General features: G+C 43.3%; 2 protein-coding genes and 1 pseudogene across 2 annotated transcripts; 1 reads left to right on the top strand and 2 right to left on the bottom strand.

The window, feature by feature from the left end:
• Positions 1-17,501: 17,501 nt before the first annotated feature.
• Positions 17,502-17,611, bottom strand: LOC134298127 (U2 spliceosomal RNA; annotated as a pseudogene).
• A 15,196-nt stretch (positions 17,612-32,807) lies between these two features.
• Positions 32,808-38,084, top strand: LOC134297493 (uncharacterized). The gene is made up of 2 exons (XM_062975191.1): positions 32,808-34,574; positions 37,803-38,084. The coding sequence occupies exons 1-2, from the start codon at positions 33,027-33,029 to the stop codon at positions 37,842-37,844; spliced, it is 1,590 nt and encodes a 529-aa protein (XP_062831261.1). The 5' UTR covers positions 32,808-33,026; the 3' UTR covers positions 37,845-38,084.
• An 11,901-nt stretch (positions 38,085-49,985) lies between these two features.
• Positions 49,986-55,632, bottom strand: LOC134297492 (uncharacterized). Its single transcript, XM_062975189.1, has 2 exons — positions 53,573-55,632; positions 49,986-50,357 (listed from the first exon to the last, which is right to left on the bottom strand). Exons 1-2 carry the CDS (start codon positions 55,199-55,201, stop codon positions 50,250-50,252), a joined length of 1,737 nt encoding a protein of 578 aa, XP_062831259.1. The 5' UTR covers positions 55,202-55,632; the 3' UTR covers positions 49,986-50,249.
• Between the last annotated feature and the right edge of the window lie 16,457 nt (positions 55,633-72,089).

The raw sequence follows: 72,089 nt of genomic DNA, 5'->3' as shown, positions 1-72,089 counted from the left end.
GGAACAGTTGATAAAGACTTTAATAAAACAATAAAGGTAAAGGTTTCCCCTGACGTTAAGTCCAGTCATGTCTGACTCTGGGGGTTGGTGCTCATCTCCATTACTACGAGAGCCGAAGAGCCGACGTTGTCCGTAGACACCTCCAAGGTCATGTGGCTGGCATGACTGCATGGAGCGCCGTTACCTTCCCGCCGGAGCGGTACCTATTGATCTACTCACATTGGCATGCTTTCGAGCTGCTAGGTTGGCAGGAGCTGGAGCTAACAGCGGCCGCTCACGCCGCTCCCAGGGTTTGAACCTGGGACCTTCCCAAAAGAAGGAAGCAGAGTGACTCGGGCCAGCCTGGGGGTCGCCTTAAAAGGGGGGCGACCCCAGCCAAAAGCCCTTAGTCCCAGGCCAATGGCTGGAAGGTGGGGCAGCTGCTGATTGGCTGCCTGCCCCTCAGTGGTGGGAAATGTTCCCGCCGAGAGAGGGGGCTTCTGGGAGAGAGAAGCCCTCCACCCTCGCCATCTTGTATGGGTGCCCCCCACAATAGTAAGGTTCAAATCCCAACACTTTCTGATCTAACTAGCAAAAGTCTCTTCAAAGGTTGGGGATTTGCTCTAACTGTGATCTTTGCCTCCTTTTCTGTTGTCTTTTCTTCTTTGTTCTCTGTGTCTTCAGCAAAGCCACTTTTGCTTACACAACCAACTGTTGAACTGTTGAATTGTTTAATTTCAGTTGATCAGCCCTTGCCTGTCAACCTTGATGTGGACTATTTGAGCATCTTGACTCCTTGGACACCTCCTCAATGGCTGACTTCCAGGGATGCAGTTGAGTCTAGCTGAGAGGCGCTGTCCCTGGGGAAGATTCTGAAAGGGAGGGGGAAGAGGATATCTTAAAGGAAAGGGGTCTTTCCCATAATGGCTATTTACAATGTGCAGGGTAACCTCTCCTAAAAGACAAAGGTAAAGGTTTCCTCTGACTTTAAGTCCAGTCATGTCTGACTCTGAGGGTTGGTGCTCATCTCCATTTCTAAGCCGAAGAGCCGGCGTTATCTGTAGACACCTCCAAGGTCATGTGGCCGGCATGACTGCATGGGGCGCCATTATCTTCGCGCCAGAGCGGTACCTGTTAATCTACTCACATTTGCATGTTTTCGAACTGCTAGGTTGGCAGGAGCTGGGGCTAAACAGCGGGTGCTCATTCCACTCCTGGGATTTGAACCTGGGACCTTTCGGTCTGCACGTTCAGCAGTGTCACGACCCAGGCTACAGAGCACCAATAACCATACGCAGAGGCCAGATTCTATCTAATATCTTTATTAAGGAAATATATAAGATTAATAAAAATAAATGTAAAAGTTAGTTCAGAAGCAGACCTTTCAGGAAAGGTCAAAATTAGTCCAAAGAAGCAATGTCCAATATGAAATATTATGATCCAAAGTTGTAATCCAATAACCGAAACACTCACTTTGCCAGGCAAAGTGAGGGGAGATGACAAGGTCCTTTAGTCCATAAACTTGAGCAAGGCTAGGAATTAACTTGATACTTGAAGCAAGGCTTAAAACGTGGAACAAGGTAACAAGGAACAAGAACAAGGTCCGTGGAATAACTTGGTAAAATCCGTGATACAAGGCAAGGTATAGTCCTGGAAAACAAGCAAGGTCCGTAGGTAAACAAAGGCTGGAAACTGGAGCGAAGGCTGGAAAGCAGGGCAAGGCTTGAGCAGGAACGAGGCTTGAAACGGAGCGCGCTGTCCAGACACAACTCGCTCCGGAGGCTGACGAATTGACTCCGCGAAGTTACTACGCGGGTAAAACACCTATATAGAGTCTAACTTTCTCGCCGAAGCAGTTCTCTGGGAACCAGAAACGAAAGCTAAACTCTGGGACCAGATGTTTGACTCCCTAAAGATTCTCACGGAAAGCAGTCTTAATTGGCTACATTCTTAGCTGCAATTCTAGCACTCCTGCGCGAAGCTGCTTCCAAACCCCTCTGTTGTTTACAAAACTCACGGCGCAAGAACACGGGAGATGTGGGCTCTGGGTTTGTTTGACATACTTCTGGGACACAACTTTCTTGCAGGTGCAAGGTTCCCAGATCTGCCTGGGAAAGATCTGGCTGAGAAGATTCCAGTTCTGACTGGGAAGGTAAAAAACCCAAGTTTTCTTCTTCATCAGGGATTACAATGTCCTGAGCAGGACTACAAGGCCCATGGGTCATCACACTATCCCCCTCCTCAAGGCCCCTCCCAAACTGGGGCCCTCTCCCCGAGGCGCGAGGTCGCGGCTTGGCGGGATAGGTCTGATGAAAGCGACGGGTTAGATCAGGAGCATGGACTGTGGAGGCGTCTTCCCAAGAGCGTTCCTCAGGGCCAAAACCCACCCAGTCAATGAGATATTGTAGGCGGCGGCGGTGAAAGCGAGAATCCAAAATGTCCTCAACCTCGAACTCCTCCTCCCCATTCATCAAAACAGGAGGGGGGGCCGGTTGGTCTGTATCAGGACGCACACCATCCGCCGGAAGGAGCAGGGAACGGTGAAACACTGGGTGGATGCGCATTGAACGCGGAAGTTGGAGTTTGAAAGTCACGGGGTTTAATTGCGCCACCACTGGATAGGGGCCAATGAAACGGGCATCTAACTTCCGGCAAGGGCGGTGGGAGGGCAGAAAGCGAGTGGACAGAAAAACCCGATCTCCTACCTTGATTTCGGGGCCCGGCTGGCGATGTTTGTCAGCGTGGCGTTTATAGTCCTCCTTGGCTTGGTCTAGTTGCTGGAGCAAAAGTTGTTGTACCGCTGTGAGTTCCTGCAGCCAATCCTCTGCTGCGGGAACTTCTGAAGTTTCAATGACAGGGGGAAAGAAACGTGGATGGAAGCCGTAGTTTGCAAAGAACGGCGTTTCTTTTGTAGAAGCTTGAACTCCATTGTTATAGGCAAACTCTGACAGTGGTAACAGAGAAGCCCAATTGTCCTGTTGGTAGTTTACATAACAGCGAAGATACTGCTCCAAAGTGGCATTGGTGCGCTCCGTTTGCCCATCTGTTTGGGGATGATGAGCTGAAGATAAGCGAGAGTCTATGCCCAATAGTTTTTGTAGTGCCTTCCAAAAACGAGAGGTGAATTGAGATCCACGGTCTGTGACTAAACTCTTGGGCAATCCATGTAGTCTGAAAACATGTTGAAGGAATAGATCTGCAGTCTCTTTGGCCGTGGGAAGACCTTCACAGGGAATGAAATGGGCTAACTTGGTGAAAAGGTCCACCACCACTAGGATCGTGGTGAATCCACAGGAAGGTGGTAGGTCAGTGATGAAATCCGCAGAAATTATTTCCCATGGCCGAGATGGGGTAGGAAGGGGATGCAGAAGCCCTGAGGGCTTCTCCCTTCTTATCTTGGAGCGCTGGCATACTGGGCAGGTGTTGACATATTTTTCCACATCTTTGCGGATCTTGGGCCACCAAAAATCCCTTAGGATCAGATGCATGGTTTTAAATAGTCCGAAATGCCCTTCTGGTTTGCAGTCATGACACAGACGAAGCGCTTTCTCCCTGCCCGGTCCGGGTGGGATATAAACATGATTTCTATAGCATAGCAGTCCATCTTTAAGCGAAAAGGGAAAATGCAGACCTTGACGAAGTTGGTCCTGCGCCCAGGCATCTGCTTGCTGACTAGCCCTGATTTCTTGAGCACAGATGGGTCCTGGAGTAGAGGAAGTTGAACCAATGGGAGTGGATTTGGTGTTCCCCACTGTGAGCGTGGCAAAGTTCTCGGGTTGTAGTAATTGGGATTCAAAGGTCTCCTTGCGTCCTGCAGCGTATTCCGGTTTACGTGACAGGGCGTCTGCTTGCTTGGTTTGGGCTGGGGTCACATAATGAATCTGGAAGTTAAAACGTTCAAAGAACAAAGCCCCACGTTGCTGCCTCTGATTTAGTTTGCGGGCAGTTCTTAGATGTTCTAGATTTCGATGATCAGTGTGGACTTCAATGGGAAATTTGGCCCCTTCTAGCCAATGTCTCCAAGTTTCAAAGGCTGCCTTTATGGCCAGTAGTTCCTTTTCCCAAATGGTGTAATTTCTCTCTGGTGTGGTTAGTTGACGGGAGTAAAAGGCACAGGGATGAAGGTGGTCTCCCACCGGTTGTAAGAGTACAGCCCCAATTGCCACATCAGAGGCGTCCGCTTGCACAACAAAAGGGGTTCCAGGATCTGGGTGCTGTAGAATTGGCTGGGACGTGAATAATTTCTTTAGTTGCTGGAACCCTTTCTCTGCTTGATCAGTCCAGCGGAAGGGCTGTTTTCCACGGATGCAGCTAGTGATTGGGTCAGACCAGCGGGCAAAATCTGGAATGAACTTGCGGTAATAGTTCGCGAACCCCAAGAAACGCTGCACCTCTTTCTTGTTAGTTGGCGCCCGCCATTCCAATACTGCTGAAACCTTGGCTGGATCCATGGAGAGCCCTAGAGGCGAGATACGGTAACCAAGGAAATCTACCTCTTGTAGATCAAAAGCGCATTTTTCCAACTTGGCATAAAGTCCATGATCCCGCAATCGTTGTAACACCATTTTGACGTGGTTCTCATGTTCTGATTGTGATCTAGAAAACACCAAAAAATCGTCCAGGTAGATTATCAAGAACCTATCTAGATAGTCCTGAAAAATGTCATTGACAAAATGCTGGAACGTTGCGGGAGCTCCGCATAATCCATAATTCATAACTCGGGACTCGAATAATCCGAATTTGGTCTGGAAGGCGGTCTTCCACTCGTCCCCTTCTCTGATGCGAACTAAGTTGTAAGCCCCCCGAAGATCCAGCTTGGTGTAAACCTTGGCTCCTCGAAGCCGATCCAGTAGATCCGAGATTAAGGGCAGGGGATAGCTGTTCCGCTTGGTGATATTGTTCAATGCTCTGTAGTCCACCACCAAGCGTAGTTCCCCTGACTTCTTCTTCACGAACATCACTGGGGAGGCGGCTGGGGATTGAGAGGGTCTAATGAATCCCTTACGAAGGTTTGTCTCTATGAATTCCCTGAGAGCTTCTTGCTCTGGTTCAGTCAGGGAGTATAGGTGCCCTCGCGGGATCGGGGCCCCCTCCACCAGGTCAATGGCACAGTCATAAGGTCTATGTGGGGGTAATTTCTCGGCTTCTTTTTCATTGAATACATCCCAATACTCGGAGTACTTCTTGGGCAGGGTGATGATGGGCTCGGTGTCTGTGGCATGGCAGACCTTGGCTACAAGGCAATGGTTTTGGCAGTACTGTGAAGCAAACTGCAGTTCTCTGTTGGACCAGGAGATGCTTGGGTCGTGGAGAGTCAGCCATGGAATTCCCAAAATCACAGGGAAATGGGGGACCTCGGTAACAAAGAAGGAAATCTCTTCCATATGTTCCCTTATCCACATCCTGGTGGGTTCCGACCACTGACTTACGGGGCCCGTCTTGAGGGGGCGGCCGTCTATGGCTTGCACCACACGGGCATTCTTGAAATCATGATATTGTAATCCCAGAGAGTCGGCATACTCTCTATCAATGAAATTGTTGGTGGCTCCGGAGTCTATCATGGCGTGGATCATGACGGGTCCCCTTTTTGCTGACCATAAGGTGACCACGAGAAGGAACAGGACCCCGGTTGGCGGCTCTTGAACGGGTTTTTTGACCGGGTTGGCGAGCCTCTCTACGCCCGGTCGTTGGCTTCCCCCGCCGGCTGTGTGCCAGCCGGCTCAGACGCCTTCGTCTCCGTGGAGGACGCCGCCGCAAGACGGGCGGCGGGCTTCCCTTTGGCTGGGCACTCTCTGGCGAAGTGGCCCCCGTTCCCGCAGTACCAACAGAGGTTTAAGCGTTGACGACGGGCCTTCTCGGCGGCATCTAATCTGGGACGCACGTTGCCCAACTGCATCGGCACCTCCTCGCTTCCTCTGGGGTATGGGGTTGGTGGTGGGGGTCTCCACACTGGACGTGGCTGAACGCTGGCGGGAGCGGGGGGTTTTGCCCCAGCTCTACCGCTCTGGCCTCGAACCCACTGTTTCCTGTTGGCAATCATGACTTCAGCCCGTAAACATTGATCAATGAGTGCTTCGAGGGTCTGGGGAGGATCCACCTTGGAGATTTCCTCCAGCATTTCGATGTTGAGACCCTCCCGGAATTGTCCTCTGAGGGCTACATCATTCCAGCCGGTGTTGTGGGCCAGCACTCGGAACTCGGCTATGTACTGAGACATAGGTCTGTCTCCTTGGAAGAGGCGACGGAGTTTGTGACCGGCTGCCTCCAAATTGTCCTCGATTCCCCAAGTCTCTTTAAGGTGGTCCAAGAAGCGTTGCGCGGATCTTAGGTGTGGAGAGGCTTGGTCGAACAGTGCCGTCGCCCAGTTGGCCGCTGGCCCGTCTAGAAGACTGTAAACCCATGCCACCTTGATGTCTTCTTGGGGAAATTCGGCAGCACGGGCCTCTAGATAAGCTTGGCATTGGCGACGGAAAACATGAACCTTAGAAGCTTCTCCAGTAAACTTGGTTGGCAACGCCATGGTCGGTAGACGGATTCCGCGTTCCTTCAAACCTTTTATTTCTCCATCCTGGGCATTGAGCTTATCACGGATTCGATCCACCTCATCCTTGTCGATGGTGTAGGTAATCGGCTGGCCGCTCGGCCCAGGTACGGTTCCGGTAGACATTCTGGCCGAGGTTAATTGGTGCTTAGGGTGGCGGAGTCAAACTGTCACGACCCAGGCTACAGAGCACCAATAACCATACGCAGAGGCCAGATTCTATCTAATATCTTTATTAAGGAAATATATAAGATTAATAAAAATAAATGTAAAAGTTAGTTCAGAAGCAGACCTTTCAGGAAAGGTCAAAATTAGTCCAAAGAAGCAATGTCCAATATGAAATATTATGATCCAAAGTTGTAATCCAATAACCGAAACACTCACTTTGCCAGGCAAAGTGAGGGGAGATGACAAGGTCCTTTAGTCCATAAACTTGAGCAAGGCTAGGAATTAACTTGATACTTGAAGCAAGGCTTAAAACGTGGAACAAGGTAACAAGGAACAAGAACAAGGTCCGTGGAATAACTTGGTAAAATCCGTGATACAAGGCAAGGTATAGTCCTGGAAAACAAGCAAGGTCCGTAGGTAAACAAAGGCTGGAAACTGGAGCGAAGGCTGGAAAGCAGGGCAAGGCTTGAGCAGGAACGAGGCTTGAAACGGAGCGCGCTGTCCAGACACAACTCGCTCCAGAGGCTGACGAATTGACTCCGCGAAGTTACTACGCGGGTAAAACACCTATATAGAGTCTAACTTTCTCGCCGAAGCAGTTCTCTGGGAACCAGAAACGAAAGCTAAACTCTGGGACCAGATGTTTGACTCCCTAAAGATTCTCACGGAAAGCAGTCTTAATTGGCTACATTCTTAGCTGCAATTCTAGCACTCCTGCGCGAAGCTGCTTCCAAACCCCTCTGTTGTTTACAAAACTCACGGCGCAAGAACACGGGAGATGTGGGCTCTGGGTTTGTTTGACATACTTCTGGGACACAACTTTCTTGCAGGTGCAAGGTTCCCAGATCTGCCTGGGAAAGATCTGGCTGAGAAGATTCCAGTTCTGACTGGGAAGGTAAAAAACCCAAGTTTTCTTCTTCATCAGGGATTACAATGTCCTGAGCAGGACTACAAGGCCCATGGGTCATCACAAGCAGCTCAGTGCTTTAACACACTTCGCCACCAAGGCTCCTAACTAAAGAGGAAAACAGAGGAGGTTTCTGTGGGGGCATGGCAGCATCAGAAAGGAGGAAGCACTGTCAAAAGGCCCATCAATGCGGCCATATGCCCTGAAGCTGATCCAGAGTAGGGCGCTCAGATCCACACCAGGGAATCCACACAGCCAGCATATAAGTTAGCTGGGCAACTGGAGAATGTCCACATTGTGGGGCACTGAGCCAGACCAGCAGTTAGAAGGAATCCACATTGCCCATCAGTGTCAGGTCTGTTTCAGTGCACCCTTGGCATTCTCCTTTGTGTCTTCAGCTCACAAGTGACCACTTGATGCAAAATTGCTGGTGGACATCACTAATCACATTTACTAACACTGATTGGAGCAATGCAGAGAAGGGGAGGGAAATGGAGGAATTGCCCCCGGCCAGGTTTAGCAAATGCCATGAGCAATAACCACCAGCAATTTTGCACCAGTGTCAGTGGTCTCTGCTAAGACAAGGATATGAGGGAGCAGTAAGCTCCACGCCGGGAAAAGCTGGATGGGCCTGTGAACAGCTGCAGCCAGAACCAGCCCAACTGTTGACACTGCCACAAAGTGCAGCCCAGCTCCAAAGCTTTAGGAAACCTTTTTTTACAGAGGACAAAGCCACGTTAAGCAGCCTTAATGGGCATTAGGACAAATGGGTCCTATGCATCATGTGGATGCCACACACACACACACACACTGCCTCATTTAGTCCATGTAGATGGGCTCAAGGTTATAGTTACCCTTACAAAGATTTATGATTAGAAAGTCCGTTTCTCATATTACTATATCTATTAAGTTCCACATCACTCTTTGTATTTGGTGTATAAAGGTGGGAGGAAAAAATCTGCCAAACTGCTGACTGGCCAATAGCTTCTTGATCTGTTTGACATACTTTGCTTCTCCTCTGGAGAATATTTTTAGGGGCTGATGTCCCATGTTCTGTGAGATTTGCTTCTTTGTCCTTCAGTTGGAAACTATGGAGAATGCTTGCATCAAATTGTTATATAGGACCATACAACAGCACAGAAGGTAATTGCGCATTGAGATGATATAGAAAGCTCCCATATCATATCAGTTTGGGTTAGGGAAAACATTAAGAATCATCATTGGTTTTTCTGGGTATCATTATAAGAAATGTGAAATCAGCCATATGTATAGGAAAAGAACTTGAAGGTCTGTTGACCATTTTAACTGCTGCATCCTTCCATAATAAAGGAGAGTATTATGATTTCTAGGGTTCAAATGAGACAATCCAAATGTGACTTGTGAGCAAAGATCCTAGCCTGTCAGAAACAGAAATGAAAGAAAAAAGAAGTAGCAATATAAATAATGAAGCCAGCAAGGAACGTATGGTTAACTGTAAAATGAAGACAAAAACTGTCCATATTCCTTGTCAGAGGCAATCTCTCTGTAAACAACATTTTCTTCCTATTTATTCACACAGGAGAAGGTTCAGCTTTCCTCCTGCACTACATTTGTCCTTCTGTAAATGTAGGAAGATTCTGCAGTAATAAAACCAGTAAACCTGGCTGTTGCTAACACAGGATGCCAGAGAAATATAAAATTTAGTATAGCAACTCTGGTCCTAATATTCTTAAATAGACAGAGCAGGAGGAGAGTAAACTATTACAGAGAGTTCATGTTGTGCAGTTCAAAAGAGAAAACACGTTTTAGAACTTTAAAAGCAAACACTATAAACATTTATAGGTAGAAGGATTTTATTTTGCTAGGGTACACATTATATAAACTCAACGATTTTATACTCTGCTAAACGGCAATGTTTTTTAATCAACATATCTTTTCTTCCCTTTCAGATGTAAGGAGGAGTGTCCTGCATCCACATATCAGTGGAATCCCAAATATTCCATTTATATGTCTGTCTTAACATTAAATGATGCACTTCATTAACTTGGCACCCAGTAAGTCCCATTTGATCACATGTGATGCTCTAATTTTGAAGGCTGTTCACCTGACATCCAAACCATATGTTATGAGAACAGATGGGCAGTGTGTTAGTAGCAGATATTCAAAGGAAGTGGTATGAAGCCATTTTGGTCAAAGTAGCAGCCAATAAAATGGGGAAAGGAGTTGTCTGAGAATGCAACCACATGTTTATCATAAAAGTGAACTGGATCATACCATGCTTACAAGTTCAGGAGAAAACTGGTTCCAAGCCACGTTATGGCCACACAGTCATGTCCTGCACTTCCTTGGAAGCAGGACACTGGCCCCACAACCCAACCATGCTGAAACCAGATTCAGCACAGGTGGGAACGGAGCAGAATTCCGCACACACCAGGACCCCAACTCCCCCAAAGAAGAAAGAAAACCAGCATTTACTGAAACTCCGTGTTCTATATTTTCAGGTTTGATGACACTGAGTGAGCAAAGTAGCATGGGAGAAGCAAGCATTCAGTGGCTTACCCTGAGCTAAATTGCATCAGCTTGCATGCGACTCTATACTGCATTATTTGACAGTGTAGAACAGTGGTTACTAAACTTATTTGGCCTAAAAACCCCTTTCCAGAAAAAAATATTACTCAGCGCCCCCTGGAAATTAATTTTTAAAATTTTTTAATAGCAATTAAACAAAGATATATGTCTTAATATTTCTACCTTTTTTGTAAAATATAGTAAAGAAAGGTGTAAATTAGAAACATTGAAGTTTGAAATTATGAAACTATTTTTTGAACTCAGAATAGAAAGGTAATACAAAAAAAGTTAAAACATTCAAAATCATCTTAATGAGAAGGATGAACCTGGTATGCTGCTACCAATTTAGTAATCCTCAGCTCTATTTTCGTCAGCAGTAATCTTAAATCACCGCGATTGACTATTTGCAAGTGGTTTCTTTTTTTTGTTAATAAATTGGTTACCGCACTGAATCCACATTCCACTAAATATGATGAAGGAAATGCAATTAAGAACTTTTGAATTACAGCCCATATTTCAGGATAAGCTGTAGGGATCTCCTTTTGCAGCCTTCTCTTCTGCAGGCTAAACATGAGATGTTTTTAAATAGCCATACAATGAATCTTCAACATATTGAGTCATTTCATCAATTCTTTGCACTGTATTATTGCTCAACGAAATTTTCTTGATAATATCAGATGCTGGCTTGTGTAGCATAGTACGTATTACTTCACTTATAGCCGGTATAATTAGTTCTTCATACGGGAAATCTCCTGATTCATAGTGTCCTCCAAAATCTGCTGGTAGTATTGCCAGTAGCCAGTACTGCTGCTACCCTTCCAGGCTTTGGCCTTGCGATTGACCAATCGCACGAGTGGCAGTTGCCCACAGCAATGCTCGTAGTGCTCATGTGTTTTAGAACAGCAATTCAGTGGCACATTTTCTCAGTGTACATATGGATTTTTGGCTCCAACACTCATCAATTTGCACTTCTTTTTATTGACTTTTTATTTACCATTTTAATGCCTGTTTTATTAGTTTAGAGAACTATTTTAGGAATTCCTCTCAGGCTGCTCTTTTTCTTAGAAACCTAACTAATTTGGTGTCATCAGTAAATATATATACACACACACCCAGTTTCAGCTTTTATATCAGGCAATGTTTACACCAGTTATAGATATATGTTTTAGATTTCTTTTGAGAGCCTTTTCAGTCCTATATAAGCTACATATTCACACAGTTTTTTTCTCTTTAGATAGTATACTGAAGGGGCAGGAATGTTAGCAGATCTAATTGCCAAATTTACATTCATTAAGCATGGTCTCATATACTGGATTGTCACATTGTTCTGATGAGGGGGCTAGTGTGTTCCAATGAACCTGCGGGCATAACCACCGGAGTCATGCATTCCCAGGAGGGGCTGCGGGGGAGGTTCCAGACTAAACACAATCTGAAGACCCAAAGACCTCAATTGCGGATCAGGCGGAGGATAACATGGTAAATGTTACAATGGCTGTGAAGGCAGAAGAAGGCTGCAACAGATTGGGAAGCCATGGTCATCATGTTGACCATGTCACTGGTTAGGACCCCACTCTGTGAAGACTGTGTGTTGATTGGCTGTGCACCGACCTCCACACATTAAAAAAACTCATGGACAGAAGAAGAAAAAAACAACCAAAGTCCCATGGAGATCAGCGAGTGGTGACGGGGGCAGGACTGTGAAATCTGGAAACCTCTAGTCACAGACTGGCACATGGGTGGTAGATATCGATTCAGTCGTTCTACCTCAAGGTCCGAGGCAGTTGAGTAGTCCAGCAACTGTATCCATGACTGAGTAGCCCTTTTTAGGATCCACTCTGCTCACCCCACATGGGGAAGGGTCTAGAAAAGATGGCCTAAACATAGTCTGCCTCTCTTATCCCTGACTGGACTGCTGAGTCCAGAGGGGTCACCACCCTGCGGAAACAGCAACTTGAATGGCAACCTGCTTCTCACCAAATGTGCAGAACACAACGTTGTCATCACCAACATGCTCTTCTGCCAGAAAAACAAGCTCAAGACATCATGGAAGCATCCCCAGTAAAAGCATTGGCACCTCTTAGACTATGTAATTACACATGCCAAAGACCGCCATGACGTGCTTCTCACAAGAGCCATTATAGGCACCGATGACTGCTGGACAGACCACAGGCTAATCCGATCCACGATAGCTATCAAGATCGCCCCCAAACGCAGACTCCAGGGAACAAAGATGGGACACAAAATGGACACCCAAGTCCTTCAGGAGCCCCCCAAACGAGCCCTTCTCCAAACAGCACTCAAAGATCATCTACCCACAAAACATTGAGGAACATTGGAACAACTGAAGACCTCCATCATTACAGCCTGTGCAAAACCATTGGATATCAAACTAAGAAATATCAAAATTGGTTTGATGAAAATGATAAAGAGATCCAACAGTTAATTGATAAGAAAAGGAAAGCCTTTCAAACATGGCAGAGAAACACCAACTGTGCTGCTAAGAAAAAGATTTATGCTAGTACAAAAGCTGAGGTCCAAAGAAGGACCAGAGAACTCAAGAACATCTGGTGGAAAAAAAAGGCTGAAGAAATCCAACACTTTGCAGATACCCATGATGCTCAGGGATTCTTTAACGCCACTAAGGTCATCTACAGACCAAGAAATAATGGCATGCACCCTCTACACTCATAAGATGGAACCAAACTTCTGAAAGACAAAATAAATCAATCACACTACATTGGAAAGAGCCTTACCACAACCTCCTGAATCGCAGCTCCAACGTGGCTGAAGAGGTCCTCTCGCAAATCCCACAACAACAAAACAGGGATGAGCTTGCAGCACTGCCCAATCTGGAGGAAGTCAGCAATGCCATCAGCCCACAAAAAAAGGCAGAAGACCTAATGGGATCCCTGCTGAAGTCTTTAAAGAGGGTGGATCTGAGCTGATGCAACAACTCCACCAGCTCATTGAAAAAGTGTGGGTGACCAAGAAAATCCCAGCAGACTTCAAGGATGCCATCATAATCACCACTTTCAAAAAAGGGGGTAGAACAGACTGTGGAAACCATCGCAGTATTTCCCTTCTAACCTCCACTGGGAAAAGCATCCCAAGAATCCTTGCAAACTACCTTCTACCTATTTCAGAAAACGCCCTCCCAGAATCCCAGAATGGCTTCCGCCCCTCCAGAGGAACAGTGGATATGATCTTCACTGCATGACGGCTCCAAGAAAAATGCAGGGAACAAAATTAACCTCTGTACATGGCATTCATTGACCTTGCAAAGGCATTCGACACAGTGAATCGCAGCGCTCTCTGGATCATCCTCCAAAAAAATCAGGTGCCCTGACAAGTTTGTCAACGTCCTGTGGCTCCTCCACGATGACATGATGGCAACAGTCTTGGACGGCAATGGCTCCCAAAGTGACCCATTTAAGATGGAATCAGGTGTCAAACAGGGATGTGTTATTGCCCCAATCTTATTTTCTGTCTTCATCGCTATGATAATTCATCTTATTGATGGGAAGCTTCCCACAGGAGTGGAAATCATCTGTTGAACAGATGGCAAGCTATTTAACCTCAGCAGACTGAAAGCCAAAACCAAGGTCACAACAACATCTGTTATAGAACTCCAATGTTGTCTGTGGGCATTCAGAAGAAGATCTACAAGCCACTCTAAACACCTTTGTAGAAACATACGATAAGCTCAGTCTCTCAATGAACATCGAGAAAACCAAAGTGCTCTTCCAGCAGGCACCAGCCAATCCCTCAGCAAAAGCCAGAAATACAGATTAATGGTGTAACATTAGAAAACATTGACCATTTCCATTACATTGGCAGCCACTTTTCCACAAAAGTCAGTATTGATGCTGAAATACAACACAGCCTGAGCTCTGCGGGCACAACATTCTTCTGAATGAAGCAGAGAATGTTTGAGGACCGAGACATCCATAGGGATACCAAGGTGCTTGTTCATAAAGCTATTGTCTTCCCAAACCTGTTATACGCCTGCGAAACGTGGACCATCTACAGATGTCACACTCAACTCCTGGAACGATTCCATCAGCATTGCCTTCAAAAAAAATCCTGCAAATCTCTTGGGAAGACAGACTGACAAATGTCAGCGTGCTGGAAGAAGCAAAGACCACCAGCACTGAAACAATGCTCCTATGCCATCAATTCCGCAGGACTGGCCATGTTGTCCAAATGCCCGATGACCATCTCCCAAAGCAGTTGCTATACTCCCAACTCAAGAATGGGAAATATAATGTTGGTGGACAGGAAAAGAGATTTAAAGATGGGCTTAAAGCCAACCTTCAAAACTGTGGCATAGACACCGAGAACTGGGAAGCCCTGGCCCTTGAGTGCTCTAACTGAAGGCCAGCTGTGATCAGCAGTGCTGCAGAATTTGAAGAGGCATGAATGGAGAGCTTAAGAGAGAAACATGCTAAGAGGAAGCTGCATCAAGCCAACCCTGACCAGGACCGCCTTCCACTTGGAAAGAGATGCCCTCACTGCAGAAGACTATGTGAATCAAGAATAGGGCTCTAAAGTCATCTACGTATCTACAACCAAGACAGTACACTTGGAGGGCCATTATCCTCAGGCTATGAGGGATTGCCTAAGTAAGCATATACTGTATATCTCCCTTGGCTTGATATATTTGTTTTCTTTATTAATTATTTATTTATTCGTTCAATATTTCTGATATTTCATTTGTTGTTTCCCCCCCGATATCATGGTAGTGAGACGAATAACCATTTCATTTTGGTGGTGGTGGTGGTGATGGTGGTAAAGATTTGAATGTAATATAGTCTGTATTTTCATTCTTCTGTTAAAAAAATTACATGTAACTATGTAAAAAATATCAGTGAATTATCTGCTGTTTTGAACCATTTTAAAATTACTTCCAGAGTACCTGGTCCAGTGTGCACCTTTAAGGCAAAGCAGAAACAATATTTAGCAACATTTTAGTCTATGAGCACATTTAATATGTTGAATGGATGCACAGAGAAAAGCAGAGAGAGAGAGAGAAACATTCTTATATGAAACGAATGCCGCATGTACCTCTGTAGTTGGTCTGATCTCATTTTGTCTCTTCCCTGCAATACTGTGACCACCCCTCATCACTTGTGGCCAGGCCATTTTGGAATAAAGTGGTTGCTATAACTCATGAAAATAAAACACATACGCCACCCTGGGAAGACATGTATTCTATATGAAAATTTGGTTTATGGCTGCCAGACCCACAAACCTGAACCCACAAAGTAATTCCACCAGCATGCATCTGTCAGAGAGACAAGCTAAATGAGAATTTATGCCATTCCATCCTGAATTGGCTACTGCTGGGCTTCCACAGCTAAGAAGATTAGAAATGAGATGCATCCAATAAGCAAGATTTCCTTGCAACCTAACTTGGATAGTTTGCCATTCAAATGGGAGGGTGTTTTCCTCCCCATGCTGAAATTGGCAAATGGGTTTATTTTTCCCGAGCGGTCAAGCAAAGACCTGTATTAGAGATGAATACATAATAAGCATGCATTGTTTCTGCTGTATTTGAGGCACATTAAATGTTCTCAAGAGAAATTGTACTAAAACTAAAACAAAACTCTGATACTATGTTTGTGTGAGGTTTGCAACCACAGCTTTATAAGAATCAGTGGGACTCATGTCTGAATAAACATGCCCAGGGCAAGAATGAAATCCATCTTCACTAGTTTTAACATGAATGGTGCTTCTGATTGTAAAGACATGTAGATTGCACTGTAGGTTTCTTAAGTCAGCATGTTAGTGTGATGTATCATGCTAACTTACTGCAGGAACTCAATTTGGCATAGTCTGTCCACAGAAGATAGGGATCTAATTTAAGGAAAAACATGACCTTGAATTGTGTTGTTGCAGAAATATAGTACTTTTTCCAAAGTAGTAAGAGAAAAGAGACAAAGAATTAGGATTAATACAGTTTGAAACTTCTTCATCTGTCATGGCTCAATGCTATGGGATCATGGGAGCTGTAGTTTGGCAAGGTATTTAGCTTTCTCTGCCAAAAAATGCTAGTCTTACCAAACTGCAAATCTCAGGACATATTCTATACTTTTAAAAGGTGATTTTAAGCAGAGGTTGGATGGCCATATGTTGGGGGTGCTTTGAATGCAATTTTCCTGCTTCTTGGCAGGGGGTTGGACTGGATGGCCTATGAGGTCTCTTCCAACTCTATGATTCTATGATTCTGTGATTTCAGTAAACTTGGGGAAATTAATAATAATAATAATAATAATAATAATAATAATAATAATAATTTTATTTTTATACCCTGCCCCATCTCCCCGAGGGGACTCGGGACGGCTTACATGGGGCCAAGCCCAGACAACAAGCAATATAAAACTCAACAATAAAAACAAATCATAAACAAATAAAATCACATATACAATAAGCACACTTTGAAAAAACCCTGGGTTGGCTCCTAAAAGGGGTAGTGGGCCAGAAAAGTGCAAATAGTTTTGTACAGTACAGATTAGGAAAGAGGTAGGTACCAGGGACTATTATCCCATTAAGGTTCTGGAGGAGGCATATACCTAAAGACTATATACAGCTAAGGAGTAAAAATACTATAAAATTAGAATGGACAAAGAGGGCAATCCCAAACTAAAGAAATCAGTCGCCAAAAGCCTGTTGGAAGAGCCAAGTTTTCAGGCTCTTCCGAAAAATAAGGAGGGTAGGGACCTGCCTAATCTCCCTGGGGAGAGAGCTCCAGAGCCGGGGAGCCACTATGGAGAAGGCCCTCTCCCTCGTCCCCACCAACCGCGATTGTGAAGGTGGTGGGATCGAGAGGAGGGCCTCCCCTGATGAACTGAGAGACCGTGCAGGTTCATAGGGGGAAATATGGTCAGGAAGGTAGGTGGGTCCCGAACTGTTTAGGGCTTTATAGGTGATAACCTGCACCTTGAATTGGGCTCGGAAAATAAACGGCAGCCAATGGAGCTCCTTAAACAGGGGGGTAGACCACTCCCTGTAATTTGCTCCAGTTAGTAGCCTGGGTGCCAAGCGCTGGACTAGTTGAACTTTCCAGGCCGTTTTCAAAGGCAACCCCACAGGTGTGATTCCATGGTCAGGAATAATAAAAGAGAAAAAGGTTTATGGTGAATGGGAGTTTTTAAAAATTGGGATGCTGAGACACAATTTCAAACAGTTCCAGTGAGGGGGGGAAATGGAAGGTACCTAAAGAAACCAGGAAGGATGAGTGAAGGACTTTCAGTTGAGCTAAGATTCAAAAGGAACATGTACAAGGAATAGAAAAAGGTGAAATTACCAAATAAATAACTAGCACATATAAAGAAGAAATCAGAATACATACAGTGCAGAGTGAGCTCAGGCTTGCTAGAGATGTTAAAGAACAACAAAATAGCTTTTTATTATTAAACTAATAAGAACAGATACTAAACTTGATCTTAGCCAAAAGGCCAAATTGGGACAAATTTCTCCAAATAGAAAAGAAAAATATATCTATAATATATAAGAAACTATTAATTTGGGAAACAGAAACAGAAGAAATTAATAACTCAATGATCCATAGGTAGACCAATTTAAATGCACAAATGGGAGCAAATTTGGAGAAAGAAAATGAAATACACTTACGCAACAGGTTTAAAGGAAAACTGGTTGAAATTCCTACACAGATGGTACTTGACTCCTAAAAAATTAGGCTTAATGTACAAGAATGTAAGTAATAAGTGCTGGGGATGCAATGAACAAATAGGTTCGTTTTTCCATATGTGGTGGAGTCGTAAAAGAATAGAGAAATATTGGTCAATGATCCCTGAGGAAAGTAACAAAATTTTAAAAACAAATTTTGAAATGAAACCAGAGCTTCTCCTGCTAGGGCTATATGATCCTCAATCTATAATTGATATTAATATAGATAAACTCTTCACTTTCTTTATTATGGCAGCGAGAATCGTGATAGCAAACCACTGGAAATCAGAAAAGGCCCCGATGAAAGATCTTTGGAGAGACAAGATGGTTGAAATAAAGGATATGGATAATTTAACCTTCTTAATAAGGACATTTAATGGCAGAGCAATGAAGGCTACGGACTGGACTACTTTTGAGGACTACTTAAAGAAAACAACTTAAAGGAACAATTAAAAGAGATTTAACAAGAGATGAACTATAAAGAACGGAAGTCCACCCAACTCTACCTAATGCTTATTCCTACCCCCCTACCCCCCCCCACACACACACACGCCTTTCTCACCTTCCCCATTTTAGACACGAAGGTCTTACCTTCTACCAATCCCCATTACTAACCAACTTCATACTCCTCCATATAGCAATCTTACCCCATCCCGCTTTTTCCCCACATCTACCCCCTCTCCTGTCTATGTATTGTCCATTTTATTGTGTGTAAAAGAAACTTTCAATAAACACAATTTTAGTGGAACAAAGTAGCTTTTTTTGAAACCAGGATTTCCCAATTTATTCTAGATTTTAAAAACCTGAAAATCTGCCACGATCCTGGTGGTCAATCTCCATTGCCATCCCAGTTTTTTTCTTCGAAGAGCCTGAAGGAGCAGGATAGCACCCCCACCATCCCCTCCCAGCTCCCGAATTCCCTATAAACTTATCTCAGGGGCTTGGCTGCATCCTCAGGTCTCTTGGGGAAAGCTTCTGACACATTTCCCCCCTCACCTCTCCAATGATCCTAACATGTCATTTTGACACATCAGAAGCTTTCTCCAGTGCACAAGGATGCAGCCAGGCCCCTCTGATAAGATTACATTAGAAATGGAGGGCTGGGGGTACTGGCTAGATGCCCTCCTGAGTCGACCTCTGGTCAACCCGTTAGGGCATGTAGCCACCCTTCCAGGGAAAACCTTTGATTTGAGTCCTCTGTGTGGTCTAAGTCATAAAAGGAATCGAGATTTTAAATCCCAGTTCCTTTCATGATTTGGGCCTGTCTGGAAGAGCCCTAAGTGAATTTAAGCCTCCAAGAACAAATGAACTATATTCAAGAATATTAAAAGTCCTGTCTGAAATAATCATAGCGCCACTGGGAATAACCTTTGAGGATTCCTGGAGGACAAAAGTCCTTGCAGATGGATGTTGCAAATGTTGTCTCCATCTTCCAAAAGGGCTCGGGGGAAATGACCAAAACAATTACTGCCTAGTTAGCCTGACATCATTATCAGAAAAGATTCCAAAGTAGATAATTAAACAGACATTCTAAAAGCACTTAGAAAGAATTGCCATGATCACTGAAACTAAACATGGGCTTTTCAAAAACAAATCGTGCCAGATTAATCTTATCTCTTTTTTTGATAAGAGTCACAAACTTGGTAGATGAAGAAAATGCTAAGCATACCTTGATTTGTGTAAGGTGTTTGCCAAGGTCTCCCATGACATTCTCACAAAGAAGTTAGTAAAATGTGAGCTAGAACTTCATCTCTCAAGGGGAGAAAGCGGATGGAATCGTCTTCTTTGTGTGGTGTTTCATGGGGTTCTGTCTCTAAAGTAGATTGAGAATTTACTCAATCCATCACACAGAATTGTCTCTTCCCCATTCTAGTTCAACCATTTCAAAGATCCCAGCACACTTTTTAAAACAGGCATCCTTTTTGAAACACAATTTTCAATGGAATCATTCCCCTTAAGCCCCTAGATTAAAGGAGACAGGCACCCTTTCCTTTTATTTGAAACCCCACTTTGTATGGGATCATTCCTCTTAAGCCCCTATACTAAAGGATACAGGCACTCTTTTAAAAACACTTCTTTCAATGGGACCTACACTGTCTTTAAACCACTAATGGAAACTGAAGCCATATTAGCAGACCACCCACATGAATGCTGACATTAAAATGTCACAAGGTACCCTGACAAATCCACCACTTCCCATCACAAGGAAAAATACCCATTTTAAAGTGTCTCTATGCATAGGGAAAGGAATGGAGTCGATTTCTGCTCATCTTTGAAATCCTCCCATTTCTACACATTGCAGAAAGCAGAGACGGAGTCCCACAAGCAACCACTGGAAACTCTCCTGCATCATTTGATGGTCTCCGTGAGAGTCCATCTTTGAAGTATGTAGAAAAAGAGAAAAAAATACATAAGATTAGGTCCCTAGACAATGCTACTCTTGCTTGGATTTGTATTTAGTTGACCAGCCAAACCCAATGCCTCCCCCCTCATCCTGGAGTGAAGTGACCAGATGCCACGGGGTGCTGTCATGAACCAAGTGCTATTTAACATCTTTATCAATAATTGGATGTTGGAATAGAGGACATGCTTATCAAATATGCAGACGAACGCAATTGGAATGATACTTAATACCCCAACAGACAGGATCAAGTGTTGCACCCCTAGGATCCCAAAACCACACTGGAACCCCAGAATATAAGCAAGCAACCTTTTTATTGAAGATTATATGCAAGCAATAGCAAAATTAAAGTTCAAAGTCAATAAATTGGGTTTGAATCCACAGGAACAAAGTACTGGAAAACCTGGAAGCAAGAGTCTATAAAAATCACTCAAAGAATCACTCCAAACTGGTTATCAAAGTCAGTTCCAAGAAAAATATCACAAGTAGTCCGAACAGGATCTCAAGGATTAATCCAAGGCATGAATCAATCTGGGAACACAAGAAGCAAACTGGAATACAGGAACAAAACTTCACATTTTAGTCCAAGATACAGAAACAAGGCTGGAACACAAAGCAAGGGTCTTGGCTGGAACCGAAATCCAAACTGCAAAATACTGGAACCTTCAACTGGAAACACAGAAAAAAGCAAGGCTGGAACTTGAATCAAGATACAAGGCTGCAGAAGTACACACAAAGCAAAGATAGCAAAGGTCTTCCTTCTTGGATTAGCAACGTTACCACCTCTGACTATGTCAGAGAAAACAACCCTTCTTATGGGAAATTCAAGGTCCCTTTCCGTGAGAAGGTTGCTCATTATTTTGTTTCAAAAGGAAAACGCCTACTCCTCCAAACACACTCCTTTTCTTTTCTCAACTTAGTTATCACTCTCCTTCTGTCAAGCTCATTATCCCTCTCCACCTTATCAGTTCCAGCATCCAAATTAGAATGCCCATCTGCCACCTGGAGATCCGAACTTGACGGCTTTGAGGAATGGAGTTCAAACTGCCTACTTGCAACCATTCTGTCTCTGGTCATGGAATTCACTGAGACAAACTCTGGTTGCATCTCAGGCCCAAACCCAGAGTCTTCTGGCAAGGCAGGTGGAGGGACAAACTCTGGCTGCACCTCTGACAAGGCAGGTGCAGGGACAATCACAGGCTGAATGTGGCCAGCCTCAGATAGAGGCTGGGCTACAACATCAAAATTCAAAATGATCATAACAAATTGGAGAACTGGGCTAAAATTAACCAACTAAATTTCAACAGGAAGAAATGTAAGGTTCTACGCTTCAACAAAGTTTCCTTGAATTAACCCTATTAAGGTCACATCTATTTGTAATATGCCAGACTGAAATTGTAATGATAGCCACACATTTCTGCTATCCCATTTTAAGTCGGCACTGTTTTTTCCTTCTCCTTAGGAGTGCTGTTCCCTTCCCAAACAAGTCTAGCCATTATATCAGTGGAGATGGGTCAGTCGGGCTACCATCTCACCATTGATCAAATGGCTTTGCACCTCATTCTGGCTGAAGCCTTTGACCACATCAGCGGGGCTCTGCCAGGGTAGTGCCTGGCTCAAAAGGCATTGGCTGGAGTCCCAAGGGGAAACAAGTCCTTAGGAGAAAGATATTTCCTTGGTGCTGCTGCCTTCACAGCCATGCACAACTTTTTCATTTTCCTTTCCTTTTACCAAACTGAGTTCAATAAATCATCTTTATTCTGTTCTTCACACAAATTAGAGAACATCTTTATTAGGTTAGATCTCCTTTATTAATAAAATATTAAATAAGATCAACAAAGTTAATTTTAAATATACACCTCAGCAAGTAACACTGAACATCAAGAAATCAAGGTGATGCTTGCTGGATGGACCACGTCACCCACCAACCTACCCCCCCCCCCCCCCCCGCCAATACCAGCCTGAACCAGATAGGACATACATAGCAAAAAACACTTTTCCTGGAAACTACAGAGTAAGAAGTAATTTTTAAAAATGTATTCAAGCCTAAAATATTCACTTTCATTGTTAAAATGGCCATATACTGTGTATTCATATAGTACTGGAACAGATTTTTTTTTGCTAGTGTGGATAAGACCTAAGGCTGGGGGGTCTGTCAAAATAAAATAAAATGGTAAGTGTGCCCAAACAATGGCTTATTGATTTCACAAAGATGTTAAGCTTGATGCAGCAATGTGACATTAAAACAAAATTAGCTCATGCCACTTTAGTGGATTTAAGCTGCCATTCATCACAGCTGCTATTTACTTGTGTTTGCACAAAGAACTAGATCAGTGGTTCTCAACCTGTGGGTTCCCAGATGTTTTGGCCTTCAACTCCCAGAAATCCTAACAGCTGGTAAACTGTCTGGGATTTCGGAGAGTTGTAGGCCAAAAACATCTGGGGACCCCAGGTTGAGAACCACTGAGCTAGATGATACTGGAACAAATTGGACTCATGGATTGAACTACAGTCAAAAATCCATCCTCCCTCAAGACCAGACCACTCTTTTGTCTTGAAAGTGCTGACACTTCCACAGGCAAAGTGGGAGAGATCACGTCATCCTAACAAAGGTACTAGGCATATGCAATCCAGGAAAAAAAATGATTCTAAACTCTCTTCGAAAGTAGGAGGCGCTGGCGCTTTGTTTCTAAAGTCATTTCCGAATTTTGAAGGCAAAAAGTTCAAAACTTTCTGAAACTTCTGAATCTTCATATGTACCTCGTTAATAGTGGATGCGCATGCGCATGAAGGAAAACATTGTCGTCAATGGGGAAAATTGAGGGGGTTTTCTCTCCCTCACTGTTTGAGCTATCTTAATGAAATTTGCTACAGTGGTAGAACACATTTCCCACTGTTAGCTCACCAAATCTAAGAAGGTTTAACTTATCCTCAGATTTTTGGCAAATGTTCAAAGTTTTTATTTAAAAAAATTAATAATAACAAAAATCTGTTCCTGGTTTGAAAGTGTTATTTCCTGTTTCATTGGGTTGTCTTTACTTTGAAAGTCATTGTTCTACTTCAGAAACTTTGTTTTTGTGGCTGAAAATTTGTTAAATTGGTTGAGAGAGACTCAACAAACCATAATGTGCTATTTTTATAGGACGATGTCCCTTGCACAAAGACAAAGTTTTGGCAGTGTAATCAAGTTTTCACCATGTTTTTATGACAGAACCAATTAGGAAATGACATTTATCAGCCAGGAACAGAAATCATGGTACACCATCAAATAACTCCTGACAGATGGCCATCAGTCTCTGAAGAAGGAAATATGTTCCTGGTTTGAAAGTGTTATTTCCTGTTTCATTGGGTTTTCTGGGGCTGAGAGTGTGTGACTTGCCCAAGATCACCCAGTGAGTTTCCATGACTGAGTGGAAATCAAGCCACAATCATAGTCCAACTTTCAAACCAGTACACAACACAATGCTGTCTCAAAACAGCCCAGTGCTAGCCAGGAGAGAAAATGCCCCAGGCTTGGTTTCTATGGGGCTCTTTAGCCCCAATGCTATCAAAGAGGGAAAATGCTCCAGGCTTGGTTTCTATGGGGCTCTTATGCCCCGTTGCTAACCAAGAGGGAAAACGCTCCAGGCTTGGTTACTATGGGGCTCTATGCCCCGATACCATCCAGGAGGGAAAGTGCTCCAGGCTTGGTTTCTATGGGGCTCTTATGTCCCGATGCTATCCAGGAGTGAAAATACACTAGGCTTGGTTTCTATGGGGCTCTTATGCCCCAATGCTATCCAGGAGGGAAAATGCTCCAGGCTTGGTTTCTATGGGGCTCTTATGCCCCGTCGCTAACCAAGAGGGAAAACGCTCCAGGCTTGGTTACTATAGAGCTCTTAAGCCCGATGCTAACCAGGAGATTGGTTGAATTAAAAATGCTTTCTCATATATCTAAAGGTATTCTGAGGATGGCCTCCAATGCTTCGAATTGGAAGGTTAATTCAGAAGTGCCAAACCACCTTGGAACCCCGTTCGGAACCCAAAATAGATATGATTTTATTATGATTAACGACAATTCCGATTAATTCACACATGCCTAAAAGGAACAGCTTCCCAGGCATGCTAAGAAACTTTCCAGTCTTCCTCTGACCTTGCACAACCCTTAAAGAAAACTGGAATGAATAAAAGCCACACATAATTATTACAGTTCTTGTTGTTATTTGATACAGATTGCTTGATTAACTAGTAAATGCCTAGTTATTACATTATCCATCCCTAAAGCATATAAAGCGCATATGTAAGAGCTAGTTAATCACTCTTGCCAGCCATCCAGAAATTTCAACTTCCTACAGCCTGCTGCTCCTATTAAAGATTGCTTTTAAAGATTTATTCAGCACACACTGATTCTGTATTACCTCGTTGTTGAGAAAGGATGGGAAAAGGATGGAAATATCTGACCATATTATGCATGAACTGGTTTTCTACTTCCTCAGAAATTAGTGTTTATGTAGCCTGATAGGAATGCTGGACAATCAACTAGAAAGAAAATATGGAAGATTACTACAATATATGATAACTGCAGTGAGAAAAAAACTATGCAAAGAAATAGAAGGAACCAGTTATCCCAATGCATTGGAATGGCTGATGAAGATTTATGTATTATTCGAGATGAGCAAACTGATGATGCTGATCAAGGAGAAAGCTTTGACAAACTTTAAGAAAAATTGGGACTTCTTTATTCCTTTTTCACATCAACAATGGGGATAAATGTCAAACTGTTGCTTTTATTAATTAGAGAAATGTTATTAAAAGCTGAAGTGTGGTTACATACTAGTAGTATTATCTAAGAGTGGTGCAATAATAAGGGATACAAATCAACAGACAATGAGTGTGAGATTTGTGGAATTTTTCTAGATGTGTGTTTGGCATATGTATATTAGTTTAGGTTTGTGTTAAGTTAGCATTTTTTTTTACATTACCTTTTTTAAGATGCAGTTTTAGTGTTATATATTATGAAAATCTGCTTTATTTACATTGATTTTTAATCTTTTTTCTTAACTTCTGAATAAATATTAGTGTTTAAAAGAAAAAAGAAAAATGTTCCTAGTATTTTTCAAGGATAACCCAAATCACACCTCCTGGAAGCTTCTGGGGACATGATTTACTGATTTTAGCTCCTTCTCAGAAAACAGGTTTTCAGTATGGCATGGGAAATCATTGTGTAATACAGTTCAAAATTGTTTTTGTGCATAGAAAATAAAAATTAAATGTGATATTCAGGCACTATGAAGCCACAAAAAGACAAAAAATGTTGTTGTTCTTTCCTGAGCAGATAAATCCAAAACACATCCAGAATTCCCTGTTACTACAGCTAAGCTGTATAGTGCTTCTTTGTGTTGTTTTCCCAAGGAAAATTTCTAAAGACTAGAAAAAAAGATTAATAGTAAAAATAAGCAACCTTTGTACAATTGACCTTCTGCTGCTTTGGGCCATAGAGTATCATCTGCACTGGCAAGCCCCATCACTTAGGATTGTGTCTCTTAAGATGTGATGCCTCTGAGCAATGTAATTTATATCTCATGCACAATTGAAGCAGCTAATGATATAATTCTCTAAGGGGGAAAACAAGTATTTGCAGTGTTAATTACATTGCAGTTGCGTTCCTCTTGCTTCTGCAAAGTCCGTTAAGGGTTACATGCCAGTAAAAAAAGAGGGATGCATGTGGGATATACAAAAAGAGAATTTCTATTAGTGCCTTTAAAAGATGTCTGTTTTCTAGCTTCACATAGTTAGTACTAGAGCTTATTTGCTGCTATCCAGCACATGTCTGGGGTTTCAAATACACTCCTAAGGATTCATTGCATTTCTCATGATGCTGGAGATACGGTACTTCTTAGGTTATTTCCTAGTATTGACCTGGTGCTAATTTTACCCCGAGCAAGTTATTTCCTATGACCTTCAGAGATTACTACAATCCACCAGAGGCTTAGGCGTGATGGTGATTGTTTTAGACAGCCTTTCAAAATCTGCTTGTGGAATATGTCACACTACAATTCCCATCATCTCCACCCAGCAAGGCATACTAATTGACAACAATAGAAGCTGTAGTCCATCACATCTCAGTGTAATTCTACTTTTCTGTTGGAACAATGAAAGGTACCCTAAGACAGTGCCACTCAAAATGATAGACCCTAGACCATTATTGGTCTGTAAGCCATTGGCTGCTCATCCCCAGTGAAGTTTCAGGTGGAAAGTGCGGAGCCCCTCAGTAGGCTTTGCAGAATCCCAAGGGCTCCACAGAGAACACTTTGAGAACCATGGCTGTGAGCTATACACCTGTAACAGCCTTAATGCATTCCAGACTACATCCAAGGACTCACAAGTTTGCCCACCTCTGCAAGAAACTATTTACAAGGAAGCATTAAGTGTTGGTTTGCCAAATGGGAAACTCGAATTTGCTGCACATAAATGACAGCAGAAATACAAGGGCATACCATGTGTAATGATACTTCTTCAGCTCTGAAACACTGATCTGGTTTGCATCCAGCCCCAGTCAGAATAGATATTTAGAATCTATTCTGAGGGAGACATAGTTTTGACAAGTTAATTTGTGTGGAAATGACTATGTGACTGAGAAGTAAGGAAAAGAAAACTATCTGTTAATACATAACTTGCTTATGTGGTTGTTAAAACCCTGTCAGAAAAACACTATATTTGCTGCAGACATCAGTGTTGTTGAGTAATAATGCAATGACCCCCCTCAACATTTCACAGATGAAAACGAAACATGTAGCCAAGCAACATCAGATGGGAAAAATTATAAACAAGGAAGAACATAAATCCTAGGAAAAGCTGCTGAAGTTTCCTTTTGCCTGAGCATTTTACAAAAGACAAAAGAAATTGAGTGCAAACTACATTTGAAGCTTGAAGTCTGTTTGCACTGTCATGTGATTTCAGCATCCGTAAGAGCCCTGGGTATGTAGGCCTGGCATGTCTAGCTTTCCAGAAGGCAAAATGAGACACAGGCGGGTTGAAGGCAAAATCAGAGGCTTATTCTCAATGGCCAGAGAGAAAGCACTCCACAAAACTGATGTGCTGCAATTGCAAATATGGGACATTTTTATTTCATTTAACAGCTATGCAAGAAAGCTATGCCAGCTCCTGATTTCCTTAGAAACTGTCCAGCTAGGATCCATTTCCTATATCTGTCCTATATCATTGCTGGTTGGCTCTTTGTGGTGACAGGCAATTTAATTAACTGTCATTGGAGCATTTGACATGTCAGTCCATTTATTGATCGGCCCAGGAGAAGGGCACAATCGAGAAGGCATGTGGTATGTCTGGTGATAATGGGCTGAGATGGCTCCCGATATCTTCAGCTCTGGTGTGGACAATGATATCAGACTTGATAAACAATAGGGTGCTTCAAGGTGTTGGTGAAATCAATAGGTCTTTCCATAGGGGTCAGATACAGAGACCTTGGAAAGGGAACATTTCCAGGCTATCCTAGATCATATCGGGTAAAGCAGATAAGCCGCCCCGAGCCCTAGGGGAGTGGCGGCATATAAGTTTGAAAAATAAATAAATAAATAAATAAATAAATAAAGGGGACCTAAAGGTTCTGACAAAAATTCATTGTGTGCCCCTCTCATTCTTCTCAGTTCATTGTGTGAGGATTGTGATAAATACTCATGGGTGGTTTTGCCATTCCTTCCCCTGAAATATAACCTACAGCACCTGGTATTCATTGGTGACCTCCCATCTAAGTAATAGCCAGGGCTGACCCTACTTAGCTCCCAAGATTAGGCAGGGCCTGCCCTTTACGATTGCCCAAATCCCCCAGCCAGCAGGGAGGATTGCCACCTATAGAAGCTAGTAGCATGCAGCAGTGGCTTGGATATGGGCACTGCCCCAAGTGTCACTACCGTTATAGAGGAAATAACTCCTTCCTCTCTGCCACTGCCTGAAGTAGCAGTGATAACCAATGTGCTCTTCACTTTTATCTGGAAATGTCCGAAAAGTACCAGTTCAACAGCCACATTCATTCACTGTTTCCTCTCCTTTCATTGATGCTTTCAACAATAGTGTTAAATGTGATGTGGTTCCTGATGACAAGCATTGATTAATTTATATTACCACAGGTCACCGAACAGCTGTCAGATGATAACTGTTCAGTAATCGATATTAGGTCTTGTTGGCAATACATAAGCAATTTCTCTGTTAACTTCTAGCTGAAGCATAAATTCAGCACGGACTGCTTTCCAAACAGACATATATCTCCATAACTGATGACAGCTGATTTGCACATAGGAAAACAACACCATTAAGATGCAGGGTGAGAAGCAGCAAGCCTTCAGAAAAACATGGGCCTTTTACAAAGAATCTGCGAACCTCACCTCCTCCAAGGTGAACTCAACCACCTAAACTGGGCTCTACAGGCCAATGGATATTCCACCACAGACATCAGAAGAGCTGCAAGGCCAAGAACAAACCATGAGAGTCAAGACAAAGATCCACCCAGAGGAAAGGTGTTCTTACCATACATCAAGGGAACCACTGACCGCATAGGCAAACTGATGAAGAAGCACAACCTACAAACTATCTACAGACCCACAAAGAAAATCCAACAAATGCTATGGTCAGCGAAGGACAAGAGGGATCCTCTCTCTTCTGCAGGAGTCTACCGGATACCATGCAGCTGTGGACAAGTATACATAGGGACCACCAAACGCAGCGCCCAAACTAGAGTCAAAGAACATGAAAGGCACTGCAGACTAATTCAACCAGAGAAATCAGCCATAGCAGAGCATTTGATGAACCAGCCTGGACACAGGATATTATTTGAGAACACAAAAATGCTGGACCATTCCAACAACTATCATGTCAGACTACACAGAGAAGCCATTGAAATCCACAAGTATGTGGACAACTTCAACAGAAAGGAAGAAACCATGAAAATGAACAAAATCTGGCTACCAGTATTACAAAACTCCAAAATCAAAACAGTAGATGGGAACCAACACTTCGAGGGCTTGACTGAACAAAGGATGCCCCCAGGCAAGAGACAAAACATTTCCAATGCTAATTAGGGTGATTAACTGAAACATTAATGCTGGCTCCCAGTGACAAAGGACTCTTGCCACACCCTGGACTCTACACAGATATATATTCTTTCCTTTCCTTACTTAGTTTATCCATACCTCACAACCTCTGAGGATGCCTGCCATAGATGTGGGCGAAACGTCAGGAGAGAATACTTCTGGAACATGGCCACACAGCCCGAAAGACATACAACAACCCTGTGATCCCGGCCATGAAAGCCTTCGACAACACGTGGGCCTTTTACTTTGTCCCGAATTGCTTGATAGCGGTTAAGGAATAATCTTCCTGCCCATAAGTTAGTAACTGGCAGGAAATTTGGGTGCATGTTTTATTAAGCAAAGTACCAGCTCAAAACATTTGCTCTTGGGGCAAAGGGCAAGATAGCCCACTCCCTACTGCACTCCACATACACAAGCTGATGGGAATGATGGCTGAAAATTTGAAATAGGTAACAGAACAGCTTTTCCACTATGTCTAAAAGCAGCAGGCTTTGGGGTACAGAGTCCCTGCATGAAGAAAAAAGATAAAAATAAAGTAAATAAAAATAAAATAAAACACAGAGCAGGTAGTAAATGGAAGCACACAGCTCTGCCCCCCCCCCCCATCAGTTTGCCACTCTTTTAAAAATGCTGCGTCACCTGGGGTAGATGCCTCCTTCTGCCTAGGGGAAGAGGTGGCTCTGGTAATGTATCACATTCTCTTTTATTCAGATGAGATAAGAAAAAGGCCATGGCTCTTAAGTATCTCCATCCCAGTGCAGACACTTCACAGGGGCTTCAGTCCAACCTTCGCCTTTATTGCCATTGCAATAGCAAAGGTTAGCCGGCCTTTTGCTGTTGTCTTGTCTGGTTTGGCAGTAGAACCAATGTTGCTGGTTTGTGCTCAGTTCAAAATGCAACCCTTATTTAAAATTATTTGCAGTCAAGGACAATATAACCTTAGGAAACAGAGATGGCCTTCTTTAGCTTGAGGGAGGGAGGAGGGAGGGAGAAACGGAGTATGCTGCATCGCTTAGTACAGTTTGGCCTTTGTCCTATTTAAGGCCTCAGGCTTATAATGCATGTGCTTTCTACTCTCTAATAATACCAAGCATAGATTGCTAATTTGAGAAGCAAACACTTTTTTAAAAAAATGTATGTGGCAAGCTCTTCATTATGACAAGAAGAATACATTTTGAAAAGCCCCTCCTAGTACATTCTCTTTTGGAAATCCAGGGGACAGGGATTGTTTTGTTTTCATAATGGCTCTGTGGGTCTGGATGAACTTTTGCTTGTGAAGCAGAATAGAAAGGTTCTGGAGACTGAGATGAGGAAATGATTGGCAGGGCTGTTTTGTTGCCATGGAGAAATCACTCAGAATGCTTCATCAGACAATGGACCACACTCTCCGGGTGTTAGCTGCTTGTGCCTTCTGCTGGTTGGTGTGGCACATGCTTCCCGTTTCCTCCCTTGACAAGGTAGGAATCCATATATAACTGTGCACCTCTGTCAAGACAGGAATAGGAGAAATTATTTCGGGCTTCCCTGTAGATCGTTAAGAAATAGGATACCATTGATAGGATTTGTGGGCTTTTTTCTCCTTTGTACTCAAGTGAAAACATAGGAACTGAAAAATGGCAGACTGAACAGAACTGAATACCATTCATTGAACAGAACAACATGGCAGCTGTAGCAACAGCAGCAATAGTAGCAGTAACAGTAGTAATGTAGTTTCATAAAGCCCTATATATATCTAAGTTGTCTGTCTATAAGTATTTGACTTATGTTCCATTTTTTTTCCAGAACAAGTGCTCACAACAAGGTAAAGGTTTCCCCCTGACATTAAGTCTAGTTGTGTCTGACTCTGGGGATTGGTGCTCATCTGCATGGAGTGCCGTTACCTTCCCACCAGAACGGTACTTATTGATCTACTCATATTTACATGTTTTCAAACTGCTAGGTTGGTAGAAGCTGGGGCTAACAGTGGGAGCTCACCCCACTTCCCGGATTTGAACTGCCGACCTTTTGGCAACTAGTTCAGCAGCTCAGCTGTTTAATCCTCTGCACCACTGGGGACTCCTATAGGCAGGTATAGATAACAAAACAAACAGAAAAAGTTATAATGCTAAAGCACAAGAAATTGTATTGCAGAACACTGTTAATGGGAAAAGCCATCCACAAGTATAGCAGCAATCTGTTAAAAGAGCAGCCAACACATTACTAATAGCCTGCCCAAATAAAAAGCCCTTTTCCTTCTGATAGAGAAATGTTAAGGACAAGGCAGCTTAGCCTCTATTGGCAGGGAGTTCCACAGCTCAGGGAACAGATCTCAGGCAAATAGCTCAGCTTTCTATTCACAAAATAACTATGCAATTGAAGCAGCATGATAAATATAGTATTTCTGGAGTGGTGTACAGAATGGTAGATGTCATAGTCTATGGCTTCAGAGATCCAAGTTCAAATCCTTACTGTGGTTATAAAGCCTACTGGGCAAGTTTTAACCAGAAACTCTCAAAGTGGGCTGTGAATCCTATATCAATGCAACTCAGTGCCGTGGTCTGTGGAACGGTGCTGGTCTGTGAGTTATCAGCTGCAGCAACTTTCTAGAAAGAAAGAAACCAATGGGCATAAAATGAGGCACTTGTCCCAGGCCCTTAAGGAGAGAAGGAAGGCTAGTTCATTTCATTTCACAACACAGAAAGTACTGCCCTGTCTTGTAGAAAATACCAGAGGAGCTATAACTTCCTGATCTGGGGACATGTATCTAAGATCTCTATCCTCCAAACAGCAGAATAAACAAACCTTCCCTTCCCTCATCATAGCCTTCACAAATGAGACAAGTGAGTTTGTTGTTGTTTGTGCCTTCAAGTCATTTGAACTTATGGGAGCACAAAGGGGAGTCACTACAGGGTTTTCTAAGGCTAAGAGGGTATTATCTGCCCATGGATTTCCATGACTGAGCGGAGATTTGAACTCTTTCTATTTTCCAAACTCATAACCCAATGCTAAAACCACATCCTGCTGCTATTTGGGATAACCCTTCAAACAACTAAGGCAGAAAAATGAAGTGATCCCCCTTCTCCTGCATTTTGTGACTTTTTAGGTATTACTTCACCTGTCTCTTTTTCCTCACCCTGATCTGGTTCTCTCCCCCTCTGTTTGAGTGGAGGGGAGGGGAGAAGCAGTGCACATACAGTAATAGGGAGGAAGTAGACAGCGGGGAGGACATCAGAAGGAAACTACAATACCTTTGCCTTTTGCTTCTGCATCTACATAGGTAGCAGGGCAAGTACCAGTGTCTGTGTGTGTACCTTCAAGTCACCTGTTGGCTTACGGCATCCACATGAATTGCATAGGGTTTTCTTAGACAAGAAATACTCATAGGTGGTTGTTGTATGTTTTCCAGGCTATATGGCCATGTTCTAGAAGTATTCTCTCCTGACGTTTTGCCCACATCTATGGCAGGCATCCTCAGAGGTTGTGAGGTATGAAGAAACTCAGCAAGGAAGGTTTACATGTCAGAACCCTGCTACTAGAGCCTGGATGTGGCTCTGAGTTTCAGGGTCACTGACATTGATAAGACACCTGCGTCCCAGGACTCGGAGGAGAAACGGCTGATGGACTTGGCGGGGAATTTGCGCGGGGTTTTACTGAGCGGGAAGAGACTGTTCAAATGAGGGGGAGGGTATATAAAGGAGGGTTGGCCGGAGCCTCCCATTCTTGGCTTTTCTGATGTTCATGTTTCCTACAGTAAAAGTTCCTGGTGATACCACAAAGAGTCTCGTGTGTTCATTCAGGAGCGGCTGTGGTGAGCTGACACTAAGCCAAGAATACGGACACCATCCCGCTGTAGCGGTGAGGTGTAACATGCAAGTGGAGGATGAAGAGCTCTTGGGCGCCGGAGGAGGAAGGTCAGAAAGGGCCACTCCCGAGACGGACGCTGAGTTCCACCAGCTGGCGGCCCTGGCGTCATCCACCGCTTATGCCCAGCCAAATGGGGTAACCCAGAGGCGCGGAGTGGTGCGGGGAGATAGCACCGGAGGAGAGGAAGGTTCACCTTCCCCAGGCCCGCAAAAGATGGTGTTTCTGGAGGAGAGGATGTCGGCGATGGAGACCACCCTGGCAGTGATGTCGAGGGCGATGGAGCGCCTGGCGGTTTTGGCGGAGCCGGAGCGAGGAAGGGAACTCCGGGCTAGCTCAATGTGGGACGTGAGCATGGGAAGCAGCCAGGGCTTTGCAGACCTCCCAGCACCGAAGGGAAGGGAAATGCGAAAGGAGCCCGGTGCCCGGCCCAAGATCCAAACGAGCCTGACGCGGGTGGAGGAGAGTGACGACGAAGGGGAAAAGCCTCCGAGAATCCCGGCTACGCTCCCAACTGAGACCCTGGTGCCCCTGGCGAATGCCGGGCGTGGCACAGGACAAAGGGAAGCAGCAGCGGGGCCCACTGGCCCGCAAGGGGGCTTGCGACGGGCGGAGGATTGGGGATTGCCACCACAGGGACCCCTACCGAGACGAGAGGAACTAAGGATCGAGTTTGGGGGAGAGTCCTCTGAACTGGATTTTTTCCTGACCACGGTGAGGGGCTATATGGAGGACAATGCCCACACTTTTAGAACGGAATCCAGCCGGGTACGGGCCATTGGTGCAGTGTTGAAGAGGGGAGCGGCCAGCTGGTACGTTCAACTACATGCGCGGCGCGACCCATGTCTGGGGTCACTCCGACGCTTTATGGGGGCCCTGGAGACCCGTTTCCGAGATCCACTGGAGCAGATCCGGGCGAGGGAGGAGTTGAAGACCGTCTCCCAGGGGCAGAGGTCGGTATCTGAGTATGCGGAGGAGTTCCAATGCCTCGCTGAAAAGGTGCCGGAATGGTCTGCAGTGACAAAGATAGAACTCTTCAAAGAGGGGCTCAGGCGGGAGATCCTCTCCTGGGCGGTGCATCGTGATGAGCCTGACACACTGCGCGGATGGATTCAGCTGGCGGGGCGCATCGAGACATCGCTGGCCCAGGCGAGGAGGCACCGAGGAGGGCTACAGCAGCGGCCGCAGATGAAAGAGGGGAGCCGGAAGGAGGGATCAACCCCAGCCGGGAGGAGAACGGAGCCGACAGGGAACGTGAGCACCAGCAGGAGGGGCTGCTTCGTGTGCGGCCGTTTGGGCCACAGGGCTGCCGAGTGCTGGCAGAGAAAAGGGGAAGGCGGAGGCCCGCCCAAACCAAGAGCCGTGGCAGGGAAACGCGCCGAGGAAGAACCACCGATGAGGCACCACTCGGGGGGGTTGGTAAGTCAGGACAAAGCCATGATAGTGGTCCCCATTCAGCTGGAAAGTGGCAGCAAACAAGCGACCTGCAAAGCATTTGTGGATTGTGGATGTTCCAGGAACATCATCTCCCCTGAATTAGCCGAGGGATTGGGATGCGAAAGAACGAACCTAGAATCCCCAATAGCTTTCTCGCAGTTGGACGGATCCACAGCATCGGGATCATTAGCTAAGTACAGTGCCGAAGATGTAAAGTGTAAGATAGGGAGTTGGGAAGGAAAGGTGTCATTTGTGATATCACAAATAGCCAGCTATAATGTTATACTAGGCATGCCATGGCTGGGGCAGGCCAACCCGCAAATCAACTGGGAGGATAAGAGCATGATTTTCAGGATGAAGTTGGAAGGAGGGAGCCAGGAAGTGGAAAGGGAGCCGGGGAAAAGGGGGGAGGAAGACTCTATCAGGATAGCAGAACTGGCAGATAAATTACCCCCAGAGTATCGGGATTTTGTGGACGTATTTGATGAGAAGGAAGCAGACAGTTTCCCACCGAAGCGGAGAGTTGAAGTGAAGATAGAGCTAGTCCCAGGAGCAGAGCTTCCTAAGGCAAAAATATACCCAATGTCGGCTAGGGAAAAGGAGGAACTGAGAAAATACATTGATAAAAACCTAGCGAGGGGTTTCATAGAGCCCTCAAATTCCCCTCTAGGGGCGCCTGTGTTGTTCAGGCGCAAAAAGGACCAAACGCTGAGGCTCTGCATTGACTACAGGGGCCTGAATGCAATCAGTTCTGGAAATAAATACCCCCTACCTTTAGTGAAGGACTTGATCGCCCAGTTATCGGAGGGACAGATATTCACTAAATTGGACTTAATTGAAGCGTACCATAAATTGCAGATTAAACCAGAGGACAGGTGGAAGACGGCCTTCTCCTGTGCATTCGGATTATTCAATTATCGTGTGCTCCCTTTCGGGTTGTGCGGCGGAGGCGCCGCGTTCATGCAATTAATCAACGAAGTGTTGCATCCATTGTTGTACAAGGGAGTCTTTGTTTTTTTAGATGACATATTGTTAGTATCTCGGACTAAGGAACAACACATAGAACTAGTCAGGGAAGTCCTGCAAAAGTTGAGAGAAGCAAAACTGTATGCGAAGCTTGCCAAGTGCGAGTTCAATAAAGACCAGATAGACTTTCTGGGGTATAGGATTTCATCCCAGGGAGTGGCGATGGACCCTGCGAAGGTAGAAGACGTGAGGGGGTGGGAAGCCCCCAAAACACGGAAGCAGCTGCAATCCTTCCTAGGGTTCGCAAACTTCTATAGAACATTTATCAAGGACTTTGCGCGCCTCACTTTGCCATTAACGGATTTGTTAAAGACTAAAGGCAGGGGAGAAACAGCCAAAGTGAAGGCCCCAGGGGCCAAACTGACCTGGACAATAGAATGCCAGGAAGCTTTCGAAGCCCTTAAAAAGCGTTTTACGGAGGAGCCTGTCCTACAGCACCCTGATATGTCGAAAGCCTTTGTATTACATTGCGATGCGTCAGACCGGGCATATGGGGCAGTTCTGCTGCAGAAAGACGAGGGGGGGAACCTGAAGCCATGTGGCTATCTGTCAAAAAAGTTTAGCGATACAGAAAAAAACTGGCCGATTTGGGAGAGAGAAGCCTTAGCGATTCTAAAAGCACTAGAGTGCTGGAGACACTTCCTGGAAGGAAGTGGAACACCGTTTGAGGTGTGGACTGACCATAGAAATTTACAGTATCTAAGATCCCCTCGTAAACTATCAGCGAAGCAAATTAGATGGGCCCAATATTTCAGCCGTTTTGATTTCAAACTCAGATTCTTCCAGGGGAAACATAATATACTCGCTGACGCTCTCTCTCGAATGCCTCAGCACGGGGGAGGAATTCAGGAATCTGAAGGGAGTGTTTTTCTTGATAAGCAATGGGGCCTGGCAGTACTAACTCGAGCACAAGCGGCCAAAGAAAACAAACGTACTGCCATTTCCACGGGGGGAGGAGAAATATGGGAGGAAGAGTTGAAGCGAGCGTATGGAATGGACAAATGGTTACAAACAAACAAAGAAAAGGGAGAATTGTGTGGGGATTTGGTGTTTGTAAATAAGAAATTGTATATTCCTGAATGTTTAAGACGAGAAATGTTAAGGAAGTACCATGATAACAAGGGTGCGGGTCATCTAGGCCCCACCAGGACTATTAAACTGTTGGCCAAACAATGCTGGTGGCCCGGAATGAGGAAAGACGCCAGGGGGTACGTCACGCAGTGTGAATTATGTGCAGAGGGAAAAACACCACCGGGGAAGCCCCAGGGGCTATTGCAGAAGGTGGTGGAGCCCATGAGGCCATGGGAATGCGTAGCCATGGATTTTGTAGGCGAACTACCCCCCAGCAGAGGCCACAGATACATTTGGACAATATTGGACCTATTCTCAAAACAGGCACACTTTGTGGCTCTGCCAAAACTTCCTTCAGCTGAAAAACTTGCTGATTTGTATGTGAAGCATGTATATCGCCTACATGGGTGTCCCGACAAGATAATTAGTGACCGGGGAGTCCAATTTACTGCAAAATTTTGGGGAAAATTCTTACAGCTGTTAGGAGCAGAAAGGAACCTGAGCTCGGCCTTTCATCCCGCGACCAACGGGGGGGTCGAACGTACCCAACAGACACTGTGCCAATTCTTAAGGATGTACACCAATTATAGACAGGATGATTGGGCGGACCTTCTTCCGTTTGCTGAGATGGCTTTTAACGGGGCCGTACATTCGGCCACAGGTCGTGCCCCATTCGAAATAGTATACGGACAGGAGGTGGCCCCTTTCCCCAGGCTACCCGAGTGGAAGGAAGGGGAGGGCCAGACCGACGAGGAATGGCCGGCCAAAATCAAGCAAGGGTGGCAAACCGTGGTAGAGGCATTGCGGGAAACACAAAAGAAGTACAAGCTCTTTGCGGATCGTAGGCGCCGAGAGGGGGACAAATTGGGCGAAGGAGATCTGGTTTGGCTGAGCACAAAAAACCTGAAATTGGGGTTCCCATCCAAGAAATTGGCTCCACGCTATATAGGGCCATTCAGGGTAGCAAAAAGAATAAACGAAGTGACCTATGAGCTGAGGCTACCAAAGGACCTAGGAAAGGTACACCCGGTATTCCATTGCAGCCTGTTAAAAAAGTATAAAGGAACTCTGGACAGCGGAGAACAATAGTTGTGTTTAATCTTTTCCTTCCAGGACGAAGGGGAGGAGGACGCCATGTCAGAACCCTGCTACTAGAGCCTGGATGTGGCTCTGAGTTTCAGGGTCACTGACATTGATAAGACACCTGCGTCCCAGGACTCGGAGGAGAAACGGCTGATGGACTTGGCGGGGAATTTGCGCGGGGTTTTACTGAGCGGGAAGAGACTGTTCAAATGAGGGGGAGGGTATATAAAGGAGGGTTGGCCGGAGCCTCCCATTCTTGGCTTTTCTGATGTTCATGTTTCCTACAGTAAAAGTTCCTGGTGATACCACAAAGAGTCTCGTGTGTTCATTCAGGAGCGGCTGTGGTGAGCTGACATATATATCTGTAGGAAGTCCAGGGTGAGGGAAGAACTCTTGTCACTTGGAGGCCAGCATGAATGTTGCAGTTAATCACCCTAATTTGCATTGAATGGCTTCATCTATTGGCTACTTTCTGCCTGGGGCATCCTTTGTTAGCTGCCCCTAGTTCCCATGTCTCAGAGTGTTGCTTCTTATTTACTGTTCTGATTTTTGAGTTTTTTTAATACTGGTAGCCAGATGTGGGCGAAACGTCAGAAGAGAATACTTATAGAACATGGCCATACAGCCCAGAAAACATACAACAACCCTGTGATCCCGGCCATGAAAGGCTTCGACAACACACTCATAGGTGGTTTTGCCAGGTCCTTCCTCTGAAATGTACCCTACAGCATCTGGTATTTGTTGGTCTTCCATCTAAGAACTAAGCAGGTCTCACTCTTTGCTTTCAAGATCAGATGGAATCTGGTGCATTTAGGGTATTTAGACCTTTTGCCAGGTCAGCAGAAAAAGAACATGCATGTTTATAATAGCTTCTTGTGATTCTCTCCATGTTGTTTCAGGGCTGTTTGTGACCTTCCCCTTGAGCCGCCAGACTCGCATGCAAAACTCCAGACAGTGGGCCTCTTTCAATTGTAATATGCCTGTCAGGCAAAGTGAGAAAGCTGGCTCAAGTGATAGGCGAGATAGCAATAGTGGCAGCAGTATTGGTGTCATTGTACACATCTCTAAACAAACATCACTTACGTTTGTGCAGGGGAAGTTGCTGTCCCCCTACACACATGAAAGTAAGGGCCAAGTGCCAGTAAAATAAGATTGATGAGCCATTAAATGTGGGAGAGGAAGTGAACCATCATTCCTTCCAGCATAAAAATGCCTCAGGACAGCCCTGCAAATTGCGAAGGGCTGTGATCATGGAGAACCTTACTAACACTACCTAGTTTTATAGTATTGGTAAATATTAGCAAATGTGCAGCCCAATCCTTGTTTGGCCTGCATTTTAAAATCGCTTAGCAGCCCTGAACATTAGTGTGCTGATGAACCATTTGAAGCTAATTCAGGGCTTGATGGTTGTAGATTCCAATTGTTTTTAATGTGTTTTACCTTGTAAATATTGACTACCACTTTGCAGGCTTGGCTTCTCCATTTAAAATCTTACATTTATTATGTCTTAATGGTGCATTAATTTTATTTTATTGTACACTGTCAAGGGAGTGTGGTCTCGAATCAAAAGTCAAGGTATGCACATTTTAAATGAAATAATTAATTGAGAAAAGCTCCCCAGCCTGGCTAAGGAGAGAGACGGGATAGAAATTTGTTTTAATTTGTTTTAAACTGTCATTACACACGCTACTGACTATAGAACTATCACAATCTTTCAATCGAGTGTTGGATGTGAATGGACATTTTTATCTCTCACTTGAGGAGCAATATAGGTCATGAACATCTATTGTGGCAGTCCAGAGAGGCTGGTGGTTCCAGTTTTGATGGTCGGGGAATCTATCTGTGGTCTCAGCAGCACCATCTCCATAGCTGTTCTGGATGATACAGGAGCTATCCAGTTGCTGAATCTATGTCAGGAATAGGGCTCAGCACTTGAATAGCTCCTGAAAGAACCCAGAACAGCTGTGACAGTGCCATTGTTAAAACCAAAGGTGGCTAGTAAAACTGAGGGTGGATTCCCTGTCCTGCAATAAGATAGTCACCAGCTGCCTCTGCTGGCAATGGAAAAGAAACTATCAGAAACCACTGACCTTGAAATTATTGCCAGTCATTTTTCAGGTGTGCATAAGAACCCAGCCATTCAGCTTCGACATTCACACCTTCCTCCCTTTCCTCTCGATGAGTGACAATCTAATCATTTAGAGATGGCTATTTGGATGAACAAGAACAAAGGGCATGCAGTTTTCTCTTACTTTCTTACACTAAATCTACATTTCTAGTTCTGCCTGTTCTGTTTAAAAAATAACTGTTTCTAAAGAAATGGTTCCATCTCTGTAATTGATATGACAAAGAAATGTTTGTGTAGCAAGTATACCTTGTTAGAAAAACCTTTTCCTTGCTGCAATTTGAATATACTGCCATTTGTATGCAAAGGGGTCTTGTAGCACCTTGAGATGAACTGAGAGAAAGAAGTTGGTAGCATAAGCTTTGTAGACATGAGGTGCATCCATACTGTAGAATTAATGCAGTTTGACACCACTTTAACTGCCATTGCTCCGTGCCATGGAATCATGATAGTTGTAGTTTTACAAGCTCTTTGGCTCTCTATGCCAAATTATGCTGGTGCCTCACCAAACTAGACCTCCCATATTCAATAGCATTGAGCCATGGCAGTTAAGGTGGTGTTAAACTGCATTAATTCTATGCCATACATGCACCCTTAGTCTGCTTTCTCAGGTGATTAATCTCAGAAGTAGACTAAAAGCCCTTCCACACAGCCATATAATCCAAAATATCAAGTCAGATAATCCACAATATCTGCTTTGAACTGGGTTATCTGAATCCACACTGCCATATAATCCAGTTCAATGTGGATTTTATACAGATGCGTGGAAAGGGCCTAAGTCTATAAGAGCTTATACTATAACTTCTTTCTTTCAGCTAGTCTCAAAGATGCTACAAGATCATTTTACATGCTGATACTCCATACCAACATGGTTATGCTTTTGAATTCTAGCTCCATATAGTTATTAGAAGATGCATATTTTTACTCAAATTAATTAATGTGACTTATTTTAGATGAAACATATTTAGGGTAGAAGTTTTTCTGTTAAATATCCCAGTGTTTTTCTTCAGAGATCTTAACAGGTGAGACACAGCTAGCCCACCCAGAAATATAGTTTGCCACCTCTGTGCCACCATTTTGAATTTTTTTTGCTGCTGGTACCAATGTTATCTACAACAAAAACAATTTAAAAATATTTTAAAAGAAAGTGGAAGGAATGGTTTTAATTTTTTTTTCTCCATATTGCCACATACATTGGCTGAATGCTGAGATCAGGAGAGAGGCACAATTGTGAGATGAGCTGTATGCTGAAGCTCTCAATGAATGTGAATTGTCTAGGAGAAAGTGCCTCAGAGAAGCAACAGCTGTAACAGGAAACACTCAGAAAATGCTAGAAATATAATTATAGACTAATAATTGTACCACTGGAAGGGATCACAAGAGTCATCTAGTTCAAACCATTTCCATTGCAGGGAAATGAGGTGCACCTGTCATATTTCATACAATTAAGTAAACATCTTGTTTGTGCAGTGAATATGCACAGAGAGATAACTGCTGGAAATGCTGCATTGAGAGGGAGAGACTTCAGGCTGTTTCTGTTGGTCTCATGCATGGAATTGCATCTTAAGAGAGACTGAAAGATGGAAAAAGAAAAGGAAGAGACTGAAGAAATGTCAATTTTAAGAAAAAGGTTCCCAGTGATTCACTGCCTTCTTTAGAACTGGAAACAGGGTAGTGTATTGTAAGTGGCTAGAGTATAGGAAGAGGACTGTGGAGACCACCCAGAAGCAAATCCCCATTTATCCCTTGCACTCATTGTGTGAAACTAAATTGCTACTACCCACTAGAGCAGACATATTGAATCAAATGCTGAATAGTAAGTCAACACTTTGGTTAGTCCCATTGATTCAAAGAGTCTGGTCTAATAGAGGGCTAGAAATTAGATTTATCCCCTTCTTGAAATGGCTGAATTAATAACCCCATAGTTCTTTATGAATGTACCTATGATGGCCTTATTCATTCAACAGCAGCATATAAAAGTGGAGCTGTACCTAGTGCTCTCATTACTGTGTGGCGTCAAATTATTTTTGACTTATGGTGACTCTAGGGCAGGCATGGGCAAACTTCAGACCTCCAGGTGTTTTGGATTACAACTCCCACAATTCCTAACAGACGGTAGGCTGTTAGGAATTGTGGGAGATGTAGTCCAAAACACCTGGAGGGCCGAAGTTTGCCCATACCTGCTCTAAGGCCACCATATCACAACATTTCTTCAGAGGTAGTTTGCCTTTGCCTCTCTCTGAAACTGAGAGAGTGTGACTTGCTCAAGGTAACCCACTAATTTTCCATGGCTGAGTGGCAATTCAAACCCTGGTCTCTAGAGTCGTAGTCCAGTGGTCAAACTGCTACTTACTTAGGCGATCCCTCGTAGTTCGAAGATGATGGCCTTCCAGTTGTGGGGTCTTGAGGGTGGGTTCTTAGGTGGCTGAAGAGACGTATACTTGATCTGCATGTTCTCCCGCAGTGAGGATATCGGTTTCCAGGTGGAAGGCAGTCCCGGTCAGGGTTGGCTTGATGCTCCTTCCTCTTGGCACGTTTCTCCCTTAAGCCCTCCATTTGTGCCTCTTTGAACTCCGCAGCACTGCTGGTCAGAGCTGACCTCCAGTTAGAGCACTCAAGAGCCAGGGCTTCCCAGTTCTCAGTGTCTATGCCAGAGTTTTTAAGTTTGGCTTTAAGCCCATCTTTAAATATCTTTTCCTGCCCATCAACATTATGTTTCCCATTCTTCAGTTGGGAGTAGAGTAACTGCTTTGGGAGACCGTGATCGGGCATTTGGACAACGTGGCCAATCCAGTGGAGTTGATGGCGTAGGAGCATCGCTTCAATGCTGGTGGTCTTTGCTTCTTCCAGCATGCTGACATTTGTCTGCCTGTCTTACCAAGAGATTTGCAGGATTTTTCTGAGGCAACGCTGATGGAAACGCTCCAGGAGTTGAGTGTGACGTCTGTAGACCGACAACGTTTCACAGGCGTAAAGCAGGGTTGGGAGGACAATGGCTTTATAAACAAGCACCTTGGTATCTCTACGGATGTCCCGATCATCAAACACTCTCTGCTTCATTTGGAAAAATGCTGCACTCAAAGACCTCAAGCGATGCAGCTGCTGTACAATGACAATTTCTCTGGTTGGTTGATATTTATATTCCTTCCACATGTGTCCATATGGGACTCAAGAACAGGACAACAGACTATCAAATCAACAAACAAGATCCAGTAAATAATTAAAAGGCCCTCAAGTTTGAAGATCATATTATTACTGAGTTGATTATACAAATATATTGTTACACCATGCTTTCTAAAGAAATTGTCTGGGATGAACTATGGGTTGTTTTTGGTTTTTTATCCCTGCTTCCTTTGCTGCACAGGTAAAAACGACAACACTATTCTTGAACCCTAAGCAGCTGCAGAACATATCCTATCACACTGGTGTATTTCCATTAGGCAAGTAAAAATAGTACATCTAGGACAAAAAGGCCAAGGCTACAATCATATGCATTTGGGGATAAAGCTAGTTGAACACTGGGAACCTACCCTTAAACTAAAATATGCAGGATGAGAGATGCATAGCTTGTTTTGTGCTCAAAACCTTGGAAACAATCTGACAATACATTTAATAAGAGTCTGAAATAAGAAGTGGGCAAATTGGAGCAAACATTGTATACAAATTCCGCAGAGTGGACTAAAATAAAAATAGAATTAAAGGTAGCCTCACTGATCCATTTTTAAAAAGCAGGGCAATGAATCAATAGTTTTTGGATCAGCCTAGAAGGCTATCTAGCAGAAGGCTTCAGCATCTGCTAATTATCTGAATCTTTCTGTGCCATTCTTAGTACTCAAGCAAAGCACAGCAATAAAACAGAGCTTGAAAAGAACAACTTACAAGTAACATTGTTACTATAACTCATTACTTTTAAGTTAACAAGGCTGCACGAAAGCCACATTTTCAAAATAACTTCATGAGTAAGTGCAAAATTAATGAGTAAGCTTCCTGTTTCTTGCAAGCATTATTTTTCATAGGAATCTTTCACAATTTATGTAAATCCTAAGTTTTTTTTTTCTCAACCACCCCCTTCTGCATCCCCCATCCTGTGCCTGCTTTTCACTAGACATTTTTCCTTGTCTGAGCTCCCTGTTTTGGCTGGTAAATTTCTGCCCCAAGTCCTTTGTGTTCCAAGAGCATTTCCTTCTAAATCAGTAATTTACATTATAGTATGGACAAATTCTGGAAAAAATATTTTGCAATAACGATTTTCACACATAACAATGGCTGGTGAGCAGGCTGGCTGGGAAACTGGGAAGTTGTAGTACAAGTTGCATAGTTGTTTTTCCAGTCTCAGAGTAAAGATGCAGTGTGATTAGCCCTTTGTCAACAGGAACCATGTTCTTGGAAACTAGTCTGAAATAACTCCATGAGAAGAGAGCAAACAAGATAAGACCTCTTACTAATCTCCAATCTTTGTGTACAGAAAGTGCTTTAACAGCGAGGACATATTAAGCCCTGGTAATTTAAAACATTTTCATAGAACAGTACCACCACCCTGAGAAGATTTTATTTTTAGAAACCTTTTCCTCTTGTTGTTGTGTATAAATGACCAGCATCTACGCTGTAGTGTTAATGCAGTTTTGACATCATTTTAAGTGTCACTCTAATTTCAATGCTATGGAATCCTCGGATTTTGAGTTTGGTGAGGCACTCACAATGTTTGGCAACAAAAGCTTAAAACCTTGTAAAGCTGCAGCTCCCCTGTTTCCATAGCATTGAGCCATGGCCATTAAAGTGGTGTCAAACTGCATTAATTCTACAGTCTAGATGACCCATGGAGGGTGCTGTCATCTTCATACAGATGAAAATTATGAGTCCGTGGCAAGAAACAGCTGAGGAATGAAGACCTGCTTTTCCCAGTTCTGAGGTGGCTCAGATAATAATTTTATTTCAAATACACAAAAAACACATAAGTTATGCTATTATAACATCATTAAATAGATTATTGTGTTAAAGCGACTGCTGAATTAAAACAGTTTAAAAACCACTTAAAGGTTCATTAGAGGAAAAACAAGAAGTACATCCTCCCTCATTAAAGGCTCTTTTCTCAGCAGCCAGTCAGTTGCTAAAAACCTCCCTGTGGTCCTTTGCCTGCTGTTCAAAAGGCAACAGAAAGGAGACCATCTAAGGGCCCTTACTTCCAGAGAGGCCTTCAGGTAAACCCAAATCAATTCAGAATAAACTAGGATTAATTAGACACCTGGAAATTAATTAGATACCTGGAAAAGTTAATTAGATACCTGGAAATATCTGTATCTTAATGTAAGGTCCATATCTTTCCAGGTGTGGGCCCTGCGGGGATTGACTCTAAGGTCTGCTTCTGTGTTCCCGGGATCAATCCCCACAGTGATCCCGGTTCTTTGGGCTCCTAGACCCCCCCCCCCACCTACATGTTTGGACCCCTCTGTTGAAAGCTCCTGGCACATCAAAATGATGCATTGGAAGGTTGAGGGGGGAGGGAAGAGGAAAAAAGCTCCCAACGCATCATTTTGACATGCCAGGAGTATGCAGCCAGCCCCCTCAGATAAGTTTAGGGGGCAAAGGGGGGGGCTGTGGGCTGGATCCATGCCCTCCCATGTCAGCCTCTGGTTGACCTGGGAGGGCATGTAGCCACCCCCTCCAGGGAAAGTTCAGGGTTTGAGGTGGGTGTGGGGACTAAATCCCAGGGAGAACCAGGATATAATACCTCAGTTCCTCCTGGGATTTAGTCATGTCTGGAAGCGCCCTAACCCTCCCTTGAAAGGACATTCTGCAGCCTAGGAGCAATCACTGAAAAAATCTTCTTACATCCCCAGATGTTTTGGTCTTCAACTCCCAGAAATCCTAACAGCTGGTAAATTGGCTGGGATTTCTGGGAGTTGTAGGTCAAAACACCTGCGGACCCACAGGTTGAGAACCACTGGCTTATATAGATCTTATTCATCACTTTGAAATGTGCATACAAACGGAGTAGTAGTTGTCATAACAAGGAACATGAATTTATGGTCTTCCTAATTAGTCCCATTTGTTGTCACGAAACAAGTATGAATGTCTTGCAGAGGAGGGAAAATAGAGAGTCACTCCTTCTCTTCCAAGAAGTCTTACTCGTGTGCAGTTGCAAAAACTGCTCAGTTCTGTTGGATCCTCAGCCAGGCTTCAGAGCTGCATTGCACTGCTGGACCTTGTGTCAACCACAAGCAAAAGATGTCATACAGCAGAATATCAGACTGTACCTTGGCAAAGGACTCTGCTCACAAATATTTGTGGTTTTTTAAGGCTTTCCTAAACTCAGTAGATACATTCCAAGTATCATTTAAAATTAGTTTTATGTTCTTCCTCATGAAAAAGAATATTTGACTACTTGCTTCTCAGCTGTCCCCTTTTGACCACACACTGCTTCTACTTAGTCACTTATGTCCTAGTTTTCATCTGCAAAAAGTTGAAAGATATGGGAGTTTACAAAGAAGCTATACAAGAAAAGTTCTCCTTATTGGGTTTTAGAACAGAAATTCCCTAGCCAAACTGAGAAACCAGAAAATATTCTATGAATGAAAGGAAATAATATTGGTACTTTCTTTATAGAGGATGCACACACTGCATTTGGCTATTGTTTCAACCAAACGTATTCAAGAAGGTAAATGTCAAAAGGCCCAATTTTCACTTCTGACTAGGTGTATTTCCACGTGTCTAAACTAACAGCACCCAATCCCACCACACAAAAGAAGCTGTGGTTTAATTATTCTATGATTATAGCCCATCTGGTGAATTTTTAACATGGGCTCCAAAACTGATCTAATGTTGGAAGTTAAGCAGGATCAGCCCTGTTGAGTGTTTGGATGGGAGACCACCAATGTATACCAGATGGTGTAGCATTTATTTCAGAGGAACTAGCAAAACCACCTATGAGATTTTTTTTTGCGTAAGAAAATTTTATCAAATTAATGGGATCACCACAGATCAACAGGCATCTTGGAGGCACACATATACACGCATTGTTTGAATTGTTTTGCAGCTATGTTCAATATACATTTGTTATTTTGAAGTGATGCTAAGAATATCGTTTGGCATACATTACATGTCATTAATTTCACCCTTCCATTGACCTCTATTGTTAGGTGAAATAAAGTTTAAAACATGATATTGTGTTTAATATAAGACAGAAACATTGTTTATCCCATTTCCAGACCTAAAATTTCTCATTTAAATATCGCCTCTGAAAACAACCTAATTCAAATCAAAAATTTAAATAAATTGGCAGTATTAATGTGGAAATTGCTGTTGTTGCACCCATTGGTATTTTTTCTCACAAAAACATCCTATCATCTGACTCCTTCTCCCTGCACCCCACTCCTTTGTCAGCATGTTTGCCAGCATCCTGCAAACCATTAATTAGAAAGTTGCAGTACAGTTTGACTCTATTTCCAATTGTCCTAATCACACTCATTTCCCATAGTTAAAATTCATATAAAACTATTCCACAGACTCGAAAAGCTGTAGGTATGCGCAGCATCCACAGCTGGGCTTGCCTGATAAATAACTAGTAGCAATATCGGCAGAAAGAATCATATTTGCAAAAGCCAATTCTGCTACATGAAAAGGAGCCTAAAACTAGCCGCTTGAGGGGAAATGTGTGCTAATCAGGAAAATTCTGAATTTAAGACCATCGAGACAGTTTTTCTATGCCTGAACAGAAGAACATGTTGTTTTATCCAATTCTTTTTCCATGAATCGAACTGTAGTACATTATACCAAGATATTCTACTCTGTTTAAATATTTCTGTTATATCTTCTTTTCTAGAGACTTTATTTATCCAATCATCTAGTCTTATTACTTCAGCTCTTTCCATGTCCTTTGTGAGTTGTGTCTTAAGATTCTCTGGGAATTTTTCTAGATCTATAACTCTAGTCAGTGGTGATATTCCAGGACTAGGTTTTTTGTTTTTTTGCCAAATTTGTATCGTGGTTCTACTGATTTATTTATTTACAGTATTTATATTCCGCCCTTCTCACCCCGAAGGGGACTCAGGGCGGATCACATTATGTACATATAAGGCAAACATTCAATGCCCATGAACACATTGAACAGAGACAGACAGACAGACAGACAGATGCAGAGGCAATTTAACTTTCTCCTGAGGGGATGTTCAATTCTGGCCACAGGGGGGAGCAGCTGCTTCATCATCCACTCTGATGGCACTTCCTCACTTCCTCATTCCAACGTTGTAAATTAGTTAAACTTGCCTCCCCACTTTTTTATAAGTGGTACCTTATTTCCTACTTGATAGATGCAACTATCTTTTGGGTTGCTAGGTCAGCAACGAGCAGGGGCTATATTTTATTTTTAATTGACGGGTGCTCACCCCACCACGGGCTAGCCTCAAACTCATGACCTCATGGTCAGAGTGATTTATTGCAGCAGCTGCTTACCAGCCTGCGCCACAGCCCGGCCCCATTTGGTTTTTATTTCCTTAAGTCATTTATTATCTTGGGTAAAACGGAATCAATCTTTATTCCTTATTTCTCCTAACTCTATTTCTCCCCAAACCAAGTTTTCTATTCTGTGTATCATATTTTGGACCTGTCTTATTTGGTTAGCAATATAGTACAAATTAATATTTGGAATATCTAATCCTCCTTCTTTCTGTGATATATACCATAGTTTTTATTTATTCTTGGTCTTTTATCTCCATTACAAAAAATATTTTGAATCTTTTGCCATTTTTTAAATTCTCCCTGTGATAATTTTATTGGTAGCATCCAGAATAAAAAGTTTATCTTAGATAAAATCTTCATTTTACATAGTGCTATTCTTCCAATCCATGACAATTTTATTTTTTTATATCTGAGTAGTTTTTTATCTCTTCTTTCAACTTACCAAAATTCATTTTTTAAAAAATCCTGTATATTTTTAGCTATATTTATCCCTAAATATTTGAACTTTCAGTAATTTTAATCTTATAATTCCTTTTAATTTCTTTTTAAATTTTTAATTACATTTCTATTCATATAATTAGTTCTTTTCCTTCCCCAATGTGCTGCCTATTTTGCTCCTCATTCCTTTTAATTTCTTCTATTTCCCCTCTACTATTGTTAATTAGCATCCTTTCGGACTTACTTCAATTTATTTTCAAACCTGTTACTTCTTCAAAATCTTAAAAATGTTTCTGAAGATTTTGATGCTTTTCATTGTTCTGCTGCTCCAACAGCCCTCATGGCACATAAATATGACACGCCAGGAGATGGGGAGGAGGGCAGGACCCGGAGCATCATTTCTACACACCACGAGGGCTGCTGGAGCAGTCCCATGGCAACCCAGTAAGTTTTTTTAATTTTAAACATTTTTTGGGGGGGGGGGATTGGGAAGCGGATGGGCGCCGTCTCGCATCTTTGGGCTCCATACCCCATTTGGACCCATAACCCATTAGAACTGGGCCTTTCAGGAAGGCCCAGGTCTAATAGGGTATCTAATTAATTTGGGGCAAAACATGGTTTTCCTGCTTTGTCCTGAATTAATCCTCTTTTACCTCAGGAATCGTTTGGACACCTCAGGTAAAAGTCTGACAGAGCCCGCATTTTGGTCCCTGTTTGGAAGGGCCCTAGGTTCTATTCTCCTGTTCACTTGCCTGACCTCCTTCCTTAATGTGTGGTGCATTTCTATCCTTTGTCTTTTTTAAAAAGTTGTATTCAAGTCACAAAACAATGTGAAGGTGTCACCTTCTCCTCACCCCATCTTGCTGAGAGCTTGACCATATAAAGCACCCTCAGTGCCTGAAGTGTTTGGGGAAATGATGGTTTTAAGCAAGGTCCCACCCTCCCAGGCCCCTGACCTCATAATTCACAAATGACAAGGGGACTAGAGCTTGGCATAAGAATGTCCTTGGAAGTTAAGGAGCTAGGCTGATTGTGCTCTTGTATTCTCCTGTCCAAATATGTCTTTAAACCCATCAGATGTAAGCACTATTACACAGCAGCAATACTTCAAAAGTCTATTGTTTTATGTAATAAAAAGCAGTGTGAAGTGTCAGGCTTACTTCAAAGGACCAGTCTGAACGCAGATCAAAGACAGCTGCTCTCAAACACAATCTTTATTGAAGAATACATGACTTTGGAAAAGTCGAGAATGACCTAATGTTTACATACATCTAATTTTATCACTTCTGATGCAACGTAATATCACACGCAAATATCATCATCAAACCCCACCTTCTGGATCACATTTCCACCAAGGTTTCCATCCCCCCCACACTACAGCAATTATAATTGTTTATACTTTCACCCCTGAGTTCCCAGGCTCATTTTATCTTCTCCCGCCAGGTGCTCGCATGTTTATGTTATGAAGTCAGATTCAGGGCTTGGAAATTCAGCCCTGGGATCTGGCTGCATGACATGGCGCCCCCGTTTTCTTCGTCCTCCTCTTCGGTTCTTCTTTCACCATAGTCCTGAAACAAATCAAACAATAACTCTATGGGTCCATTTTGTCTAAAGTCCCCATATATTTTTTCAGCAAGCTGCGATGGAAGACTGGGTGTATTTTCCCTAAACTTTTTGGCAATGCCAATTGGAAAGTCACTTCATTGATAACACCCTGTATTCTGAATGGTCCAATATATTTGGGGCCCAGTTTTCTTGAAGGTAACCCCAATTTGATGTTTTGGGTACTTAACCACACTAGATCTCCTTTATCTAATTTATCGCCTTCCACCCTCTTTCTGTCTGCGAACGTTTTATACTTTTTGTGTGCTTCTTTTAACGAAGCAGTCACTTGATTCCAACATTCCATCATTTGCGTTTTCCATTTCCCTGCCTCTGTTCCTTCATTTTTTGTCCACCTCGGCAATTGGGGTAACGGTTGTATTTCATACCCGTAAACTACTTCAAAGGGGGTTTTGTTTGTTGCTGAATGTATAGTTGAATTAAAGGCTAGTTCCGCAAACGCCAACCACCTAGACCAGTCATTTTGTCTCATGTTAGAGTACATTCGAAGGAACTGCCCAAGCGTTTGCTGAGTACGTTCTACCGCCCCGTTTGTCATGGGGTGAAAAGCAGAACTTAAACTCCTTTCTGCTCCTAGCATTTCCAAGAATTTTTCCCAAAATTTTGCTGTGAATTGTACTCCTCTGTCACTGACTACTCTACTTGGACATCCATGTAATTTGTAAATATGGTTTATGTACAATTCAGCTAGTTTCTCAGCCGATGGTAGCTTCGTCAGTGCTATAAAGTGGGCCTGTTTAGAAAACAGGTCTAATACTGTCCAAATATAACGATGTCCTTTGCTGACTGGCAGTTCTCCCACAAAGTCCATAGCTACACATTCCCAAGGCCTGGTAGGTTCCGCTACTGTCTGTAACAATCCCATAGGCTTCCCTCCTCCCGATTTATTTCTGGCACAATCATCACATTGGACAACATGATTCTTTATGTCCTTCCTCATTCCTGGCCACCAACAATGTTTTGCTATTGCCTTTGTTGTTTTGGTAATTCCTGTATGACCAGCGCTCTGGTTGTTGTGAAAACGATGCAGAATCTTAATCCTTAATATTGCTGGGATATACAGTTTCTTGTTTACAAACCAAAATCCCCCCTTCTGGTCCCCCTTTTCTGCGTTGGACGCGATCCATTGATCTCCTTTATAAGACTGTTTTAGTTCATTTCCCCAGTTATCTTCCCCGCCGAGTTCGACAAAAGCCGTGTCCTCCTTTTGGGTTTGTGCTCTTGTCCTGACAGCTAAGCCCCATTGTTTGTCAGAGAATATTGTCCCCTCCTTTGCTGTGGTTAGGCCTTCGTGTTGAGGCATGCGTGAAAGAGCATCTGCCAAGACATTCTGTTTCCCTTGAAAAAACTTTAATTGGAAATCGAATCTGCTGAAGTATTGCGCCCATCTGATTTGTTTGGGGGACAATTTTCTAGGAGACTTTAAATACTGGAGATTCTTATGGTCAGACCAAATTTCGAATGGGATTCCGCTTCCTTCGAGGAAGTGTCGCCAGCATTCTAAGGCTTTTAATATGGCTAATGCCTCTTTTTCCCATATTGGCCAACTTTTTTCAGTTTCACTGAACTTCCGTGACAAATATCCACAGGGTTTTAAGTTCCCATTTTGATCCTTTTGCAATAGCACTGCCCCGTACGCACAGTCTGAGGCATCGCAATGGATTATGAAAGGGCTCCTGATATCAGGGTGTTTTAGGATGGGTCCTTCAGTGAAGCATTCTTTTAAGGACTCGAATGCCTTTTGGCATTCTGGCGTCCAACTCAGTTTGGCGCCGGGAGCTTTCACTTTTGCTGTCTCCCCTTTCCCTTTTGTTTTTAAAAGTTCTGTAAGGGGTGCGGTTATTTGTGCAAAGCCTTTTATGAAGGGTCTGTAAAAATTTGCAAACCCCAGAAATGATTGTAATTGCCTCCTTGTTTGAGGCACTCCCCATTCTTTCACATCTGCTACTTTAGCTGGATCCATAGCTAACCCTTCTGGAGACATCCGATATCCCAGAAAGTCAATTTGAGTTTTATTAAATTCACATTTGGACAGTTTTGCGTACAGCTTTGCTTCTCTTAGTCTCTGCAAAACTTCCCGGACCAATTTTACGTGCTTTTCCTTATCTTCAGAAATGATCAAGATATCATCAAGGAATATGAACACCCCTCTGTACAATAACGGGTGTAGTATTTCATTTATAAGCTGCATAAAGCAGCCGCTTCCATTTTTTAACCCGAAAGGCAAAATTTCGTATTCAAAATGGCCGAATGCGCAGGAAAATGCGGTTTTCCAAGTATCCTCCGGTTTGATCCTTAATTTATGATACGCTTCAATTAAATCCAGTTTAGTAAATATGCTCCCTTTCTTCAATACGGTAATTAAATCCTTGACTAAGGGCATAGGGTATTTATTGTCCTTGGTAATTGCGTTTAAATTTCGATAATCAATACACAATCTTAGGGAATTGTCTTTCTTTCTCCTAAATAACACTGGAGCCCCGAGAGGAGAATTAGATGGCTTAATGAAGCCTCGAGCCAGGTTTTTATCAATGTATTTTCTCAATTCCTCCTTCTCTTGCACAGACATGGGATACACTTTTGGTTTTGGTAAGGCTGCTCCTGGGGTTATTTCAATCCCTACTTCTATATTTCTTTTGGGAGGCAATTTACTGGCCTCTTTCTGATTGAAAACATCCGCAAAGTCTCTGTATTCAGGTGGCAATAGCTGTGGGTCTATTTCCCCTGCTTCGTCTTCCTCGTCCTCCTCTTCTGCAATTTTGCTTATCTCCCATTGCATCTGCTGTTCTTTAAATGCTAAGCTTTTTCCTCTCCAATCTATTTCAGGATTTGCTTGTTCGAGCCATGGTATCCCCAATATTACATGGTATGTGGCAATAGGGGCTATCACAAAGGATATTCTTCCTCCCCATTTGCCTATTTTGCATGGAACTCCCCGTAATTCCTTTGTAGATACTTCCCCAGCAGCGACTGATCCATCTAGCTGCGAAAATGCAATTGGGGAGTCAAGTGCCATCTGCTGGCATTTCAGCGCTCCTGCTAATTCTGGGGTTATAATGTTCCTAGAACACCCGCAGTCTACAAACGCCTTGCAGGTGGCCCGATTTTCTAGCCCCGAGAGGCAAATTGGTACTACTATCATGCGTTTGTCCCGACTCACCAATCTTTCCGAAGATTCTGGGGCCTGCACCTCCTCCTCCGCACGCCTCCCGGTTGCTGGCTTGGGCTTTGGGGCTTTTGGCGGCTCCCCCTTCCGGGCCCAGCATTCCGCTGCTCGGTGGCCCGTCTTCCCACATACAAAGCATCCCGGTTTAGGTTTGTTGTCGTCTCCTCTGGAGGGAATCCCCGGCCTCCCTCCGGGTCTTTCTTGCTTCCTCGTTTCTCCTCGACCTCTCGCCACCGGTCTTTGCTGGCCGCTGCTGCTCCTGAAGCGCTTTACTTGTGCCAGGGTAGATTCGACGCGCCCCGCTAGTTGAATCCATCCCTGGAGCGTCTCGGGGTCGTCTCTGTGCGCTGCCCAGCTGAAAATCTCGGGGCGTAGTCCCTCTTTAAATAGTTCCACTTTGGTTACTTCAGACCACTCCGGTACCCTTTCCGCGAGGTGGAGGAATTCCTCTGCGTACTCGGGCACCGTTTTGTCCCTCTGTTTTATTCCTTTCAGCTGGTCTCGAGCCCTCAATTGCTCTAGCCGGTCTCTGAACCGGTTCTCCAGTGCGGCGAGGAAGCGGGGCACTGACCTCAGGCATGGGTCGCGTCTGGCATGCAATTGCACATACCAGCTGGCTGCTCCTCGCTTTAGTGTGTTGCCGATGGCTCGAACCCTGCTTGCTTCGGAGGGAAATGTGTGTGCGTTGTCTTCCATGTATCCTCTAATGCTAATTAGAAAAAAGTTCAGTTCCTCTGATTCCCCTCCGTATTCCAGCTTGAGATCTTCCCTTCTAGGCATCCATTCTGCAGCCCTTTGATATTGTCTGGGCGGCATGGGGAAGGGTTGCATCAGGTTTCCTCGGGTGGCTCCTTGGAACACGCCGCGCCCCACTCCGGTGGTCATTCTGCGCGGCTCCTGGAAGTCTGCCGCCGCTGTTGGCTCTTCCGCCCATCCGCATACTGGCCTAGCTGTAGCCCCCTCATCTCGCCTTTCCTCGTCGTACGGCACATCCTCCTCCTCTTCCTGGACCCCCCGCTCCTCTCCGCCTTCGTCTGCGAATCCACTGGACCCGATCCCTGGCCCCAGTAGCCTTTCCACCCCGACGCCCATTCGGGGGGTTGGGAGCTCTGTTGGAGACGGCGGCCTCAGGGTCCCCAGGGCTCGCTGACGCTCCACTTCTCGCGCCATGCTGTCCCGGAACTGCAGCTCCTGCCAGTATTCCTCATCTCCCTCGTCCCTTGCCGCCACGGGGCTCTGCGTTGACGCCCGCTGGCCCCTCTGGCTCCAATCTCCTTCTTTGCTTGGTTCTCTCTCGGCGCCATATCGGCTGGCCTCCTTCTGGAGATTCTCTTCCAATAATGGCACCAATCTCCCCACGGTTTCCGACAGCCTGGATAAATTAGTTTCCAGGATGGATAACCGCAGGGCCACGGTCTCCGGCATACTTCCTCCAGATCCCCAACTGGTTTCTGCAGCTGCAGAGACGCCTCTTCCGAGCCTGGGAATTCTCTGGGTCACGCCGTTCGGCTTGGGGTACCCCGTAGAGGAAGCTATGGCTTGCAGCGTCTCTTCTCTCTTCGGCCGGGCCCCTTGCAAAGGCCTCTCTGCCTCATTTGGGCTTTGATCTTCTTCCTCGCTCATTATCACTTCACTGCGAATTCCGCAGGAGGGTGAGAAATGGGATTCTCGACTTTAATGTCAGGCTTACTTCAAAGGACCAGTCTGAACGCAGATCAAAGACAGCTGCTCTCAAACACAATCTTTATTGAAGAATACATGACTTTGGAAAAGTCGAGAATGACCTAATGTTTACATACATCTAATTTTATCACTTCTGATGCAACGTAATATCACACGCAAATATCATCATCAAACCCCACCTTCTGGATCACATTTCCACCAAGGTTTCCATCCCCCCCACACTACAGCAATTATAATTGTTTATACTTTCACCCCTGAGTTCCCAGGCTCATTTTATCTTCTCCCGCCAGGTGCTCGCATGTTTATGTTATGAAGTCAGATTCAGGGCTTGGAAATTCAGCCCTGGGATCTGGCTGCATGACAGTGAAGTATGTTTAGTGGTTAAGGCAATGGTTATTGCAAAGGGGGGAAAAACACATAAGCCTGTTCTAGTTCTAGTTTCACTGCTTGCATTAAATGCTACATATATTTTCTGGACATATAGCAGAAAACACAGGAGCTCATTAACAATTCTTTAATACTCATTTGTCCTCAATATAACTAATGCACTCTACTTACAAGCAGCTTGCATATTTTAAGGGCAATTTTAGTGTTAATATAAATTATTTTTAATAATTCTTCAGTGCAAGTTTTGGAACAGGGAAATATATATAGAATATATTTTCCCTCCTCTTGCAAAGTGTTTCCTTTAAAAGGTACTGAAGTGCATCTCTTTTAGAAAAAGGATTTCACTGAAAGCTCCAGCAACCAGGCCGATGTTCTTCCCTTTATCCTATTGAATAAGTACCCTTTGCACACATGGTAGGGATTCTGCAGAGAAAAAGTAGCAACTTCACACTTGCTGAGAAATGAAATCTGCCCACAAAATTCTACTTCTTTAGCACAGCATCACACTCTTAAGGCACATTTGTCATTTTCAGCTGGCTCTTGAGTTCTTGTGAGAAATTGCCTTGTCTGTTGAAGTGGAAAGATCTCCCTTCCCCCAGCACAGATGTATATACATTTCTCTTGGAGATGTAGCAGAGATCTCCATGTAAAAGAGACCTGTCAAATTAGTATCAACATAGATTTCGGGGGGGGGGGGTCAAGTGGATGAAGCCCATGAAAGCAGTAAGGACATTATTGAAATGTCTCTGTAGATATTTCCCATATTTTTAATCAGGTCTGGCTTCACCTTTCAATAACTGGGGCCATTGTTTGTCTTTCCTCTCTGATCTGCATTAAGTTAGGCAATTCAACAATGTAGACACTGATTTCCAAATCTTTAGGAGCTACTCATTCACTAATAGATCCTTAACATTTCCTTGCCTTTTATTTATAATCAATATTTCAGAGGTTAATAAATGAATTAACATCTCAATGTTCCTTGAAGTTACTACTGCTTAAGCATAGCTAAACATAACAATCACACCATCTGCAACTCTTTTTGTCCCCAACCAAACTGGCCATGCTAATTCTTTTACAATTGCCCTTCTATGCCATCCCACTGTGTTTGTAGTTTTGCAACATGAGCATTGCCTCCTTTTTCTGTATGACACAAGACCTTATTCATACCTATTCATTCTGCTATGTTATTTGGCCCACTATTACTAGGATGAACTAGTCATAATTGCTTTATCAGAGAATGGGGCAACTAACTTAATCTGAGACTGTTATTGCTGGGAGTCTCCTATAATCTTGCTTAATTTTTTGTTTATTAGGTTTCATAAGCAAATTGCATCTAATGACCCACTTCATGCCCAGGTTGACTGATCTATGCATAATCTTTTATATTGATTGTATTATTCATTGCTGTGTTACTACAGCATCACTTGCACATGCTCATACTAGATTATTTCTGAATAGAACAATGAATCCAGCATATTTATCCATTACATCAGTGAACAATAAGAGAACGACACACTCCTACATAACAGAGATTTCTGTGCTAATAAGGATATATGAAGAAATGTGTTTGACCAGATCAAAGGACATTATCTAGCAGTATCATCCAATGTGTGACTTCTCAAAAGTTATTTCTGTTGCCTTTAACAGGATGTATGCCCAGGGAAATGTGTACAGCTTTATTAAATCTATTTTAAATGTTTGTATCTTGCCTTTCCTCAGCAGATTAGGGCATCTAATATCAATACAATTGAAATACTAATGGCTGTGACTATATAACAAATTCAACCTAATATATGTAAGAGTAGTTTCCAAACTTGGGTCGTAATGATATTTTGGTACAACATCTGCAGACTTGAGGTTTGGAACCACTAGTACAACTTCCCAGTCTTATTCCAACATCTGGTGTACAACAGTGATCAGCCAGATGTTTCTAGAACATCTTCCAGCAATTGATATGCCAGGGCTTGCATCATGTAGCAAGCTAGCGCTTTATTCCTTCTCCATTTATAATGTATTTATTGGATTCTATAGCGTCTTATAAAGAACCTGAAAATCAAATACAACTTTTTTTTAATGAAGGGATGTTTGAATACAGAACAAGCAAAACTCTGGCATAGAAACACAACTAAAACAAATAGGTAAGTATCATAACAACTACATGTTATAGCCCACTAAAAACTTTTGAAAACAAGAACAGAATTTGTAGGGTGCCTAGACAATTACAATGAAGACACACTGACAAACACAGTACATTATATTCCATAGATAAAACGTATCACTGTGTAACTTCTGAGTATTAATCAGGACCTGCAAAAGTCACTGTATGATTACAAGTAGACAGGATAAATAAAAAGCTATATCACACTATGTAATTATAGCGCACTGATTCCATTTTAACTGACATTGCAACATTGGGGTTTGCAAAATAGAAAGAGGCATTTAGAATTCCCATGCAGAGAGCAGTCATGCTTCACCAGACTATAAACTCCAGATTCCAAAGGATGCAGCTATGACTGTTAAAATGGGTTTGACAGTCGTCCCTTACATTTGTGGGTTAGGTATTCACAGATTTGATTCTGTGCCACTACCTCCTCTCCTGTTGTCCTATACATGTCCAAAATACAGTCTCTCTAGGCATTTCTAGGTCAATTGATGAACCTCTTTCTGGTGAAATCAGCCAGCCCATTGTTGTTTCTAATACCTTTCCATATCTTTGAACCACACCTGGCTTAAAAGAAAAATATTGTAGAGCTGGGTGTCATCATCCCCTTATAACACCTCATCATAAATCCTTGCATGACCTTGTACAATTAAGCAACAGCTTGATGATGATATTAAATCAAACAAACATAGGGAAAATTATATTGGCCAAAGCAATAGTCCCCTAGCATTACCTTTTGAAGTTGTTCCTCCAGTTTAGCACAGAACCATGTCCCATTTGAACCCAGTTTCCGCTCTTCCTAGCCCATATACTGTGATCAATATCCTTGGAATTTGCCAAGAGATCCATAATACAGTGGGTCTTTTTTCCACTGGGATGTGGTTCCAGGGTCTCCAATAGATACCAGATTTGTGGGTATCCAAGTCCCATTATTTTACTGTGATGTAGTAAAATGTCATTCCTTATATAAAGTGGCAAAATCAAGGTTTGATTTTTGGATTTTTTCAAAGATTTTCAAGCTGTGGGTTGTTGAATCCATGGATGCAGACTGAGTGGATACGGAGGGCCAATTATAATAAATAAGGTTGTATTCCTTATGTATCTCCCAGCAAAGGCGGTCTAACTAGGAAAATATAAGGAAATACTTCTGTATATTATGCCATTTCTTTGGTACACTATTGACAATAGGCTTTGATATTATTGATACATTTATATCCCACTTTTTTCCAGCCTGAGGCTCAAAGAAGCTAACACAGATATAGATGCAGCTTTAAAATTCAAATGATACCAAAGTTCAAAATATAATTAAGCTGACAATAGATTGAAAGCATGTAACAGAATGGCCATTAAAATAAAACAAAAAAATAAACAGTACAGATTTCGATCATGAAAGCCTTCAACAATACATTAAACATTACAGCACATTCTGAAAGACCCTTTTCCCTTGAGCTCTCAAAAGCCTGGCAAAACTCTTCACCTGCCTATAGCAACACAGAAAGAGAGTAATTGGGGGGGAGGTGGGGTAGAGGCAAAGAGCAGCCACTGAGAAAGCCTTCTCCCATTTTCCCATGAGAGGTAACTGTGGGTGCTTCCAGACAGTAGGAAAGGCCACACCAAACCAGGTTTAAAAAATGGTTTGGGGCAGCCTTTAGTCCCTACACCTCCCACTAAACCACATGCTTTTTCCAGGGGGTGTCTAGATGCCCTCCTGGTAACTTCTGGGAGGGTACCGAGACACCTAACCCCCCCGCCCCCCCAAGGCCTTAAAATATAAAATAACTTACCTGGCCACCATTAAGTCCCTGCCGGAGTCCCTGGCACATAGAAACCATTTGCCAGGAGGGGGGCACGGAGCAATTTTCCCCCGGCTCCCCCTGACCTGATGTATGATTTCTATGTGCCAGGAGGACTTTGGAAGGGACTTCACTTTGGCAGAAAAAATGGAATGCAAAGATACAGAATGGGGGACACCTGGCTAGACAGCAGTACATGTGAAAAAAATCTTGGAGTCCTTGTGGACAACAAGTTAAACATGAGCCAGCAATGTGATGCGGCTGCTAAGAAAGCCAACGGGATTCTGGCCTGCATCAAGAGGGGAATAGCATCTAGATCCAGGGAAGTCATGCTCCCTCTCTGTTCTGCCTTGGTCAGACCACACCTGGAATACTGCGTCCAATTCTGGGCACCGCATTTGAAGGGAGATGTTGACAAGCTGGAAAGCGTCCAGAGGAGGGCTACTAAAATGATCAAAGGTCTGGAGAACAAGCCCTATGAGGAGAGGCTTAAAGAACTGGGCATGTTTAGCCTGCAGAAGAGAAGGCTGAGAGGAGACATGATCATTGATAGCCATGTACCAATATGTGAGGGGAAGTCATAGGGAGGAGGGAGCAAGATTGTTTTCTGCTGCCCTGCAGACTAGGACGCGGAACAATGGCTTCAAACTACAGGAAAGGAGATTCTACCTGAACATTAGGAAGAACTTCCTCACTGTGAGAGCTGTTCGGCAGTGGAACTCTCTTCCCCGGACTGTGGTGGAGGTTCCTTCTTTGGAGGCTTTTAAACAGAGGCTGGATGGCCATATATCGGGGGTGCTTTAAATGCGATTTCCTGCTTCTTGGCAGGGGTTTGGACTGGATAGCCCATCAGGTCTCTTCCAACTCTACTATTCTATGATTCTATGACTTAATGCCAGCCGGGTATGATATTTTCTATTTTAAGGCCTTTGGGAGGAAGGGTTGGGGAGGGAGTTGGTGCCCTCTGGGTTGTCCGGGCTCATGGAGCCTGAAAAAACCGAGAGGCCTGTGTGGTTTGGGCCTGGGGATCACGTGATGCAGTCCCCAGGCCCAATCCACACTGGACCCATACCTGGAAACAGTCAGATCTTATCAAAGATCGGGGTCTTACTAGGTATCAAATTAATTCGGGACAAAGCAGGGTTTGGATGCCTTCGTTAAAAGCTCGTGAGCTCATGCATTTTGGGTACTGTCTGGATGGCCCCTATGGGATAGGTGGGACAGAATGAAGTGCCTTCTCAGAAAATTTCAAAATAAATGACCCATATAAGAAAAAACTATCCTGCCGCTATTGTGGATCTGAACCACATAAGACTATCACCAGCACTTTGAATTATAATTGAAAACAGATCAGCAGTCCATGACAACAAGAGAATTGTGTGCTGCTAACCTTAAGCAGCTCCAGTTAACAATCTGACTCCAGCTTTTTGGACCAACTGAAGTTTTCAAACACACTTCACAGGCAGCCCTACAGATCATGTTACAGTAATCCGAGTTTTGATGACACTTGTTGCTCTCCACTGCTGCCAGGCAGCTTCCTCACCCTGCTGTCTCCTCATGCTTGCACACAAAGCATGAAATAAGATGGTATTGTTCTTGGGACAACATAAAGAAGAGGCGATGACCCCCCCCCCCTCCGGGTGTTCCACATTACAAGTTCTAAATACCCCTGAATTGGCATTCTCTTTAGGTCAATACATGCCATGCAGGTGACTTCCTCTATGCTTTGTTTTCTAAAGTGAACACGTGTGGTGCTTGCCACATTCAGTGGGAGTTAAACCTCATTTTGAAAGCACATGGGGTAAAAGAAAAGAAGAGAGAAAAAGCTTCTGTTGAACTCCCACACTGTACCTTCTTGAACTCCCACTCTGTTCCCTTTCCTTTCTTGTGGTGGACTTGATCTTTTTACTCTAAGTGTATCCTTAGAGTAAAAAGCAAAGAGAGTGTCAGCCACATCCTGCCGGATGTATTAAATTTCCTAAATTGTATAAACCCTCATCTTCCTGTTTCTCTTTCAATAACACATAGTCTCTGGAATGTCTGGGTTGGTGTGTTGCTGTGAGTTTTCTAGGCTCTATGGCAATGTTCAAGAAGCATTCTCTCCTGACTTTTCACCCACATCTATGGCAGGTATCTTTAGATTTGTGAGGTATATTGGAAACTAAGCAGGAGAGGTTTATATATTTGTGGAAGGTCCAGAGTGGGAGAAAGAACCCTTGTCTGTTGGAGGCAAGTGTGAATGTTCTAATTAATCACCCTGATTAGCATTTGATGACCCTGCAGCTTCAAGGCTTGAATGATTTCTGCCCTGGGGAATCCTTTGTTAGCTGGCCCCGATCTTTTCATGTCTGGAATTCCCCTGTTTTTTAGTGTTGTTATTTACTGTCCTGATTTTAGATTTTTTTTTGATACTGGCAGACAGATTTGTTCATTTTCATGGTTTCTTCTTTCTGTTGAAATTGTCCACATGCTTGTGGATTTCAATGACTTCTCTGTGTAGCCTGACATTCTGGTTGTGAGAGTGTTCCAGCATTTCTGTGTTCTCAAATAATATACTATGTCCACGTTGGTGCATCAAGTGCTCTGCATGACTAACTTCTCTGGTTGAGTTAATCTGCAGTGTTTTTCATGTTCCTTGGTTTGTGTTTGGTCCCTAAGTAGATTGGTCCACAGCTGCATATCTTTGGAATTTTTTTTCAACCTTGTTTGCAAATACTGTACATGTGATAGGTATGCAGATACAGTAGAGTCTCACTTATCCAACATAAACGGGCTGGCAGAACGTTGGATAAGCGAATATGTTGGATAATAAGGAGAGATGAAGGAGAAGCCTATTAAACATCAAATTAGGTTGATTTTACAAATTAAGCACCAAAACATGTTATACAACAAATTTGACAGAAAAATTAGTTCAATATGCAGTAATGCTATGTAGCAATTACTGTATTTATGAATTTAGCACCAAAAAATCACAATATATTGAAAACATTGACTACAAAAATATGTTGGATAATCCAGAACATTGGATAAGCGAATGTTGGATAAGTGAGACTCTACTGTATATAATAGCTGCAATTCAGCATGGGTCACAGTAGCACAGTTATTTGTGGATAAGGAAGAAAGGCACAGAAGCGTTTGGCTATGTCTCTGTACGTGGGCAGAAAGCAATGACATCATCTGATAAGGTCTCTCGGCATCTTCTGGGGTCTCAGTAGTTGACATAATCATATTGCATAGAGCTATGGGTGCATAGTCAGATTCCCCTGTGACCCCCTTTCCCCTTCACTCTTCTCCAGGCATAAGTGGCTATGGGTTCACAGTAGGTCCAAGGGAAGCTCTGATCACTGCAGAGGAGGGAAAGGAACCCCAATATTTGCAGTATCTATAAACGGACATAGGCATAAGATTAACTTGTGTATGTGTGTTCAGTAGCAGGATGCCAGCCAATCTATATATATAAAAGGATAATGAAATTTCGGCCTAGGACAAAACAACAAAACTGCACATTCCTGAAACACTAAACTTGGCAGCACAACCCCTCATCCATGCCTCTACGTCCATACAACAAAAAGAAAAGAAAAATAAAGTCCTAATTAGAGGGAGAGGAATAATTGTTTTTATTGCTGCCAGTTAGAAGGCTAAGCTCCACCCAGGTGGTCTCCTAGCAACCCACTCAGCCCAGGGGACAGGCACAGTTAGGCCTCACTTAGGCCCCTTCCACACTGCCTATAAAATACAGATTATCTGATTTTAACTGGATTATATGGCAGTGTAGACTCAAGGCCCTTCCACACAGCTATATAACCCATTTATAATGGACTTAATGTCAGGGGAAAACGTTTACCCTTTACCTTAACTACCACCAATTCCTCAATACTTTATTTCCCATACCACCATACTTTACCACAGCAACGCGTGGCCGAGCACAGCTAGTCTATATATATATAAGTCAAAGTATGCATATATATGTGTGCTGCAGAGTTCGAAGAGGCACGAATGGAGGGCTTAAGGGAGAAACATGCCAAGAGGAAGGCCCATCAAGCCAACCTGACCAGGACCGCCTTCCACCTGGAAACCGATGTCCTCACTGCGAGAGAACATGCAGATCAAGAATAGGTCTCCTCAGCCACCTAAGAACCCACCCCAAGACACCAGAGATGGAAGACAATCCTTCTCGAGCTACGAGGAATTGCCTAAGTAAGTATTATATGTGTGTGTTTGTTCCACAAAGGCTCCTACGTGACTTGATCGATCTGGACTAAATTTGGTTCACTTTGCCCTCATGGTCCAACTTAAAATACTGTTGGAGTCTGAACTAAAGAAAACCCCATCCCATTAGGGCTCAAGCCTCTAAATATGTATGTATCTATGTATACTGCACTCAGGTCCAGCCACAAGAGAATAGGTAACACTAGGAGCAGGTCTAAAAATATAGTCCTAAATTTCTTCAGCCACATAATATGGGCTGTTACTTCTTATACAATTTCACAAGATCATCCAAGTATCCATAGAGGAAAATAATTTGACATTAATATTCTCAAGCACGTTCTACAATTAATGCTTAATATTTTCCCTATAGTAAAAGGTTCATGCTACTAGAAAGTGACTCTCATGCCCATGCTCCGAGATTAGGACTTACCTCTAAATAAGCATTATAGGAGAGGGCTAGCCATGTGGGAGGACCTTGCTGGATAATGTGCAACCATATTAAATTTTGCATGTCACCGGCATTTAAATTCTACTTCCAGCTGATTTTGGAAAGGCTCAGCAGCACTAAAGACTTTGCACAGAAGGAAAATGAGAGCATTTTCACACAATGAAGCGTAAAGCAGCTTTTGTAATGAGAATGTAAAAGAGACATGGGGCACCAGGATGTTCATTGTATTACAAATGCTGTTTCTCCTGCTTTCTCTTCCATAGAACAAGATGAGATATTCAAAGTTCAAAGACGATAGAAGTGCCATGTATGAAAATGGCCCCTGTCTCTATAGTCTTTAAAACAATGGGTTACAGTAACTGGCCCACATTTTAGCTGAGCAGGCAAATACCATAATATTTGGAAAACACTTTATGAACTGTGATGCTATTTAAACACTCACTGCTATCTTGTACGACCTGTATGTATCACATAGCACTATAACTATGTATATGGCAGTCTACTGACAGGTCGTTCCGTGGTCATGGGGTGGCCGATAAAAAGGTCCTCTGGGTGACAGTTGCCAGTCAGGTTATGGCAGGCTGGAGCAGACCAGAGGACTTTAGTGTTTTGGGCACCTTGTATGGGAGAAGGCAACCCTGTAGGTAACATGGACCCAAACCAAGTAGGGCTTTAAAGGTGAATACCAACACCTTATACTTTATCAACAAACAACTTGGTTATCCCTACAAATGTCCCGATCCTCAAACATTCTCTGCTTCATTCAGAAAATATTTTTTTCAATAGCATATTAAAGGATTTGGATAATAAGGGATAAAAACCATCAGATTGTGAGTATGAGGTTAATAGAATTGTTTCCTTGTTTGTTAGTTAGTGTAGTTTGTGTGTGTCGATGTGTGCTTTGTGTATTTATGGTTTGATGTAGTTTTGTAGTTTGTTGTAGTTGCTTGAATATAGTTGTGTAGTTTTATCATTATATAGAATAAAATCTTTCTTTGTGTTATTACTGCTTTTCTATTATGTTCTCTTTTCTTTTGAATAAAAAGACTGGGGAGGCAAAAAAAATTGGGTCATGATAAGTCAACAGATGGCTTGAAGGCACAGATAGAGAGAGAGAAAGACCTTCCACATAGCCATAAAACCCAGATCATCCACAATATCCTGCTTTGAACTGGGTTATCTGAGTCCACAATGCCATACAATCCAGTTCAACATGGATTTTATACAATATGGGATATAATGAATATGGACCAATTAACTCTTCTACTATCAAGAACACAGAACAAACCAAAGACGATGACGTAAAGGATTGGATGAAGAACGAAAAAATTAAAGTATTGATATAACTCCCATTAACAGACCGAGACAAGTCAACTATTGAAGACAAAAGCAGTAAAGACTGAAAACAATAGATGAAAACATCAGTTGATAAGACACCATTATAGAGAAGAAGGGAAGTCAAGAAAGAAAAAACTCCCCATCCCACCCCACCCCCTTTCCCCCCCCTTTTTTCTCTTTTTTTTCTTTTTTTGTTTTTTCTTCTTTTTTTCTCCTTTTCTTTCCTTTTCCACTTTTTGCTCATCTTTCTCTTCCCCCCAATCCACCAATGTGGTTTTTTAAAACTATTTTACCAATGTAACACTCAATAAAAATTTATTTAAACAAAACAAAACAAAACACAGATTTTATACAGCTGTGTGGAAGGGGCCAGAGAGAGCAGTGGCCAAAAAAAGCCTTAAAGTACATTGCAAGCTTCCTGAATCAAACTAATGCACTTTGATCAATCAACTGACATCTCTTTGTCAGTTACTTATTACTATGAATATTTATTTAACAAAATAACAATTTTATATAATTTTTCCAGGAAGTTCAGTATTGCTTTCTGTGGCTAGATCTTGAAGACAGTGCAGGGTGACACTTCCTTGGCTAAATAATTATAAAAACAGTGGGAAAAAAGATTTAATTTCAGCTTCACCTATTCGAATGCATAGCAGAGGTTATATGCCAAGTTCTTCTAAAATATAACCCACATCTATTATATGCTAGCACTTCAATAGGTGGCCAATATAGCATCTATTGTGAAATTCCTGAGCTGATTTATGAATACTTGATGGCCAGAACAATAAAGCAGGATATATATCAGGAAGGGACAACAAAAATGGGAGAAGCGCTTGCAGTTTGTCAACAATATGTGATGCATGGTACGGGAAGAGGCTTTGCTTGCCTTATGCTTTCCTCTGTTTCCAAAGCATTCAGAGAAAACTTCATGACTGCCTGTTCAATTAGGTCTAGGCTTGGTAGGCAAGATTTAGATGATTTGGGAAGTGATTCTTAATTATGTCTCTTTGCAGATAGAAGCAGGAAGATGGAAAGGTACAGACTATCAGACCACACTCTTATCCTGTTATCTGATGCAAATCAGGCAGCCTGAAAGGCCATCAAAGCAAGGGAGGAAAGATTTATGTCTTTTACTGACCATCTGCAAAGCAACTGCTACAACAACAACAAGCTGAAACACCGGTTTTCCGCTTTACTAGCTCTGTGAATAACCATATAAATTTCTAAAACGTTTTTAAGCCTTGCTGAAAGGAAAGAATTCATCCCCCAAGACTTGGGCAGCAGTCGTAGCAGCATATGGTCTGTTGGAATTGCTAGCAGCAGTGCGTTTGTGTGTGTTAGCATCTTAGGGGGAAATGGAGAGTAAGATGGGAAAGTGACTTCATGAGTAATTTAGTAAACAAGAGGGCTTTAAAATGCTGTCAAAGGCAGTAACTCCCAGAAAAGGAAGATGATCTTCATTTCATGACTGAAAAGTTTGAAGCGTGCCAGATTCATTGATAGCGTTCAGATTTCCTGGAGAGGAAAAATGAAAGCTTTTTGGCCTTTGGAAACAGTTTTTGGGCTCACAATTTCATCCCAAATACCAGCACTAGAAAAATGTAGCACTGGGGAGCTGTCTGTCTCTGTCTTTGTCTCTATGTTCATATGGCATTGAATGTTTGCCTTGTATGTGTACATTGTGATCCGCCCTGAGTCCCCTTCGGGACTGTAAATAAATAAATAAATAAGCTGGGGTGTTTCTGGGTTTTTCCTATCAACTCTACCAAGCAGGTTTACTCAGAAGGGATGTGCTGGCCTCATAAATTCCTGGAAAGCCCCAGAATTAAACTAAGGAAATCAAATGGAAATAGTGGACCGTGAAAAATGTACTTCTTCCTCCTTTCCTACCAGCATTCATTAAAGTCCCTGTTTACTCTGGCAAATGAGACATAACATGGCAAAATGATGTTCAACAAAGCGCATAGAGTTATACCTGTCTAGCATTGTATTATGGCCTTTGCAAAGGAAGGAAAAAACATTCCCGACTGAATAATTTTTTTAAAATTAAATTTTCTGGGGGAAATTTAATAAAATCCACAATGTATGTGTTGCACCTCAGACTAGTTCACCTTGCTGTAGACACCAGGCAGCACACAGTAGATAGTCTTTTGTAATTTTATTGAGCAAAAGCAGAATATATATAGTATCAAAGCAGGCAGAAATATAGTTCCAAAAGTAGTTGCAAAATAGAGTCAGTAAATCCAATAATCCATAGACAAGAAGCAATAGTCCATTCCCAAATATACAAAAATCCAAAGGTTACAAGGATTCACGAACAAGAGTATATCCAAAGCAGAAGTAGCATGAAGACACAGACCATCCACCCTGATGAAGCGAGGATTTGCTTTGACAAAGATTTGCCCTTCAACACACTGTTTTAAAAGCAACCCAAAAATGCATTCTTTTTCCCTTCACTGGCTTCCCTTTTCCCAGCAAATCTAAGACTTCGCTGTGGAATTCCTTTCCCTTGTAAATGATCAGCCCGAGAGAGCAACGGGCCTTCAGACTCACCCTGACCATCAAGGCCAAACTCCTCATTACCATTATCTCACACCTGTACCTGAGCCTGAGACAGATCAAGCTCATTATTTCCCATGGGAATCTTTCCTTGGTTCTCATCCATGACAGGCTGCATCTGGAGCTCATCAACAGACTGCACTTCTGAACCAGCCTGTGTCTGAATCCCATAATTCCCCACAGCATCTTCCTGAAACTCATCTTGAATCCCATCATCTGACACCTGCATCTGTAATCCAAAATCCCCTTCCTCATCTTCACTCTGGAACTGCTGCTGAGTCACAACAGTATGATAGTGTGTAATGTAAACAGTATGACTTGTGCACATTTAGTTGAACCTGAAATCATTAGGAACATCTTCTATATCAAAGCAAACCTGTATTTGTCATCAGGGCCTTACATTATTGAGGCATTTTGATCACTTTCAGACTTTTCTCCTAAAACTATGGTTTTCTTTAGAAAATTCCCATTGTTAATTAAAAAAATGCTTAGTCAATGCCAATCCTTACTTAAATTAGAGATAAGTGAAGAATGGTCATCTTGTAGAGGTGACTTCCTAACTTGTCACAAATGTGTAAAGTCGTACAAGAAATGAAGCCATACTTCCCAGATATTCAGCATTCATTTCTAAAAGAGAAGGATTTGGAAATGTTACTTTTTGGACAAGACCAATCCTCAAAATGGCTAGGAGAATTCTGAGAATAATGTCCAAAAATTACCTTTTTAGGATTTGTAAGAAAGAACATAGAGGTCTGGAGGAGGAGAGTCCAATATATGTCTTTCATTCATGTTTCTCTGAGTTGTAGACCAACCTTTCCAGAGAAAATAGTCTTATCACTAATTTAAAGATAACAATATTTTTCTAGCAACCTCCTTGTGAAGAGCAGAAAAAGCATGATTCATCTGGCCCTGAAATGAAAATTGCACCTGGAACCCACAAGCAGCTGGGTCACATCACATATTTACTCCAGACAACCTTGTTTGTTTGGTGCTACAGCTATGGAAGACTTTCCCCACACAGTACCACCAGGCATTAGAAAAACCTGTATTTCAATGAATTGCTTAGAGTGATGATAGCAATCTTGTAGTCCACCAGATGTTGGAAGCCCCAGCAGACCTCACCAGCACAGTCCGTGGTGAGGAACACTGGGAATTGTAGTCTAGAAACATCTGGAGAAGCACTGGCTTTCCCATTCCCAGGTTCATAATATTATAAGGTTTTCTCATCTCCTTTGGTGCATGTAGTATTTGTTTTACTGTACTGTTTGCTTTATGCTTGTAATGTGTTTGAAATCATGATATTGCAAAGCTTCAAATGAAACAAGCATTTACCTTCCAAGTGTAGGGTCTTGGTGGTGGATCCGTAGTTGACTGGAGAGACCTATTCTTGACCTGCATGCTCTTCCACAGTGAGGACCTCGATTTTTAGGTGGAAGGCAGTCAGGGTTGACACACTTTCCTCTTGACACATTTCTCTCTTTCTCCCTCCATTTGTGCCTCTTCGAATTCTACAGCACGGTTGGTAACAGCTGACCCCCAGTTACAATGCTCGAGGGTCAGGGCTTTCCAGTTCTCAGTGTCTATGTTTTAAGTGTTTTAAGGTTGACTTTAAGCTCATCTTTAAATCTCTTTTTCTGTCCTGTTGGGGCAATAACACATCCCTGTTTGGATTGGATTAACCTGTGGTCTGTCCAGCAATCAAGACCTGTCATGGGTCTTGTGAGGAGCACATCATGGAGGACTCTGGCATGTATAATTACATAGTCTGAGGTGCCAATGCCAGTGTGGAGGTCAGTGAACAGCCGATTAACACACAGTCTTCACTGAATGAGGGGTCCATTCAGTGGCATGGTTAACACATCAACGGTGGTTTCTCATCTGTTGCAGGTTTTTTTATCTTGACAGACATTGTAACATGTACCATGTTTTCATCTGCCTTTTTCCGCCATTGAGATCTTCAGATTGTTCTTCATCTGGCTCCTCCCCTGTGGCCCTTCCTGGGAGTACATGACTCAGATGGTTGTGCCCACAGGTCCATTGGAACATGCGAGCCTCCTCACCACAACAAGGTGACAATCCGTTGAGGGGGTCTTGATCTCTACCAGGTAAGAAAAGTCCACACTCATGTAACAATTTAATTAGAGCTTGCCAATGTGCCACAAATGTATGCAAGCTTTCAAGTTCTCTGGAATTTATCATCAGATATTAAAAGCAAGGAATTGTGATGACTCATGGGCCATGTAGTCCCATTCCTAGTGCTGTTGTGACTGATGAAGAGGAAAACTTGGGTTTTCCACCATTTCAGCCAGAAAAGGAACCATTTCAGCCAGAAATTGAGCCTTTGCACCTGCAGGAGGCTTGTCTTCCAGAAATCTGCCAAACAAGCCCCGAGTCGAGTTCTCCCCCTTTTTCGCGCCGTAATTATTATCTCCAGCAAAAAGGAGTGCAGCAGGCTAATCGCAGGAGTTTGAGAATTGCAGCAAAGCATTCAGATGATTAAGCCTGCTCCCATGAGAAATTTTAGGGAGTCATACATCTGGACACAGAGATTGACTTTCGTTTCTGATTCCCCAGAGAAGTGTTCTCTGGTGGGAAAACGAGGCCTATTTAGGTTCCTTGCTCCCGAAGGAATCTTGCGGAGTCAATTCGTCAGCTACCGGAGCAGCGTGTGTGGACAGCTACTCCTGCTCTCAAGCCTTTGTTCCTGTTCCAAGCCTTCGTTCTCAGCCTTGTTTTCTCCCCGGATCTTGCCTTGTTTCCCGGACCTCGCCAAGTAATTGCCACGGATCTTGTTCTTGCTCCTCGTTTCCTTGTTGCCTTGAATCAAGCTTTGTGTTCCAAGAATCAAGTTATTTCCTAGCCTTGCTCAAGTTCATGGACTAAAGGACCTTGTCATCTCCCCTCACTTGCTTGGCAAGTGAGTGTTTCGGTTATTGGATTACAACTTTGGACCTTAATATTTCATATTGGACATTGCTTCTTTGGACTAATTTTGACCTTTCCTGAAAGGTCTACTTCTGGACTATTTCCTATACTTGTTTTTATTAACTTTATATATTTCCTCAATAAAGATATTAGATAGATTCTGGCCTCTGTGTATGGTTATTGGTGCTCTGCAGCCTGGGTCGTGACAGTTTGACTCCGCCACCCTAAGCACCAATTAACCTAGGCCAGAATGTCTACCGGAGCCGGACCGGGGGCCCAACCACTCAGTTACACCATCGACAAGGATGAAGTGGACCGCATCCGTGATAAGCTCAATGCGCAGGAGGGAGAAATAAGGGGATTGAAGGAACGCGGAATCCGTCTCCCGGCCCTGGCGCTGCCAACCAAGTTTACTGGAGAAGCTTCTAAGGTTCATGTTTTCCGTCGCCAATGCCAGGCTTATCTAGAGGCCCGTAATGCCGAGTTTCCCCAAGAAGACATCAAGGTGGCGTGGATCTACAGTCTCCTGGACGGGCCAGCGGCCAACTGGGCGACGGCACTGTTCGACCAAGACTCCCCACATCTAAGATCAGCGCAACAATTCTTGGATCACATTAAGGCGACTTGGGGGATTGAGGACAATTTGGAGGCAGCCGGCCACAAACTCCGGCGCCTCTCCCAAGGGGACAGACCCATGTCCCAGTACATAGCCGAGTTCCGAGTGCTGGCCCATAACACCGGATGGAACGATATAGCCCTCAGAGGACAATTTCGGGAGGGTCTCAACATCGAGATGCTGGAGGAAATCTCCAAGGTGGATCCTCCACACTCTCTTGAAGCACTCATTGATCAATGTTTACGAGCTGAAGTCATGATTGCCAACAGAAGACAATGGATCCGAGGCCAGAGCGGTAGGACCGGAGCGAGACCTCCCGCTCCCACCGGCGTCCAGCCGCGTCCAGTGTGGAGACCCCCGCCACCAGCCCCATACCCCAGAGGAAGCGAGGA

The sequence above is a fragment of the Anolis carolinensis genome, chromosome 3 (assembly GCF_035594765.1).
Source record: "Anolis carolinensis isolate JA03-04 chromosome 3, rAnoCar3.1.pri, whole genome shotgun sequence".
Classification (NCBI taxonomy): Eukaryota; Metazoa; Chordata; class Lepidosauria; order Squamata; family Dactyloidae; genus Anolis; species Anolis carolinensis.
Note: the sequence above shows the minus strand (reverse complement) of the source record. Positions and strands in the feature narration are given on the sequence as shown.

Excerpts from the sequence above, each read along its gene's own strand:
- LOC134297493 (XM_062975191.1), top strand. The coding sequence starts at position 33,027 with ATGTTCATGTTTCCTACAGTAAAAGTTCCTGGTGATACCACAAAGAGT. Across the intron at positions 34,575-37,802 it reads GGCACCACTCGGGGGGGTTG|GACGAAGGGGAGGAGGACGC; the intron begins GTAAGTCAGGAC and ends TTTTCCTTCCAG.
- LOC134297492 (XM_062975189.1), bottom strand. The coding sequence starts at position 55,201 with ATGAGCGAGGAAGAAGATCAAAGCCCAAATGAGGCAGAGAGGCCTTTG. Across the intron at positions 50,358-53,572 it reads CAGAATCTTCGGAAAGATTG|GACTATGGTGAAAGAAGAAC; the intron begins GTGAGTCGGGAC and ends GATTTGTTTCAG.